The sequence below is a fragment of the Cornus florida genome, unplaced genomic scaffold (assembly GCF_030987335.1).
Source record: "Cornus florida cultivar Cherokee Brave unplaced genomic scaffold, ASM3098733v1 CherokeeBrave_3.0.0_Hap2_Chr02, whole genome shotgun sequence".
Classification (NCBI taxonomy): Eukaryota; Viridiplantae; Streptophyta; class Magnoliopsida; order Cornales; family Cornaceae; genus Cornus; species Cornus florida.
The window spans coordinates 5,800,631-5,863,190 of NW_026775572.1; the positions used below are offsets into that span (position 1 = coordinate 5,800,631).

Sequence of the window (62,560 nt, forward strand, 5' to 3'; positions counted from 1 at the left end):
TTTTAATTTTTTTCAGAACAAAAATAGAGATTAATGATTAGGGGAGGAATAGAGTCCAATAATTAAACACGAGTTTCAGGCACGAATAGCAAACCCACCACGTAAAGCCACACAAACAAGAAATCTTCACGTGTCTAATTTATTTTCCTTCGGAAAAAGAATATAGATATTTGTGTACACTATTTTCGAGGTGCTGATGATGAATAACCTGACTTTAATTAGTCCTTTTGCTAATAAAGCAGTAAAGGGTACACGAAGGAATGAATAGACTATACTCCCCCGCCTCAAAATAAATGTCCATCTCATATATATTTCTTCCGTTCTTTTTTAATTGTCAACATCATATACTATAATTATGAGTCACAATATATAAGATGGATAATTAAAAAAAGACAGAAATAGTATAACATGTCCCATTTAATTTTGAAATGTATCATTTTTTATAACATTCTCAAATCATTCTTTTAATTAAATTACTGTAGCAATTACGAAATACTATTTTGCCTTTTAATAAGAACATATTTAAAACTTTACTCTTATCTATATAATAAAAAAACCTATTAAAATTTCACTACTATAAAAAGTTAGTTTCCCCATACATGATATGTATATTGGGACAGAGAGAGTATATAGAAGATAAAAATCCACGGTTATTGTAGCATTGAAATTGTACAAAAATACATCCCAAAAAAAAATAACAAAAGTAGGAAACCCTTGTCGGGCTAAGAAGAAGTGCAAAAATAAAAAAATGAATAATCTCCAATAAGTTATTTCTTTAAAGATTTTCAAACTTCTCTTCAATTCAAGTGATATTATTGAATTATTATTATTATTATTATTATTATTATTATTATTTTTTCCTTGACAAATGAAAAGAACTGGTTAATAAGTTAGACACTTTATCAATTAAACTATTGAATGATCCTCTATTATCATTACTCAGGGATGGCAACGAAACGACATCCTGATTCACATTTCCATCCTAGTATAGCATAACTATCGCCTATAGATTCTAATTGTCATCATTACTCATTTACTCGCCTGTTACCAATATGCTTCTTTTTTATATCCGAAAAAAAGTAAATATTAGATGCTCTGCGAACACGTTGAATTAAAATATTATAAAAATATAGAATAAAAAATTTAATTACTAAAAATTAATTAATACCAAAATTCGAGGAAATCCAACTCTATTTATACTTTTAAGAAAAATTTTGAATATTGATAAGTACACAAAATTTATTATTTTGTATTAAAAAATAAATATTTAATTAATTTTTAAAATTTATTAGTTAAATATTTTTGCCCTTACTTTTTATGTTTGATAGGGGATGATTTTAGAATGAGAAGAAAGAAAGCATCAATAGTAAAAATGTGTGAATTTATGGCTGTAGAAAGGGCGATAGTTTTATTTATAACTAAAGAAGAGCATTAAAAATATTGTAGGAGAAATGATTTAGTGCATAGCTAACTTTATAAAAGGTCTTGAGTTCAATACTTTATAACAACACAATACACGACCATTTAAAAGGTCTTGAGCTCAAGTAGGCTTCATTTATTCAACAAATTAAGATCATGATATTTTTACCCGAGCCTTACAGGCGTGGATCTTAGCCCGAACAAAGGGATAGTAATGAAAGCTCTACCTCTCTAAGTTTTCACAGAAGTTTGTAGGAATACTGAAGTGAAGGTCTCTCAGCTTCTTCTAAGAAATCGCCCTAAATGGAATGAGTCGCGCGCTAAAGCAAGAGAATTGGGAGACAAGAACCCCTTATCAGAAGCGGAATCAAATGAACAGAAAAGGGAATCTTGTAATAGTGGAGATCATTTCTCCCAAGCGAGAAACCTGTTGTGCCTTTCGATCGAGCGACTCACTTAAGAATGAAATCGGGGAGCTCTTCATCCCAAAACACTTTAGAGAAAATTCCCCGGCCCATAGTTTTGACCAAATGAGCTAAGCTTGTTTTGGAGCTAGCCCCGGGGAATCGGGCGGGGGTCGGTTTGGATTTGACCCGGTAGAGGAACTTAGACTTCCGCTACTGAGAAGGCTCGACTTATTGTTGTTGTAAGAGTAAGAACTTTCAATAGTTGATCGCTCTCTGGATAGAATGACAAGAGACCACAGTGTCTGGAGTCTTGATCCCGATACCGCACCCTCCTTCTGAAGAGTCCATTTACCCGAGTTCAGTTTATGCACAATTGATCTTGGGCCAATTTTGGTTTGTAGTTGCGTGTGCCCTTCTTTCGGTATGCCCCCAAGTAGGACTTGCTGATCGGGTTGGGGATTTTGTGAATGTTGGAGAACTTCTACGGTTAGTGATCCCAGCAGCTAATATAAGAGCATGGAGAGTGACAAAAACGAGCAACAAAAATGATTGATCAAAGCATGAGTTCTCTAGTCGATCGGGTCGGATTTGGAGAGAAGACCTTCTCCCACCATATGCGTGGAATCCGAGCGTCAATAACCCATGTGCAGGCTAGAGGCTGGACTTGTTTGGAGATTTCGTCCTCTTAGATTGCATCCCCAGAAGCGAGAAAGTTGACTTTCTTTCCTTTCCCAGCAGAGACCCTTCAAGCTCTCCCAGTAAGTTTTCCACTTCACTTGAGGAGTTGATCGGGGCTGGGTCAGGAACGCTCGGAAGGAAAATACGTCAAATATTTGATACATAAGCATCGAGGCTCCACTCTAACCATGGCGTTGCACTCATAGGAGAGTTTCTTGAGACTGAAGCATCTGACGACTTGCATTTTTATTTTTTATTTTCAAATTATTTTCTTTTTCCCTTTTGAAAACTCTATGAATAGAGACTCTTATAAGGGAAGATGAGATAGATATGGAGAGAGTTCGGAAATAATAGAGTAGACTTAAAAAGAGATTATTATTTAGCATACACATCATTCTCAAGAGAATGGCGAAGCCAGGCTGAAATGTAAATGAATTTCTCTTATTTCTTGATATTAATTTTCCTCTTGATATTTCTTTTATTCTTTTATTATTTGTTTTATAGATAAAAGTATAAAGGGAGGATTTTTGTGTTTGCCAAATAATAGTAATTTGGATAATGCTTATCTTTATTTACCAAAGATATATTAGATTAAGTAAAAAAAATTCTCTAGTATATAAGTAACTGATATTTAACCCTATATTTTCTTTCATCTTTTCAAATTATAATTGGACTGGTGAAGTGATTTGCTTATTTAGAAAAAAATTCAAATATGAAAAATAAAATTTATTTGTATTGGTCTATGGTGATGGATTCACCTTCCTTGAAAAAAAATTCATTACTTGATCACAACCTTTCTATTTTAGTTTTATTTTATTATTCAAGAACCAAAAACTTGTTTTTAAATTTCTTTTTCCATCCCTTTAATTGATGTTTTGAATTTAAGTGCATATCGAAAACTCACTTGAGAGTAGTTCCGACCTTACTTACTACTATACATTTTTTAGTTAAATATTTGCAGGTTTTTCTTTATTTTTGTACGAAATGTAGAGAACTAACTATAATTTCACAAATCTACATTCATAAAATATTTAAAATTGGAAAACACAATTTTCGGACCTAATAAACTATATTTGGCAAAAAAGAAGAAGGATAAAATTAGGTATTCAACTATTTGTTACAGAAAAATAAAATAAAAAAGAATGGAGAGAAGAAGAAGAGAAGAAAAAATAATCCTAAAAATATTTTGACAGTAGATAAATAGTATTATAAAATGAGATAATATTTATAATATTTATGTCAAATTGCATCAATCAATTTTTTTCTTTTTTAACATGCAATGAGTTATAATTCATATCTTGTATATTTAGCTAATCAATTATCATATTCAAATTACAATTAAAATTTCAATCTATAATATTTGGCGCAATATCCTCAGTTGATGAATTAAAAACTTAATTAACCAATCATGTGGTGCACACACAACACCTTCATATATATAATACCTTCTTTTTTTCTTTTTTTTTTTTTTTTTTTTTTTCGATACAAATACATGATAACCTTTTTTCACCTTTTTAGAGCATCTCCGGTGCATCTTTTATTTGGGTTGCTAAACTCAAAATTTGAGAGGTGTAAAAAATGGGTTCTTCAATGGGCTTTTATTTGGACTCTCAAATTTTGAGAATGCCAAAAAAATGGGCTCTTTAATGGGCTTTTATTTGGACTCTCAAATTTTGAGAATGCCAAATTTTTTCTCAAATATAGGAGCTGTCAAATTTTTTGATAGACCTTCTCTATTTCTGTACAACGCCGTTTGGAACGGCTTTAACTCTGTGCATGTCCTGTCCCCTCTTCTAGTTGCGTCAAAATCTGTTATCAATCTCTCTATATATATATATATATATGTATGTTTGTATATCTAACTCTCAAAACAAAATATGATTTCAATCTCTCTCTCTCAATTCAATGATTCCAATTTCTCTATGGTTGAAGATGGCATGTACAGATCCGGCTTGAGAGTTAGCAGTTGCTGAGAGGAGAGGGGGGCAAGTTCAGAGTCTGAAATGATATGCCGATATGGGTTTTGCGAACGGCGAACTCTGAAATGATATGTCGATATGGGTTTTGATATAGGTAATAGGTTTTGAACTTTTGATTCTTGCAGACAGATAGATATACTGAAATATAAACAATATTTACATACATATATGTGTGTGTGTTTAAGTGTGTATAAAAGAGATGATGAAGCTGAATAAGAAAAGAGAGAGAACAACGAAAACCATAGGAATGGGTGGAGTAGGGAAGCAAACAATTACAACATATATGTATCCATAGATTTTCAGAAAACATCATCCCCATTTTCGCAATAATCAATCGAGCAAACTTGACAAGAAAAAGTTGGGGATCGCTCATCTGTGTGCATAGATAAGTCCGTAAGTAACCTTCTGTTTTTGGAATGTTAGGGGCTGACAGCAAGAATTCCATTGATCTCGAAGAACTTGACATCGACATGGAAGGGTGAAAGCTCGATGGCTGAAGATCACCTGTAACTTGGGGCTATAGCTAGCTTCCCCCCATTGCTCAGACCTATTCTCTTCCGTTCACTAGTGATTCCCTAAGGTAGGAACTAAAGAACTCTATCGGTCTACTGGTTCATAGTATGGGTGCGTGCCTGTATAAGAGGATGAGATCCAAACCCCGAGTAAAACTATCTGAGTTTCATAATTGACTCTGGCTCTTTGTCCCCAATTTCCTGCCTTTTGATTGAGAGGCAATCGGCGAAGCTGACCCATTTGCTTAAGGCTTTGCCTCAGATCTGCTCTCAGCCGCCTCACTTACCCTAATATGATAGATAGATAAACTGAAATATATAGGTTTTGAACTTCTGATTCTTGTAGATTTTGTAGTTTGCAGTTGCGGAGAGAGAGAGAGAGAGAGGGCAAGTTCAGAGTCAAGAACGAGAACAAAGATGGAGGCGATTGGGGAGGCTGTAATGATTTGCCCTAAAAATATTATGTGGGACATAATGCAATGAATGGTTAAGATAGGAAGGTAATTTCGAAATCAACGGTCAGAGTTAAAGTAGGATTGGAAAGCTAGAAGTGAGTTAGACTTGGTTCAATAGAGGGTGATAATTGCTAAAATATAATATTTTAGATGGAATGCACCATTGGAGCAAAATTGCTAAAATATAGTATTTTGATACTGTAGTTCATCTCAAAATATAAATTTGGCAGTCCGAAATGGCATTTAGCATTGGAGATGCTCTTAGTAGTCCAAAAATGTGCATAACAATAAAATTCTTCATGCTTTCTCTTTAAGTAATTTTTAAAAAAAAAAAAAAAAAAAATTATTATGCACAATGGAAGCCAAACTAAAGCCCGAGGCTAATCAAAATGGCCTCAACATATAAGAAATGTAAGGGCCTGTCAATACTCGAGAAATAAATCTGTTTGGGCCAAACCAGCCCAATTAGGACCACTCATAATCAATTCTCGTGTGTGTTTCTGACCCGGATCATTACACGGATGATCCCTTTAGGCAGGCTTTTAGTTAAGCACATACATTACAATGTAAATATATAAATTTTAAGTAAAATACAAATAGAAAAAAATAAAAAAAGTGAAATATAAATGATTAATTTTAGATATATTAACTCAAATTACAACAATGCACTAAAGTTCCAAGATCACATGTAAGATTTACCTTACCCTCTCTATTTATAGAATTCATTACAAAATACAAAGAAGCAATCCTCAGTTCCAGCTAATCGCATACATAGTACAGAATATTTTAGTTTTCTCTCTGATATTTTAGTTTTCTCTCTGTTGTTTTCAACTACAATCATTCTTACATTTTATCAGTGTTGCACAGTAAACCACCCAAAGATTGGAACCCCAGCAGCTTCCCAGGCATGGACTCTGCTATAAACAGAACACCAGGCTTTCCAGGCAACGATAACGCGCCAAATGCTTTCGATGATACCATGGGAACAGCGTTCGAAACATCTGCTATAGGTAACAAACAATTAGCTAGGAGTGCATTATTGGTTGAAGTGAAAAAGCTTTCCCAGTAATGTGGAGGAGGGAAGTTGTTGACTACGTCTAGATTGATCTCGAAAAGCTCTTCTTCTTCTTCTTCTTCTTCCATTTCAGCTAGGCCTTTGCTGCCTCTTACATGTTCTGCACAATTATCCATTGCAGAAGCCATTGTAGGTGGTAGCTGTAGCTCTGAGGAATACAATTAACATGTGTGTTTCTATATATACACATTAATTACTATATTATATAATACATACACATATATATATTGTGGGGGTGTTGGGAAGGTGGTAAGTACAACGCTCCCCACAAATCAACAACCATCAAAAAGGAACTAGAAGTTGGCTGCTCTCTCTCTCTCTCTCTCTCTCTCACACACACACACACACACTCACAAACACACATTTTTTAGTAACTTCCCCCCTCAAAAATAAACATATACAATTCACCATGTGGATTCAAGTTTCAGAGTAACAGCTCTACTTCGTGCAAAATTATGTGAAAGTTTCATTTCCAGCCTTATCTATTTGTTCAAGCTATGCAACATGCTATAAAATAATGCAGAATGCCATTTGCCAGTGATTTTTAATATAATAAGTTGAATTTCGGAATCAAGAACTAGGGTTATGGTCATGCTGGCAAGTAAACCACGAAGCTTAGAAGCTTTAGTTTCAAAGAGGAACTGTTGATTCTGATCTACCTAAACCACGAAACAAGGTCAACAAAAGTAGAGCTAACAACCTCAACAGAACAGAAAATATCACAGTTCTCAGATAAATAATGGGGTAACCTGTGGCTTAGAGTCACAACCAATCCAAAACTGGACTCTTTGTATCCTCCACCATCAAGTAAAAATGTCAAAATAAGTGACTTTGGTTGTACTCATTTCAACAACCAGAAGTACAGAACTACTTGAATAATTGAAAAGATCTAATAAAATAAAAACACTTAGAAGTAGGGACGCAAGAGAAAAAAACAATTATCATCAATGTTGACAAACAAGATTCCTCAGAAATAATGGTTTCAACCATAACAATTTTCTTCATCTTACTTACCGAACAAAAAAAAAATCTTCATCTAGGACTAGCAGGCAGGCATGCACAATACGCTGGTGAAATTAAAAAATCCTAACACGAGAAACTTTGATTAAGTTTATGTAAAATTATTTTTATTTTTATTTTATTTTACAGAAAAGGAGGTAATATTTAAAAATTTCTAATTCCTGAGCCACCAGCCACCTGATAAGCATGGTTTGACTTGGTAACTCACAAATTTGGGAAATCATCAGAAGTTCATTCACTACTTCCAATATAGATACATCAACTGAAACCAGTCATGTGAATTCACTTTTTCCATTCCACTTCAGAATTCATAAATCTAACACAAATTCATGTTCCAGATTTGTCTTTGTCGGCCAACGAAATGAGTCAGCTGATAGCTAGGGAAAAAAAAAATGAATCAACTGATGTTTAAAAATAATGCTCTCCACATACTAATTTGTCATTAAATGTGATGCTTACAACCATTTCCTTGAATACCTTACCAGCAGGTTTCTCTCATGCATCTTGGGTAATCCATCTCCACATGCAAAACTTGCTCTCAGAAAAAGGTAGTATCAGTCACAATTTTTATTTATTTTTAATTGTTTGCACCCAAGGGGTGTTGAACCCTAGACTTGATGCTTCATCAGGCACTAGGGCAGAGTGACTTCAAAACTTGAGCCAACCCCTTAAGGTTGTATCAGTCACAATTTTCATTTAGCTATGACTAAAGCTAAAATTATGGGGTCATCACTTCACAGACTAATAGGGTTCATTTCTTCGATGTCCTCGCAGTAGCAACAAACAGGAACACCACTCCTCAGTCCTCCTAGGTTCCCCAACAACCAAATTAATCTAGCCTAGATAAAATGGAACACCTCCTATGAAGTATGTCAAGGAAAAAACAAATGCGTGTTTTAACATCATCTTGTATAGTTACTTTTAGCAGAAAATAGGCATGCTACCATTCATAAAGCCCTCGTGTCCAATAATTCCCTATCAATTACATAATCCTCGTCTTAAGGTTTAAGTGAAGATAATGGAATTCCTCCATAGAATTTGCTCTTTAGAAAAAAAAATTGTTGAAAGCAGCAATTTATATATTATAGTTCAATCATGCAGGAACTACAATACCCTGATCCACCATTGATCCGATTGCATGGCTTCAATATGGTACAAAAAGTAAGTGCCTGTTCTGTGGAAAGTAATAAAATCCGTTATATTCTAAAACAGGGATATATGTCCAAGGAACAGATTCAGCAAAATTCAGTCAAGTCACATTGAACTCACAATTATATATGGAATTCAAATTTCTTCTTTTTGAAGGAAAGGGGAGGGGGGACTTTGGCATATGGCAGACTGCAAACAAAGGTCAAATGTCAAAAGTCTTGACCCTGTTGACAAGAACAACAGGAACAGGAACAGGAAATAAACTCAATCCGCATAAACTTACCATCATTCCTTAAAGTATACTATTACATACTATACAGAACTTTAAAATGAGCACATATCTGGATTAGATGCTCTCCAACTAGAAGAGGAAGATAAACAAAACAGAACAGCATAACTTTAAAATGAGCAGATATTTGGATTAGATGCTCTCCAACTAGACTAGGAAGATGAACAAAACAGAACAGCAATCTTGTGAAAATTTGGCTGTTGGAAAAGGAAAAGACCTATGATCCCCTTGAGACAATTATACAATTGAAAAGAGTCGCATAACTCCTAGAATTAACTAGTTTATTGTATACTAAACGGGGAAAATAAACACCGACTGTTCAGCAATTTTGAGATGAGACTGTTGCTTACAGTCAAAGATGAAAACCTTCACTTCACCACAGATTAGTCAATTCACACAATTTTCACAATCTTGGCCACCATAATTGATTTTTATTTCTTTTCCAATTTTAATATCCCAAGAGTCTGACATTGCTGCTCTCTGCCGCCACCAACACAATACATTACAATTAACAAACAACCCAAGCAAACACAAGGGATCATACAATTAGCATTTTAAAGTACTTTTGCCGCTTTTGGGGGAAAAAAAAAATTGTGTGATCAAGGGATCATAAATTGTGTGATGAAGGGATCAAACAATATTCGTATGCTCAATGCAATCAATAGTGAAACAAAGAAATTCATTTGTACACAGCAGACATGTATAGCTCCAAAAACCAATCTGCCCATGTGTTCTCATATCCACGCAACGATGGCTTATCACTTCATTAAAACATCTATTCACAACTAAAATGCATTCAAATCAAACAAAAGTCAAAATTATGCCGCCATTGAGTGAAGCATAACTATATATCAAAACATAACAAGAATGAAAAAGAAAGTAGTATATATCAAGAAACAATCAACCCATGATCATGCTCGCCGCGGCGTGAAGTCCCCTCAACAAGAAGTTGTGCGGAAATCGAGTCACCGACAACACGAGCGCCGGCCACAAGGAGGAGCCAACAAGACTCAATTTTTAAATTGCATTCTATCCATCAAACAATCAACGCCAAATTGGACTTTTTCCGGAAAAGAGCCCAGGCGGAGAGATCAGCCGAACGGTGGAAAGCCGTGTTAACTCAGACCGGGTTAAGGAGAGAGACGGTTTTTTTGGGAGTAGATTAGGGCTGGGTCGGTTTTGAATTTTCGATTAAAAATGGTTCCTGAAGAAGATGGTTGCGATGGCGTGAACAGAGGCTGAGGAGGAGGTTGGGGCGGTGTTTAAAGACATTAAAGGGCTAAAATGGTTGAAACGACGCCGTGGGAACTCTGGCCAACGCGGCCGGGACGGTGGTATTTAGCCGTTCTATCCCTGCTCTAATGGACAATGGAATGTGGGACCCATTAGAACGGTCTAAAATTTGGCCCATGGGCCCCACTTTCAACCAAAGGTCGTCGTTTGGCTCTCCGATCATCGGGTACTAGTCGGCACACGATTTTCGGCTCGGTTTGCTTCGAGTAAAATATTCTTTTTAATTTTATTTTTTTGAATGTTTGAAAAATAAAAATAATATTATTGACGACTTTGATGTCACGACAGAATTGATAGAAATAAAAATATGAAGTGATTTAAATAGGCATCATTACTATTTATATTTGCTTTTGATATTAATTTCTTTTGTTATCTTTTTAGTTTTCCTAGCTATTTTCACAGCAAATTTCATCACACTCAAATTTAATAATTTGATTTGTATAAAATGTAGACCTAAAATTGTAATATTTTTATAATTTTTCATGATTTGCAAATATATATATATATTTTTTTATAAAAAATTATTTTCTTGAGTTTCTAAGAGTTAGATTGATCATTTATTTTGATAATTATAGCAATTAATAAATGTCTAGTAATAGATGTATATTAATGATCAAAGACAAAGACATAATCCGGAGTAGGGATGTCAATTTTTACCGCCCCGCCCCGTCCCGCCCGGTTAATAATGGATATGGGAACACTTGTTATATCGTTGGGGCGGACATGAATACAAATTTTGTACCCGTCGAGGGTCACGGGGCGGGTAAGGGTTCAATATACATATCCTAGGGGCCCCGCCCCGTCCCGCCCTGCATATAACTATATTTAATATATATATATATATATATATATATATATATTAATAAGTTATTTTAGCGGCTTACCCAATTACCCATCTCTTATAATCCTAATTTGGGATATAAACTTGGTATTAAATTTGCTTTTGTTTTGGTTATGGTAGAAGTTGGAGCTTAGAACTTCTTGTGATTTGGTTGTATTAAACTTTTATTTTTGTTTATTATGTTCATGTGCATGTTATTTTTTATTTATTTATTAGGATACATAATTTTATTTATGTTGTGTCATTCCTAGGCTTTGCACATTTAAATAGCAGTAGTTTAAGTTCCAAAAAGTGGGAGAAAAAAATTTGTTAGTGGGGCGGGCACGGGGGCACAGTATTTCCTAACGGGGCGGGGTTGGATATGAAAATTCAACCCGTCGCGGGTCTCGGGGCGGGCATGGACTTGATAAAAATTAAAAGGGGCGGGGTGGGATTTAGAGAAACCCGCTCCAAACCCGCCCCGTTGCCATCCCTAATCTGGAGTATCTTAATAATCTTTACAGGTAAGCAATTTAAAATATAAAACAAATATATATATATATATATATATGGTGGTTGAAACTTTAATTGATAACAAAAATATTATATTAAGATAACCCTAGAAAAAGGGATTATATTTTAAAATGATTTCATTATATTTTATCTATGGGTAATCATATACACTCCATAAAGTAATAAGTTTTTATTTACAGGGCAAAAAGCATGACCGTTTAAAAAATTTCAAAGAAGGGATATGTTTTTTTTCACTCCGTAGTAAGTTTTAATATTTTGAAAATAATTTACGGCAATTAAACACTAAAAAATTAAAAATTATTTTACAGTATAAATTTATACTTACGTGGCAACGCATAATTGGATATAAAACGGTAACAGCGGTGGGCTTCTCTGTAAAGAAGCAAGACCTAGGCATTCGTGCAGACCAAGTAGTTCTCTTCCGAAGTCAACGTAGAGCCAAGGAAGACTCACTGTACACAGTCACATACATGTAAACACACATTATCGAGGGATCTGAAAATTGTGTTCGGTCTGGAAAGAAATGGAAGACGGAGGAGGGGTGTCGAAGGCAGTGGCAGTAACGGCTTGTACAACAATGGCTTTATTGTACGTTGCAATTCTCTACGCACCGACTCTAATACTTCGCCTCTCACCACCCAACTCCTTCGAGACTTTCTTGATTCGACGCTTCATATGCGCTGCTGTTTCCTCCATCGTCTCGGTCATCCTCTGTGCATTCATATTGCCTGTAACTTCTCTATCTTTCTCTCTCTCTCTCTCATATATATATATATATATACACACCCTTTCTTTCTTTTTCTTTTTTATTGATAAAGATTGAGTTTTGGACCCTATATATATGTGTGTGTGTCTGTGTGAATCTATATGTACATGTATGGTTGGTATTATGTGTTAAATGCAATGAATTGAAAATTATTCTTGCAAGATTGTTGGTTACTTTTGGAACATGTATTATTTTGGAAACCCAAACCCTAATCCAAGAAATCCCAATAGTAGTTGAATTGCGTCAAATTATTCCAGTAGTTTGATAGTGGGTTTGGTCAGCGAGTTAGAATAGTTCGTCTAGTGTTTAATTGGAAAAAATGGAACTTGGATGTGGAGGACTGTCTGTGTGGATGGAACCCTAAGACGTGAAAGAGAATTAGTGAAGCCGACCCGAACTTGTTGTGACAATGGTTTTGTTGAGACGAGGTGTAATTTGAATGGCCCATTAACTTCAAGCTCTTGACTTCAAGAACTAGTTGATGGCTTATAACATATCCTTGCAATTTATCTCTGCTTTTTGCTGACTTTCTAACAATTCACCAGAAATGTCATGTAACTTCCCTTCAATTGACTTGTTTAGTTTTTGGATTTGATCTAGGTTTGTTAATTTCTCAACCCCTGCTCAGCAGTGATGGACCTAGAAAATTATGAGAGGGGGCAAACTTGTATAGTGGGGTTTTTTTTTTGTAATTTCAGTGGGGTCAATTTTAAAATTTTATGGGTATATAATACAAAAAACTAAAAATTCAGGGGTATATAGCCCATGGTAGATCCGTCCCCATCAGGAGATTCCAATCTTGAAGGATGAAAATAGGTGTATTAGCTCAGCAATCAGTATAGTACTTTGCTCTAAATGGATATTTAAGATTTGAAGGGAATAGTTTAAATGCCTAATTTTATATGCATTGGATTTCGCTCCTTTCTGCTTATTGTGTTCTTTTTCTTATACAGTGTATATTTTTGCAAATATCTTAACCGAGCACAACCATCTTCAATCACGGTAGATTTCTATCGGAATAGCTGACATTGTTTACTTGTTTTTTTGTTCTGACTATACTAGATAAAAAGCTGGGAGCTTTCTTATGTGTTTGGTGTTTATGGCATCAGATCAGATCATATTGTGAGTATTGAATTTTGAATTTATTATCTTTGTTTAATTTTCTAATATATGTGTGAGCACCAGAATTGAGCCAATATTTTCTGTGCAGTAGTTATCAATTTATATTCTTTTATGGTTTGCAGATTGGAAAAGCGTGATTGATTGCTAAATTTGCCTGCTGAAATGCAATTTTATGTATGAAACAGTGGCAGGCTGTGGTCTTTCCTCTTTCCTTGACTTCTTTAATGTACGCTGGGTCTTTGGTCCTAAAGTCCCTATCACTGCTGAATTCTTTAAACGAACATTGGAATAGTCTCGGAGACCATGCATCTGACTGTATCAAGAATGTTCTGCAAGAATTTACTGGCTGGATGTTTTCAGTTGCTTCCAGTGTTTCAGCTTGGCGTAATTACTTTGTGGTCAGTATCTTCTCCAGTTGTTAGACCGTTCAGTTAATGTCCACATGCTTGTCGTTGGTGTGGAAATATTGACACACACACATATATATTTTTCGTTTATTTCTTCTGCATTTTGGGTAAATAATAGAAGAGTTGAGTGAACAAAAGATCCAGAGGAGGTTCATGGCCAAGGATGATGATGTTTAGGTAATGATTATATAGGAATATACCAGTCGTATTAACACTTAACAAGGCATAAATGGGCATTATATTGCTAAAACAATGGGTTAGCAAGTTATCATACTACTAATTCAAGCAATTTGCTGTGAATAGAGAGAATTTGGTAAGAACGTTATGTAAAAGAGCTATTTGTGTCTTAGGTTTAGGGAACAATTAATAGAAAAAGAGAGAAACAATAAGGAAAAAAACATTTGATGCATGTGACCACACACACACAAGCACACATGCACTTGCACACAGACTCATTTGCTAACCCAATTGCTAACTTGAAAATGCTGATTTTTGACAATCCATTTAAAGTATTGAGAATTAATATCAGCGCAAGATGATATTTCATTAAAAATAAGCAAGACATCGTGGAATATTCTCTACAAGACCTAAAATTGACGTATCTAAGTATGCAATACACTATGGGAACAAGGCCCTAAAACAATCTCAAATGAGCAAAACCAACTCATGTCTTTGATTTTATCACTGGTTGAAGAGTTAATGACCACTCGATAAGAAGGGTAGCTATGTTGCACTATAACAATGAAAAACTGTAACCATTAATACTGCCAAGTGCTTGATTGCCCCATCCTTGAAAAGTAGATTCCGCCTTCATGTATAAACTTGATGTCGTTTGAGTGTATATCTGTGTTTTTATAAATCGATGGATGCTTATATGTATATTCTTTTCCGCTTTGAACATGTGGATATGGGTTTCGTGGTACGAAATTAAGACATAATGTCTAGAGGTTTGCTATAACAATTATAGTGTACAGGTTTGTTTACTCATCAATGTTAGAGCCCAAAAAATAGAAGGGATCAATTTTTCTTTGTTTGCTTGTTTCTTGAAATTTATCATACGAAGGGCTCATATTTGATGCAATTCACCTTTCATCACCAGTTGTTCTTTGGTCAATTGTAGTTTTATTGGTTGAAGATGGAAATTTGAAATATTTATTTTACATTACACCAATCATTGATATTACTTTATTAAACAGGCACCACTTACAGAAGAGCTGGTATTTAGAGCGTGTATGATTCCTTTGCTTCTCTGTGGAGGATTTAAAACATATACTGTAATATTTTTCTGCCCTATATTCTTCAGCTTGGGTAAGTTGATTGATTTCGGCTTCAGCATATTCTACATGTTTTTGTTAATCTAGAATCTAGTTGGGTTATTAAGTTGCACTAGTGATTCATGATGTTTTAATCTAGAATCTAGTTAGGTTATTAAGTTGCACTAGTGATTCATGATGTTTTTTCTTTCGAGTGAAGAGTCACCATGCAGTTATTATTTTGACAAACAGCTGTAGCACTGACATTAAGGTTTACCTTGACAGATGTTTCACTCACTGATTGACCCCAGATTGCTTTAGAATTAAATTTGGAAACCATGGTCATTCACCTTATAAGGAAAATATATTGTTTCACTGATGCTTCTGTACGTGAATGACGAAATTGAGATGCTTGTATAGAGCAAGAAAGAATTTCTGAAACATCATTTGAGCTATGTGATATTAGAACAGATGCTTTCAGAAGATTTCATGTTCTTATGTAATAATAATCTGCTGTAAATTGTATTGTAAAAAGTTTAGTTTTGGTTTTCACTTTTACAAATTTGATGATGTTTTCATGATGGAAAAAAAAAAAATTTGATGATGTTTTCATGATGGCAAAAAAAAAAATTGATGATGTTTTAGAGAATACTAGATGATTTGCTAATGCTATTCTTTGCTGTACCCTGCTTCTAAATTCTGATTGAAGACCTCTAAAATCCAGGAACATTTAATATATATAACATTTAAGACATCTAAGGAGCATGCAAAATAATAGGACCTGTATCCATGTCAAATATATTGGATAATTCTTGGAAATGCCAAAATTCATATCAGTCACAACTTAGATGTGCCTATGATATAATATGTATGAATATATATATATATATATATATATATATATATATATGTTGTAAAGCATAAAACAGAAGTGAAGAGAGAAATGAAACATGAAGAACACAAGGCCTACATCCACGGCACAAAGAGCCCAAAGGGCTACATCACTCATACATATATATATGTGTGTGTGTGTGTGTATATATTGTAAAGCATAAAACAAAAGTGAAGAAAGTAATGAAACACGGAGAACACAAGGCCTACATCCACGGCACAAAGAGCCCAAAGGGCTACATCACTTTATAATATATTCTCTCTTAATCTTTGTATACAATGATCACCTCTATTTATAGGTGAAATAATAGAAGTGATAAATATGGAACATACATTAATGGAAGATTCCCAAAATCAATATCATAAATCACTCCAATCAATATTCTATCATATTCTAAAATCTCTCCTATGATATTTTCATATCAAATATTCTGTCAAGGAGTAATTTAAGGGTTCCTATAATACTATTTTTCAAATATAACATCTTCTAACACTCCCCCTCAAACTGAAGAGTGTACGGAAATAACGCTCAGCTTGTATATCAAATCATGAAACAGATCATTTTCCAACGATTTGGAAAAAGACAATAAAACTGTTAAGAGACATGGTGAATGCGAAGAACAATGCTACCGAATACATAGCCCAAATAAGTCCAAATAGCACCAAACACATGTCGAAGGTGACGAACAATGCTACCGAACACACCGGCAGCCCAAATAAGTCAATAAAAATTGCCGGAGACACGGCAAAGGCGAAAACATTACCACCGAACAAACTGACAACCCAAACAAGGCATAAATAGCACCAAGAAACCCTTAGCAACATTTCAGATGCTAAGGGAATACCCCAAAATAGGGGTCTGAACCTAGGAAGAAAATTAGGCTCTGATACCATGTTGTAAAGCATAAAACGGAAGTGAAGAGAGAAATGAAATACGAAGAACCCAAGGCCTACATCCACGGTACAAAGAGCCCAAAGGGCTACATTACTTCATAATATATTCTCTCTTAATCTTTGTATACAATGATCACCTCTATTTATAAGTGAAATAATAGAGGTGATAAATATGGAAAATACATTAATGGAAGATTCCCAAAATCAATACCATAAATCACTCCAATCAATATTCTATCATAGATTAAAATCTCTCCTATGATATTTTCATATCAAATATTCTGTCAAGGAGTAATTTAAGGGTTCCTATAATAATATTTTCCAAATATAATATCTTCTAACAATATATATATATATGGGATTAAGATAAGGATGGTGATGATGGTATATGTATAGATAAATAATATTCAATGTAGCATACCCAGTGTTGTTGGGGAAAAGGCTTTGTTGAGTTGAATATATATAACATTCAATATTTTAGATATGTTGGGCATGCGCCTTACACATCGTCGACATTGAGATATGAACACTTGTCTGTCATTGTGAATGGAGCTCCGACGGATTTTTTCTCTTCTTTGAGAGGGTTGAGACAAGGGGATCCGCTTTCTTCATTCCTGTTCCTTTTTGTGATGGAAGCTCTTAGCAGATTACTAAAGAAGGCAGTGGAGTTAGATTTTTTGAGAGGCTTTCGGGTGGGCAGGGATGTTTCTAACCAACTAGAGATCTCTCACTTGATGTTCGCGGATGATACTTTAGTGCTTTGTGATGCTGATGAGTCTCAATTGAGATATTTGAAATGCGTTTTGATTTGGTTCTAAGTTGTCTCTGGCCTTAAGGTGAATGTTGGTAAGAGCATCCTGGTACCTGTTGGGGATGTCCCTGAGATCAAGAGGTTTGCTCAGATTCTTGGATGTTGCACCGGATCCTTTCCCATTTCTTATTTGGGGTTGCCTTTGGGAACTCCTTCGAGATGCGTAGGGAGTTGGGATCCAGTTGTAGATAGATTTGAGAGGAAGCTGGCGGGTTGGAAAAAGCAGTATCTCTCAAAGGGGGGTCGGGTTACTCTGATTAAGAGCACCCTTTCTAGCCTCCCCACTTATTTCTTCTCGCTCTTTCAGATCCCATCTTCTGTGGCTGAGAGAATAGAGAGATTGCAGCGCAACTTTCTTTTTTTTTTTTGGGGGGGGGGAGAGGAGTTCAAATTTCATTTGGTTTGATGGGAGCAGGTGTGCCGTTCGATTCGGTGTGGAGGTTTAGGATTAAGGAGATTGGTGCTTTTCAATAAGGCTCTCCTTGGGAAATGGTTATGGAGGTTTGGGATTGAGAGTCATTGGCTTTGGAGGAGAGTTATCGCAAGCAAGTTTGGGGAGATTAGTGGTGGGTGGTGCTCTGTTGAGATTCGCGGTACTAGAGGGGTGGGGGTCTGGACTATTATTCGGAAAGGGTGGGATGATTTTTGCAAGCATGTTTGCTTTCGGATCAAAGATGGCAGAAGGATCAGATTTTGGGAGGATCTTTGGTGTGGGGAACTTCCTCTTGCTCTTGCTTTTCCACGGCTCTATAGGATTGCTTCTCATAGACAGACCATGGTGGTTAACTGTTATCACCTTGATAACGGGAGACTGAGTTGGGATGTTCAGTTTAGGAGGCACTTTCAGGACTGGAAGATTGAGGCTGTTACTCGTCTTTTGGAAGTTTTGTACCGTCAGGCGATCATTGTTGGGGATTCGGATTGCTGGTTTTGCGTTCCTAACTCTCACGGTCGGTTCGAGGTTAGGTCATTCTTTAAGTGCCTTTCGGTTGATTATGGAGGCTCTTTCCCTTGGAAGTCTATTTGGCGGTCTAAAGCCCCCCTTAAGGTTGCCTTTTTTGCATGGACTTCCGTCCTAAGCAAGATTTTAACCCAGGATAATTTGAGGAGGAGGAATCAGGTGGTGGTCAATCATTGTTATATGTGCTTGTGTGATGAGGAGACAATTGACCACCTCCTTTTGCACTGCAGTATGGCCAGAGATTGTTGGGATTTGATGCTTGGATTATTTGAAATCCATTGGGTTATGCCTAGGTCTTCTAGAGGGTTGATTGAGGCTTGGAGAGGTGTCTCTGTTGGGGCTCTTATTCGGGAGGCTTGGAGGGCTACGCCTCTTTGTATTTGGTGATGCATTTGGTTCGAGCGAAATAGGAGATATTTTGACGGAAAGAAGAAATCTATTTCTATGCTTAAGTTCTCTATTATTTCCACTCTTTTTTGTTGGGTGTCAGGGAGAGATTATAAATCCATTGAGGAGATTATTGTATTCTTGGCCTCATTGAAGATTTAAGGCGCTTTGTGGCCTTTTTGTTATCACGGGTTCTGCTCTCTTTTTTTTTGAGCGTTTTCAATAAATTTTACTTATCAAAAAAAAAAAAAAAAGGATTATCAAAGTTTTTCAAATTGTGAAAATATGATTGACTGATGGAAATGTTTTTCTCAGTTCAACCTTAAGGCCCTCGGCTATATATAATTTTTGATAAGTGAAGAATAATTAGAGGGGTGCAAATAGGGGATCAGGGAACCTCATTGACATCCAAAAATTGTTCCCGCTTGAGAAAATAGATCAGTGTGTCCACATGCTCAAATGTGCACGGATTTCTACATCAGTCACACCACATAAGACATAGTGATTGCCTCTTAAACTCGTCTTATTGTTTTACAAGGACAACCTCCTCTCACACCACATAAGACGCAACAACCATCTCTTAAGCTCATCTGATTGTTTTACAAGTACAACCTCTTGGCTATTTGATTACATGCATATATACTTCTGTCTCTGAGACCCTTGGTGTGAACCTACCATGAATGGAGATACACTACCCTATTGAAATCATTTTCAAATCACTAAAACCTGACCTTGAGGAAATAAAAAAAATAAAAAATAAAAAAATCTTGTTGTAGCATCTGTTACCTTTTTTATTTTTTATTTTAAAGATGGAAATGGATTTTGCCATTTATCTCGTGATATACTGAGGTGAAATATTTTGCATTATCATTATTTTGCAGCTCATCTAAATCATTTGTTGGAGTTGTATATGCAGCAAAACTATAGCTTGCTAAAAGCTTGCTCAATTGTAGGTATGTGATTCTTCTTTCTCTTAGGGGAATCCGTATGTGATATTTGATTTAGAAATAGTTCAGAGAGAAGGTTGTTCATATTTCTTCTTTACCCTTTTTTTATTTTATTTATTCAACTTGAAAATTTTCATACATTGAAATGGAGCAGAAGCACTCATCTACAATGTAGTTCTGATCCATGAAGCGGTTATGTGCCAATTCCTTATTCCCCAGTGGATTTTCTGTATTCAACAGGTCTTCAGCTTGGATACACTGTGATTTTTGGGTGGTATGCGTCATTTCTGTTCATTCGAACAGGTTGGTATAGGCTTTTGAAACCTAATATGATTATTTGGGGAATTTTTTGGTAACATAATTCATTGGATTTTATAAAACATTTTTGGTTTTTTCGTAGTTTGCCATGACACTCGATATTTTTTTATTGTGATTGAAGCTTATGGCTCATCCATCTTCACGATGTGATGTGCATTGTGAACTCTCTTGATTTTTTGGAAATTAAATTACCAAAATTGAGAATAAAATTCGAAAGTATGATTCTGTTTGTTCGATATGTTTACCATGATCTATCAAAACAAATTGGTGGCTATGTTGCAAGTTGCAAAAATTATGTGCAGAAATGGAAGGAAAAATCAGTATTTTATCTTCAACATTCTGGTTTTTGTCCCTTCTGTTGCATCCTTCATTCAGGATTCTCCTTCCGCGCACTTTGAGCTCACATGGAGCATATTCCATATTTAGGTTAATGGTTGATGTTGTGTTCCTTGTATAGCGTTGACATGGAAAATGAAATTTGTTCTTTCTTCAATAATGCAAGGGCATATATGGTCTTTGTTTTGTTATCTGTTTCTGCTTTAGTGATACATCCAACATTTGTCTACTGCAGGGCATCTTATTGCTCCGCTAGTTGCCCATATATTTTGCAATATTATGGGCTTGCCTGTTATGTATTCCCAGAGGAAAGGTATGTTAATTGATTTTCTCTGTAAACCAAATCCATATATGACTTTATCTTGTTCCATTGTGTGAATTACTTTTCCTTAAAGATAATTTACATTACTATTTATGGTTCGAATGCAATTCTAGATTTACATGGTTAGAATGTCCTGTAAAATAGATACTTTGCTTATGGATTAGTAATGCTAATGCTCTTCATTAGTGTGACCACTTGTTCAATGTTAGTTTTGACTCCATTTTCTTTTGTAGATTGGGGTTGTATTTTAATTGGTTGTTAACCTTCATTCGCTTATGTAAGAGGAATTATATGCGGAGGAGTTTTACAATCTAGAACTTTAAAAATAGTATACAAATAGAATTCTAAACTGTGACTTCAAATAGGAGCCTAGTTGGTTTTTAGAATTTTGTCTAAATTTGGTTGGGGGTAAACCATGCTATGAGAGGCATACTACCACTACTACAATTCTCAAGATCGCTCATATATAACATAGGCTGCATTTGGTTGATCGGGTATGAGACCTTGATAGAATTGGATATGTTAATATACTATTTTCCTATCTCAGTTTTTGGATCAAACCATGTTAAAGTACTGCATATGGCATCATGTCTTAATCATGCATTTGAAGGAGTTGTAGATAAAGGTGTAGCATGTATGCATCAAATTGTTAAGAGCAGGAAGTTAGGACAGCACTGGGAAAGGTGGAAGAAGGATATGGAAGAATGGACTTTGCTCTCGTCACTGGAATCTTCTTCAGTTCTTTGTCTTAGGTTTTTACCAGTCTCATATCTTTCTAGTGGTCCGATACAATTTGGATTGTGCTGAAATGGCTGAAAAGGTATGAAACAAGTTGAAATTGGAGCGGAGATATAAATAAAGAAAACGAGGTGGATATGTCGATGAAGTTTTCCATTGAAATGGAATTTAGGCCAGTTTTGAAATAGGGTGCTGTTAATATCAATTTGACACTTAATTATGAATAAATTACATACTTATTCATTTAAGTGTGTTTAATAACAATTTAGATACCACTTAAGAGAACTTATCAAAAAAATATATATATAGATACCACTTAAAAGAACATATTTCACAAAAATGTCTTTATTGCCTATGCCTTTGCTAACAACTAACAAGTATATACGACACCATAACAATTTGCGTAATTTTGTAACTGATATATTTTTTATTTAGTAACATATTTATTTCTCTTAAAGATAGGCAATAAAGTCATTTTACCTCATTATTTAACAAACAAGCAATGGCACAAGGGTAAGTTGCAATTATTTTTATAGATAGGGATGTCCCACAAAATGGTAATATAGGAGGGTTAAGTGGAATTAAGCCAATATAAACAAATATAAAAAAGATTATTAATTTGTAATCAACACTTATAATTTACTCTGTACACTAATAATAATAATAATAATAATAATAATAAAGAAAAAGAAAAGAAAAAAAAAAGACGACTTACAATTTAAGCACTTAAAACTAAGCTCTTGAAACTTTCAACTTTCAGAACTTGACCTAACAAATTTGGCCTAAAAAAACATCTTTTGTGCCATGTTAACTACACGACATTCTTGTAGGTTTGATTATTACTACCTGGGAGTCAGGAATTTGATTTTAATATTTAGTTTTTCTTGCATTTTTATCCTTGGAGATTTTCTCACCCTGAGCCTCTGTTTTGATAATTATTTCAGGGATGGTTGGTGTGGCATTTATAGCCGGAATGGTTGGTTTCGTGTGGCTTCTTTTTCCAGTCACAAGTCCGGATTTGTATAATGGTAGAACAGATTATTGCAGGTGTTGGCATAGATATTGTACGCGAAACTAAACCTTTGAATTCTTAAATGAATGTATAAGAATAAAAATTGGGACACAGAAATACAAAAGCTTGACCTTTTGTTGTTGTTGTTTTGTGTGTTACTGCCCTGTATTTTTCTTTATTTATTAATTATTTTCATTGCTTGATGGCCTTTATATTTGGAAGCGGGACAGCCTCCATGGAAAGTAGATCAATAGAATTGCAATGTTGTTTTTCAAGAATTAGCTGCTTCACCATAATTTATTTTTACAAATTTTTGCTCTCTTTTTTGTTTAAACAAATTAATTACCGTCACAATTGTGTCGCCATTCACGCGCAAACAGAGGTATACAGGTTGGGGGAGAAAGGAGGTAGGTAAGTAGGGCTGCAACTTGGGCGGGTTTGAGGTATAACTTGATCTTAACCTACTATATGAAATGTTAAATCTAAAATCAACCCTAATTCTATCTTTAACACTAATTTCTTGACCTGAGTTCAACTCATCTTTTTACTTTTAAATTCAGGATTGTAATTCGGGCTTAGATTCTGGGTTAAAAATTCGGATTAATTCTGATTACTCATATGGCTAATTTTCATATCGAAAATTTAATATGATTTTGAATTATTTTTTTGATTAATTTACTCTTAAACAAGAAAAAGTGTATAGACCTTTTGTAAATTTTTAATAAATTACAAAAAAATTCTTAAAAAACTAATTATCCTAATTCTTAACATACAAGAAGTTAATATTTGACAAAAGAAGTTATATGTAATGTATTTAAAGTAAAAATATATATATAAAAATAATATTAGAATTCGGGTTCGGTTAGCTCGAGTTGTTAGCATCTAAAACCAAACCCAACTCTAATTAAATCCGGGTTTATATTTTTCAACCCAAACTCAACCCTAATTGTAAAATGATTGTCCAAGTCCGAAAAAATTGAACTGGGCTCGAGTTGAATTCGGATTGCCCAACCCAAATTGCGCCCTTAGAGTAACACATTGACGTTGAGAAGAAACCTACCACGAAGATGGCATGAAAAGAGCTGAACCCTTGACGAGTTGAAGGCTAAATTCTTACATGAATTCTCAGAACTCTGAAGTATTTCTTTACATGGCTGGAAGCTTAATTGGATTCAATGTGGAAAAGATCAGTTAATGAAGATTTCTTAAGCTAGAAAATAAGTGCAAATTATAATACGATCTAGTATCACCAGATAATGTGGATGTTGACAAATTTACTACATGGGATCTCAAATGAAATTAAATAGGACATTTGTGATTTGAATAGTATATGTGTTGTGGAGCCGATATACGTATAGTAAAAAAAAATAATAATAAAATAAAATAAAAATAAAAAAAGAAAGTTTACAAGAACTAGAAGGTATAGGTTGGCATAGTTTAACATTTTTTATTTTTTGAAACGTGCCTGGTTTAATATTTGAATTGCAAGTGAAGTTGACTACTACTACTTATTTTATTTTCTATCGATGGTGGTGTCGGATTGTTTACAGTAGTTAATTAGTTTAGAACAGTTCATTATTCACCATTAAGCATATTCAGTTCTTTTGTCCACATGTGATGGTCAATTACTAAGAAAATTCTCTTGGGGGCTCAAGGGGGGTTTGAACTCCTAACTTTCAGTATTGATAAAATTTTCTAGGTGACTCAAAGGGGTTGGAACTCCCGACTTCTAGTGTCAAAAATTTTTCTAAGGTGAATCCAGGGGAGTTTACATAATGTAGAATTTGAAGTGAGAGTTTTTGCTATTAAGAACTTAAAAATGATAAATTTTGGAGTTAATTTCATTAACACATTCTGAAGTTTGAAAAAAATTCCCATGGAGATACTTTTTAGAAATTACTATCATTTAGATCCCAAATGACTTTTCCGTCACTCTTGCGGTTAGAATTGTGCAAATGAAAATTTTACCCCCAATTTTTAAATCTATTTTAATTCAAAATATCAACAAATTTAAAAGACAAATTTGCCCTCATTAAATGTCTATACACACATTTAAAAACATATATAAAAAATTATTTAATAATAAATATAAATTTATCTTAAAATTTATTTAAAAATTTATATATAATATATTTAATATAAATAAATAAGTTTGAGTTTAAATTTTAAAACATGAAATTGAATACTATAAATATAAAGCTTCTTAAAATATGTATTTTAAAAAAATATTTATATATAATATATTTAATTTTTAATATTCAATTAAATTTTTATTTAATGTTAACATTATTATTTATGTAAATAAATAATTTTGGGCCTAAATTTGTAGCATTTCTCAAGAAGATATATATATATAGTGAGAGAAGGAGAAAGAGAGAATAAGGTAGAAATGTCATTTTATACCATGGTCTGTCATATCGGCCAATACGCGATGTATCGGCCTGTTCATAACTTCTTAAATCCGATATCATTATATACTTGCATGAATCGACTGGTTCGGCCATTTTACACCAATATTCGCCAAGTCTGTTACACTACAACCGCAAACAAATCATGTTTTATGCATAATACAACTCTTTAGTAAGTCAACATAAAGTTAAAAGGGAAATAATGTCATTTTACATTTAAAAGTATTCCGACACTTTTGAAAAGTGATAACATTTGAGGGTGATTAAAAAATAGTCCAATCATTTATAATATAAGTGATGATAATTTTCGAAAGATATTTTGTGTCTTTTGGGCTAAAGTTTCTCTAGTCTTTTGGGTTAAGGCATTGCCATTATTTCACTCATAAGGTTAGTTTTCTTCTCACCCATTTAATATTGGACTGTGTGTGCGTGTATATATATATACATACATATACTAATGATGTCCTAGATATTGTTCTGATGACCCAGATCTGCAGAGGGATTCTCTATGAAGCAAGATGAGCTAATGTACCCCAAAAAATCACAAAAAAAGAAGTCAACAGAAAATCTAATTATAATCTGGGGGAAAATAATGGGTCATTCCACTGTAAGATTGAGTAAGTTTTTGCAGGAGTTGCCATTTGTTTCCAAACCCTCTTAATTTCTTGGGTCCTCTAAGAAAATTTCAGTCATCATTTCTACCTCCTCCTTTAAGCTTCGAATTTGACCTGTTGGGTTTGTGACATAGTGTTTGGTGGTCTGAGAGTCTTGGGAGTATTGATGTCAAAGGAGATAAGATGGGTTAGTTACATATTTAAAGACCACCTTTAAAACTCGAAAAGACATCGTTTACCATATTTTAATCTGATATGATAAGTTAGTTTAATGGTCAATCTTCAATATTCACATGACATCAGGCCATGTCAAATATGTCACGTCCATGAGTTGGATATTGTGGGGGTGGGTTCCAACCCTTTTTCAAACTTAATGAAACCTCGTTGACTAATCTGCTGAATCTTTGATTATATTACATCTGACTAGATCCTCCCATCACTCAATTCTCATCCAGAATCTGAACGAAAAGCCATTTTAACCTATATGTATGTATGTGTATATATATATATATACACGAACAATATTTAATTTAAGAAAAATAGAGGAGACATATGTCTCCTCTACGCCTTCTATATTGTTGTAATAATGTTTGATCAATTTGTCACCAGCTATTAATTAGGGCATTTCCAAAAAAATTTAAATTGGAAGGCTTGAGTTACTTATCGTACAAAGATACAAAAGTAAAATTGTTGAAAATCGTCAGCTCCATTAGATGGCTAGGCATACTTAGTTTATGTACGTGTTTCATTTATTTTTAAGTCTTAAAATGATAAAAGAGGCAATCGAAATTGAAGTAGGTTGAGCTTTAATTCTACCTCTCAAAAAATAAATACAATATTATTAACTTTGGTTCTACACTCATAGCATTTCAAACATTATCTATCTATTTTAAAAAAGAGTAGGGTGTCGTATCAGCTTACTTTAATAAAAGAGTGCTAATATGATATTATACGTTTTGTTATCCAATATGTTCCATGATGTGGAATTCAATTATCTCATTATCTATTTATTATTTTATTAATTTAATTTAAAAGTTAAATAAAAAATTATATTTTAATTTATTTATTAAAAAAATTATTAATTATTTTTTTGTCTTTTTCTCAATATCTATATTCCAAACGGCTATATTTCTAACAGCTATATTTCAATTTTTATATAAACAAGTCATTTTACCTTCTTTTAATTATCAAGTCTACTTCCTTGCATTCTCAAGTCCATTTTCTCTTCTTTGAGTTATCATATTTTTTATACAAAAAAACAATGGCTTCATTATCACGAGATATTCCTGTCTCCGAGTCTATTTCTCTATTGAATTGGTCATATTCAGATGATGAAGATATTTTTTAAATTCATCGAAAAAGGATGAACGCTGTGAGGAGATTATTATCGTTTGATAGGGTGCGGGATTCTTTCAACCTCGTAAGAGAAAATATATTAAACGTGATCGAGAGGAGGCAGCACAACATCTATTCCAAGATTACTTTGCTAAAAATCCGATTTATCCACCAAATATATTTCGTATAAGGTTTCGGATGCGACGAGAGTTGTTTCTTTACATTTTGAACCGTGTTACAACATATAACGAATGGTTCATCCAGAAACTCGATGCTCTTGGTCGTATGGGGTTCACTCCTATACAGAAGATGACTGCTGCAATACGTATATTTGCATATGGAATTTCAGCTGATTTATGTGATGAGTATATAAAGATTTCTAAGCGTATTGCGATTGAAAGCTTGAAAATGTTTTATGATGCTATAATTGTTGTGTGTGTGGAATGATACCAACGCACACCAAATGTAGATGACATTGCATGTCTGTTTCGAGAAGGGGAGGAGAAATGATTTTCAGGTATGTTTGGCTCTATAGATTGTATGCATTGGGAACGAAAAAATTGCCCCATAGCATGGCATAGCACACAAACAGGAAGAAGCCATAAACCTATCCTCATATTGGAGGCCGTTGCATCGAAAGATCTGTGGATCTAGCATGCTTTCTTTGGTGTTGTTGATTCACACAATGACTTGAATGTCTTCGATCATTCCCCAGTATTCAAGTGCATGTTCAATGGTACAATGCCTCGGGTTAATTACAAGGTGAATGGGCATCAACGTATAATGGGGTATTACCTATCTAATGGTATATATTATAAGTGAGTAACTTTGATGCAGACCATCTCACACCTAACAACTGTAAAACAAAAATTATTTGCTAACAAATAAGAAGCTGTTAGGAAGGATGTTGAAGGAGCGTTTGGCGTGTTGCAGATGAGGTGGACTATAACGCATGAATTGGTACTTTATTGGATAAATAAGATTTGAACAAGATAATGAGAACGTACATCATATTACACACTATGAACATTAAAGACGAAAGCGAACACATTTTGCAATGCACACCTTCGACGAGTGACCCAATCACCGTTCCACATTACATTCGAAACCCATCAGTGTTGGCGGCACACATTTCCTCTTGCCTAAGTAAGATTCGCAATAAATTAGACAATGTTGATCTTAGGAGTGATCTCATGTAACATTTGTGGAATCAATTTGGTGATGAAGATGCATAAATTTGTTGTAATCAAATAAAATGTAATTTTTATATTGCTAATGAATAAAAAATATTTTAAAAATTAGTTGCTTCGAGTATATTTGTTGAGAAATTTAAATAAATTATTATTTAAAGAAATGTCCATTACATATATAAATAAAAATTACATTAGCTTCCCATAGATAGAATAAAAAAAATACATTACATAGATTCACAAACTGCCCCTTTTACTGAAACATTCATAAATTTCATTCTATTGATCAATGATCCAAGCTTTTGCCGCAACTGTTGGAGCATTATTTGAATTTTTAAGCATCATTTCTCTTTTGAAATCAATTTGCTTCTGCTCAAATTCCAACTTTTTCAATTCTTTTTGTACGTTCTTGCTCCAAACCTAAATCGAATGTAGCTTTCAATTTCATTTTTTTAGATTCGACTGCCAAAGCATTTATCAACTCACTTTGATCAGTAAAATCTTTAAATTGTTCCAGAAATAAATTATGTTGTACCTCCTCTTTGATTTTTTCACGCGACCCTTCTTAGATGTTTTTTTGTCTAGGGGGTCGTACAATGCCATTTGAACTTTTAACACTAATTGCAGGCGAATAGTTATCACTAAGGTTTATCGAACCTGGTGTTGATACCCTAGGTGTTAACGGAGTAGAAGGATTGGTTGAGACTATTGACGAAGTAAGTGGAACAGTTTCTGACCAATTTTCAGGCTCATTCATATCGATCTCCACAGCTCTTTTATTTTTCCCTTTAGCATTGCAGTTGAAAATGGGATTCCATTTTGAAGAATTCTTTAAAATACTCCAACATTGATCCAACTTAAATAACTCGTTTTCTGACTTATTAAATAGATTTCTTGCATCAATAAGCTATAAAAAATAAACAATAATTGATATTAGTTAGATTAACAATTAAAATAAATAAAAAAAATTAAAAATTTACAAAGTAAAAGACTTACGACATTTTCAACGTTGAAGCCACTACAACTATGATGTTGTGTAACGACCCAAACCTGGAGGTCCGGATCGCTAATCGGGTCCTTATCCAGATCTGAGATCATCTAAGGACAAAACAGTCATTCTATGTTAATGGGTACATTACTAAGTCTATTATACTCCATTAGACACTTATTGCCATTTAAAACCATTAGGTTACATTCCATGAAGTCCCGGGTCCAATAATGAAAGAGAGAAAAAGTTAAAAAATTGGCTAAGTCAAGAAATGACGAGCGATCGTCTGTCCTGAAGCAATCATACCCGCGTTGGAGAATGGCCTGGTAAGTGACGATTGATTGTCGGCTGGGATGAGCGATCATCACTTTACAAACTCTCTGGTGAACAGTAAAATAAGGCGAAAATTTAAATGCATAAAACAGACTATCGATCGTCCTGGGATGAGCGACAATCGATCGTCGGCTGGGATGAGCGATCATCACTTTACAAACTCTCTGGTGAATAGTTAAATAGGGCAAAAATTCAAATGCATAAAATAGACGATCGATCGTCCTGGGCGACAAGCGATTGCCCAAGCCTAGAAATGGTCTCTAAGCCCCTTGATGAATGGTTTTTCATCCTGAAGACGAAATAGGTCATTTGACCGCCCAAACCCTGTCCTAAATCAAGAACATAAGCGATAAAATACCACAATGCATTGGTAGAACAATGTACATTAAATTAGGTAAAATAAAAGCGTCATCCATCATTGATCTATCCCAAAACAAACTATTTAAAGTTACATCATTTACATATCCCTAGAATATACAAAAGTAATCCAAAAGAATAAGGTTAAAAGTTTGAAAATCCTTTGTAGCCGTAATTACAATGTTTTTTTCAAAACCAACGATTTATAGTTACTTAACAAAATTAATGAAATAAGTTCTACATCTAAGCTTGCAAGAATGAATTATTCACCACTTCACCTCCAAATCCTGAAAATGTTTAAAAGAGAAAGGGGTGAACACCACCACTCAGTAGGAGATGCCTAAGGTATCAACTTTGTACTCCCTTGAATCAACACACCAAAGTATAGGGTCAAGGAATAATCGAGATCATGCTTGGGGTTTCAAGTATTCACGACAACACATTTAGGAACAATGGCATCCACTTAACAAGTCAATGATATGAACCTGCATACAATACCATAAAAGAATGCCATTTTCAATCTCAGTCTTGAAATAGGCACAACTCACACCGAAAATCGCTAATTGATTTTATCGAGGCGAGATTGCTTAAGTATCCCTAGCTTCAAATTCGACAACCATTTGGGACCTAGTTATGCAATGTTACACGTCCAAATTTGGCACGCGCTCCCTCTAGGTCAAATTAGCACCGGACTCGCAAAATCCGTTTCTTTTCTAAAACTTTTTCACAATTTCTTAACATTCATTCATTTCCTTAACAACTCAACCTAATTCCCACAACTATGCCAATGCCATGAAATGCAATGAATATGGAAATAAAATTAACGATTAAGACCATCTATCAATAATTATTTAATCACACCATCTCATCTAGATAACTCATGCATTCATCATTGGCATTCAAATATATATATAGTGAGTAAATTTAAAGCGTAAATCATTTATTCAATATTGGCATACTTGACGTCTCTATTAAGTCAATTAAACATGGCTTTCATCAAAACAAGATTGTCATAGCTATACAAGCATTTACAAGATAGCAAATTATATTGATGGCAAACAATGTAACAACCTAGTATACCAATAAACAACCACGATCACAATTCAATATAGTTTTTTCATCAAAAATCATTATTAAACATTTTATTATACAAATATGTATTTTTCACTTTAAATCATAATTTTTCTAGTCTAGAACTTCATCAAGTATTTTAAATCAGAATCATCAATTTCAAATATTTATATATTAATATATCATGAAATCAAAGCTAAGGAACTCAAGAAAAGGCAAAGTTTAATACATTAAACACCCCTATCTCAAATTAGAATGAAAATCCTAATTACACCGAAACCAAAATGCTCCCCTTGTGAAACTAGCTCCGTAGGATGAAACAAGATACGAGTGAGAGTGAAAAATCCTTTTACAACGGCTCCAAAATCCGAACTCGGGCCTCACCCAAAATCTCCAAAATGCTCCAATTCAAAATCCAAAACCATAGGCTTGAAGCTCTCGTCATGCTCGTAGAACTTTTCTTCTATAGCGCCGTCAAAATCCAAGCTGAACTAGATCAATCGTTGTCCGAAGCATGTAAAAAGGAAAAAGAAAATAAAGCTAGAGAGATAAGGAAGCTACGGCTGGGAGAATAATAGAGGAAATGATTTTGTGGTCAAAAAATGACTTAAGTCCATCTTTAGAGTAACTCCAATGCCCTTTCAAATGGGCTCTCAAACTCAAAATATAAGAGGTGGGTAAAAAATGGGCTCTCCAATGGGCTCTCAAATTTTGAGATTCTCAAATCTCCTCTCAAACATAGCAGCTGCCAAATTTTTTTGGCAGATCTCTTATTTTTCTCTACGGTGCCATTTCCCTCAATATTATTCGTCTCTCTCCCTTAATCCTATCCATCTCTCTCCCTTTCGTTGTATTCTCTCTCTTCCCTTTCGTTGCCGCTCATCACATCACCAGTTCCAAGTGCATCGGCTCCAAGTTCATTGGTTCCAAGTGCATCTCTCTCTCTCTCTCTCTCACACACACACACACACACATTGAGATCTATGGTATCTAATCTGCTGATAATTGTTTAACTGAATTGAAACCCTGGAAATAGTCAAATTTATTGCGTCTTGTTGTACAAAGTAATTGGTAGATATGAAAATAACCTGGATTGAGAGTAAATTCCAGATAATTATTTGTATTTCAAATTTAAAGACTAAATTTTTTGTATACTTTAATTAATGGAAATTATATAGTTACAATACTCTCAGCATTTAAGCTACAGGGGATGGTAAAGACAGTTTTGGACTACAACCATTTTTTTGCCTATGATTTATGAAGGAGACAAGAGTTCTTTGAAAAACAAGGGATGAAATAACTATTTTTATGTTGGAAACTGTATATAATTTCTTCATCCATATTTTCTTAAGTTGCTTAGATTTGATTATGGTATCTATCAATAAATTCTAAGCCTCTAATTAACATGAAGGCAACAAAAATTTAGCTCGAATAAACAAATTAAATTAAAGTGGAATTCAAATAGCAAAATAACATTTTTATGATGTATTTTGTGACTTGTTAAATTGAATGCTTTGCTTCCTTTCAATTTATAATATAGTAATTATAACAAAATAAATAAAAAAAGACATATTAATTACTGGGCTACCCTAATCTCTAGGCGTGTATACGTATGATATAGGTTTTTGTGGGAGAGCCATAAAAATGCAACAACATATCACTAGGCAATGTTTTGATATGTTATGCATTTTTTGTGATTTAAAACTCTGTTATAATGTTTTAGGTGCTTTTTTGATTTAATAAAGAACATATTATTATTAGGCAACCCTTATCACATATGTGTGTGTGTGTGAGAGACAAATTATGGATACCAAACACATCAGACTGAATCTAAACCATGAGAGTGATGCTCATATCTGAACTTGGAGAGAATTTAATTCTATTATGTTTAGCAAGTTCATAAATTCACATGAAAGTTGAAAATAACTAGCAAAGTTCAATATAGAAACATTTGTATACAATTATAAGGGCGGTCTAATCTTTTATGCCATTAAAGTAACCCATAAACAAAAAATCAACCATCGGCTCAAAGAGCAACCATAACTTAATTTACACCAGATGAATGTGGATCTAATAGGTAGAGGTCATTCCTCCCCGTTGCATTGGTAATCACTCTCTTAATTAGCAAAATAGAAAAATGTCAAACGACATTTCAAGTACTGGTATAGATGGAAGTGGAATTGTTAAAAAATACATATATATAGAGGAAATATATATAATGAACAGAAAACAATGGAACCATTACCAAACAGAGAAGACAATAAACCATTAGCTATCCAGACCTTTACTCAAGCACTAAAATAGGAAGTGAATATTTTTTTTTTATATGATACTCCTCAATTACTAATGCAAGAAGTATAACTATTGTCAGCTTTGGTAATTTATCCACAGTGGGTTTGATGTCGCTTTGATTTGGCATATTGATAACTATCAATGGAAGTCCCTTAACAATCACCAATGCGGGGAAAGGCATTCACGCCATATCAAGATGTAACAATTTGCAATGCTTGGTTGAGCATCACCCAAGATCCAATTGTTGGTAACTCGTAATCACAAACTAATTTTTGGAGTCAGATATTCCAAAATGATCTTGATCACAACAACGATGAAAATATACGAACATAAGGTTCTGTCCACTCTCGATGAGGCATAATCATGAAGTGTTTTAGTAAATATAGTGGGCGCCTTAGACAAATTGACAATAGGCAACAAAGTGAAATCAATGAAACAGATAAGGTGAGATTTCTACTTTTCTTGTTAGTTTTAATTTTAATTTTTATACATCTAATTTTGTTTCATATCATTTTCTATCAAGCAAAAAGTATGTATTATGAAAATTAGAAGAAACATTTTTCTTTGGATCACTGTTGGGCAATCTTGGAACATGGCATTAAGTGGGAAGATTGGGCATCCTCCAAAAAGCCAAAGTCTCTTGTAATAACCCCATATTCCTCTTCCCCATATTCTTCTTCCGCATCCCAAATTCTTGAGACGTCCATTTCTCTCGATTTCGATCAAGATGTAACTATAATTGTTGTTGACTCCCCAAGAACCAAAAGGCCTGGTGGAAGGAGAGCCGCAAAAGAAGCACGTAGGAAAAACAATATAGCAGATAGTTTAGACACTCGTTTTTGTGATTTGATTGAAAAATTTAACAAAAATGCAACTAATGCAAGTGAGAGTAGAATAAAGAAGTTCGAAATATAAGAAAGAAAAGTTAAAGTAATGGAGCAAATGAAACAAAGGGAGTAAGAAGAGAAAGAAGTCAGGGAAAAGAGAGAGATGATAAGATTATGATGATGGACCATTTTAACATAGACCCTCAGACAAAAGTTTATTACCAAATGCGCAAGGATGAGATTCTTTCCAAACTACAAGCACGCTCAACAAACTTTGATTATTATGTTCCTCTTTCCCCATCTCCAAGATTATCTACTTTTTTTTTGTTATGCTTATGTATTTATTTTGGATTGCTGCTATGAATTTTATTGAACTGTAGTATTGAAATGCCAAACATGGATTTGATGATATTCATTTTTATTTATTTATTTTTAGAAGGCAAACAAGCTAAATAAAATACAAACACTTACAAAAAAAAAAAGATATATATATATATACAAACTCACTTGTACACTATCTAGTGTACAAAACACACATACTAATAAATCAAGAATCCAAACAAAGGACATCTGAAATACACTTTTTCAAGTTTCTCCTTGTCGTGACCACAAATGTTCAATAAGATCATTGTGGAGTGTGTGATGGATTACAGAAGATAGAATCATATGATGACGAGCGAGGAACTCAGAAAACAAGGGTGACGGCTCCTGTGACACTTCAAATGGATGCACCATTTCGGGTGCATCATACTCGTCATCTAAAGAGTTATCACGTTCATCTTCAATAATCATGTTGTGCAAAATTATGCACGCCTTCATGATATCGTTAAGATCTTCATGGCTCCAAAATCTTGCCAGCCCCCACACAATAGCAAAACGTGCTTGTAGTGCACCAAATACCCTTTCCACATCCTTCCGATATGACTCTTGCATTGTTGTAAATAGTTGCTTCTTTAATCCTTGAGGTTAAGAAATCGTTTGGACAAGGGTTGGCCACTTAAGATAGATACCATCAGCAAGATTATTTCCTAAAGTGTATTGGTTGCCATTTATGGTATAGTTGACATGAGGGGTATGTCCTTTAATGACCTCAAGAAAGAGATGAGACCGATTATGAACATTGATATCATTATTGGATCCAAAAATACCGAAAAAAGCATGCCATATCCATAAATCATACGAGGCCACTGCCTCAAGTATAATTGTTGGTTTATGTACATACCCAGTGAATTGACCATGCCATGCAGTAGGACAATTCTTTCATTTCGAATGCATACAAACCAAACTCCCTAATATTTCGCGAAATCCACGTTTCTCCCCCTCCCGTAGTAGTCTGGAAATGTTCGCCTCAGTCAGCAATCTTATATATTCTTCACCATAAATGCTAACGATTCCTACACAAAATCTCTTCAAAGACTCAATTGTTGTGGGTTCACCAATTCTCATATACTCGTCAACAACATCAGCGGGCATACCGTATGCAAGCATCTCAATTGCCGCAGTCATCTTCTGCAAACCGAATAATCCGGTAAAACTGACGGCGTCAATCTTTTGAACAAAGTAGTCATCATATTGTTCAATTGCATTTAATATACGAAGCAACAATGGACGATTCATTCAAAAGCGTCTTCGAAAGATGTTAGCTGGGTAGACAGGATTTTCACCGAAGTAGTCTTCAATTAGTCGCTCGTTGCTGGAGATTCTATCACGATAGATGTATCGCCAACCACTTACAGAACCAACACGCATAGTTGGTTGGTTATTTCGTTGCATTTTCCTTCTGTGAAACTCTACTGCTATATGTTCCATATAACGACCTACTCCACCACATGGTATGATATTGTCCGCTTTGGGCCTGAGCCCGCACGGTTTTGCTCTTGGGTTTCACCCCAAAATGTCTCATACCAATTGGAGATGACACATTTACATATAAGCACTTCACCTTTCCTCTACCCAGGCAATGTGGGACTATGCACTCGCAACTCACCAGTGTGGTAGCCTGTCAGTGTCTTTGCACCCGCCCACGGCATACCTGCCCACAAGGTTATTACAATCTACCCCTCTTGGAGGCCCGACGTCCTCGTCGGCACACTTCCGGCTGGGTCAGGCCCTGATACCATTTGTAACGACCCACTCCACCGCATGGTATGATATTATCCGCTTTGGGCCTGAGCCTGCACGGTTTTACTCTTAGGCTTTACCCCAAAAAGCCTCATACCAATTAGAAATGACACACTTACATATAAGCATTTCACCTTTCTTCTACCTAGGCGATGTGGGACTTGTGCACCCGTAGCTCGCCAGTGTGGTAGCCTGACAGTGTCTTTCGCACCCGCCCACGACCCACCCGCCCACAGGGTCATCACAATCCACCCCCCTTGGAGGCCTGGCGCCCTCATCGGCACACTTCCGGCTGGGTCAGGTTTTGATACCATTTGTAACAACCCACTCCACCACATGGTATGATATTGTCCGCTTTGGGCCTGAGCCTGCACAGTTTTGCTCTTGAGCTTCACCCCAAAAGGCCTCATACCAATTGGAGATGACACACTTACATATAAACACTTCACCTTTCCTCTACCCAGACGATGTGGTACTGTGCACCCGTAGCTCGTCAGTGTGATAGCCTGTCAGTGTCTCTTGCACCCGCCCACGGCACACCCGCCCATAAGGTCATCACATTCCATAACTCTAGGCTTTGATTTTTCATCAGACAAAGAATCATTGAAATCTCCTCTCAAAATCGCTCTTCTTAAATTGCTCATTGCAGTACTAAAGTTATAATGAGGGAAGATAGTTTGTAGGTAGAGAATGATAGTTTTTATATATGGAGAAATGATAGTTGAGAATGGTAGCTGGGACTAGTAGTTGAAAAAGAATGGTAGCTGAGAATAGTAGTTGAAATAGAATGGTTGTTGTGAATGCTATTGAAAAAAAAGTTTCACGATAGTTTTTATAAATGGAGATATGATAGTTGAGAATGGTAGTTGAAAAAGAATGGTAGTCAGGAATGGTAGTTGAAAAAGAATGGTTGTTGTGAAAGCTATTGTGTAATACCCCGTATTTTTAAAAAGAGTTTATTTAAATTAATTTTGTATTAGGTTAATTATTTAATGTGTAGATTTAGTCACCTATTATTTGTGTATGTTAAATTATTTAATTAATTTTATTTATTTGTACATGTAATATTGATTTTATATTCTATATATTATAATGATTAGTTTAGAAATTTTATTGATTATGTTTTAGATTAATTAATATTAGTTAATTAAAGTATGACATTTGTATTGTAGTATAATAATAATAATAATAATAATAATAATAATAAAAGTATTATCCAAACAATGTCATGATGTCAATTTAATCTTAGGATAGACTTTCATTTACTATGGTAGAATTTTATGCCAATTATTTGACTTAGATTTAATTACCTTGAATTAAATTAGGTGGGAAGTTTTGATAGTTAATGTAAATTTAGATATTTGTATTATTTATATTATATAAGTTAGTATATATATTTATGTTAGTTAACTTATCAAAGGAAGGGGATTTACGTAAGTAGGATAGGAAACAAAAAGATAGCAGTGAGCAATTTTATAAGAGTGAAAGGAAAAGGGAGAGAGAATGAAGCTTGGACCGGTGTAGGTGATTTTACCCGACTACGCGCAACCGGCGGATTTGTTTCAAATCCATAAGGCAAGTTATTATCTACTTTTCCCCTTTGAATCCATAAATTAATTATTTAATTTATTTCGGTTACTTTGGAGCATAGAAAGCATGCTAGGATTTTAATAAATTATCATTTTTTTAGTTTATTAAATTAGTGAAATATTAATTATTTAAGGGTTAGATATTATTTTATTAGCCTATATAATTAATTATAGCTAAAATATTTATTTAAAGCTTTAGGGATTTTTTTAGAATTTTCTAGAATTTTTCGGGAATTTTCTGTAATTTCCGGCGAGACTCCGGCGGTATTTCCGGCCACCGGCAGTGAGGAAGATGACCGGAGTGATCCGGTGTGATGCGGCGCACTGTAGTTAGTGTGTGCTTACATCCGCAGCCCTTAGATTAGTTTTTGGTCAACAGATTGATCCAGTGTAGCGCGTACATGGGAGTTCGTTACAACAGACCAATCAGGACACGCCACGTCAGCAGGGCGCATTTGGGGGCGCGTGGCTGATGCCAGACGCGCGTGGTGGCGCGTGTAAGTGCGTGCGCGTGTGAGGAAGGTGGCGGCGCGTGTAAGAAGCTCTGGGAGGCGCATGAGGGTGCGTGTGGGGCCTTTGCAGCTGCTGGAAAAGTCCAGAATACCCTTAGGGATTGATTTGTAATTTCCAGAGTCTTCAACTTGCATTTTTGGGCCTCAGGTTGGTATTTTCGGGGTTAGCGGGAAATTAAATTATTATTGTACTACCCGTTAATTATTATTATGTCCGATTACTATTTCTAAATATTAATTGCATCATTTTCTGTACGGGTCGCTATTAAACAGATGTAATTAATTTAATGACATTGTTAAATATTAATTGTGTTTTTCTTTTATTAAATGGTATTAATCGTTAATGTTCAATTAAATGATTACATGGTTTTATAAATTGTCCAGTATACATTACGGAATTATTTATGTTATTAATGATATACAAATTATTATTACCATGCTGTGTGCATTTCAGGAGGTAAATGGACTGCTAAATAAATTTATGTCGCATTTATATTATATGGATGTGTTGCCATATAGAACCATGTGAGCTGACTAATAAGTTGAGACTCATTTATGTCTTATGCATTCGTTGCGATAGACAGATGTGTGGCTGTCGGGGTATGTGGTTTAATATTATTGGCATGTGTTGCCTAAGTGATATGCTCAGTATATGCATTAGTGCCTTGAGATGTGTTACCACTATGTATGACTTATAGTCTGTGTTGTCAGTATCGTTGCACCATGTATTAATAGTTGAATTCCCAGGTAGGGAAAGGAGACACTTAACCACCTCGTGTGAGTCTAAGTGATCACCGTCTATTCTGGTTGAGGTCATATTATACATGGTATAGTTTCATTAGGGTGTATACAGGTATAGTATACTGCCGAATATTAATGATTAATTTATTTGATTATCTAATTTGGGTCATAGTAGAGAGGACTTGCTCGTGGGGTTGACCCACCATTGTTGTTATTTCAGGACACGGTCAGTACCCATTTCTAGGTTGAGGCTTAGCAGTATGGGACCACCATCCGAACTCATCTACTCTTACGGTCTTGTTCAGGGTAGAAGTTTCATGTATTAGTTAGTTTTCAGTTTTATTTACTTCCGACGTTGAACTTTCAAGTTTTTATATAGGGATTCTTGACATAGGATTTCCAAGTTGTATAATGGAGTATTGTATTTAATAAAGGATGGATGAATGTTTTATTATCGAGTTTTCCTTTCCTGTCTAAGTTTTTTTATTATTATCATTTTGTATTCCATGCTTGTATATTACCAAATGTTTTTGATATCTCTCATTTTTCGTGTATAAGCCTGATCAACTTATGCGTGAAAAATGTGGGGGTGTTACATATTGAAAAAAAAGTTTAACAATAATTTTTATAGATGGAGAAATGATAGTTGAGAATGGTAGATGGGAATGGTAGTTGAAAATGGTAGTTGAAAAAGAATGATTATTGTGTCAAAAAATAGCATTTTGGATGAAATGCACAATTGAAGCAGAATTGCTAAAATATAGTATTTTGACACTATAGTTCCTCTCAAAATATAGTTTTGGCATACAAAAATAGTATTTTGCATTGGAGATGATCTTATATACTAAATGAAAAATCACGGGTCCCGCCTCTCACTTAAATACTTAAAACGGCCCGTTTAAGTCCCGAACACTCGCAAACGACACAACGCAGTGTAAAACTGATAATATCAATATAAATGAAGAACACAGTAATGTCGAGAAATTTTTCGAATACGGAAATCTATAACGGGCCCACCCAGTACACCCGGGGCACGAAAATCAAAATGGACCGAAATAAACCCAACTGAGTTTCTAAGGGTTCTAAACCCAAAGAAACATCCCAAACAACTCCCAGAATACTGCGGCCTATGAACCACGAATACGGACACGGGATATGGGTACGATACGACACGGATACGGCGATACGGCAAATTTCAAAAAAATAGAACACGGACACAGACACGGCAAGAATACGGTAATAAAATAATAATATAATTTATTATTATATAAAAGAAATTATTCCTTTCTCAATTTTTCATTTATATTCATAAATATAATCTGTTTAAATTAGTTCCACAATACATCTCATAGTTATTTATTTATTTTTTATTTTTGAAAGATTAATCAATTATATATAATAATGTAGATAATTAGGTGGGCTTTAGTCTAGGCTAAAAATACATGCAACTAAACAAGCTTTAATAAGCAATTGCCAATAGGCCCAAAAAGAAATAATCAAAAAACATATGGCCATAGTAGGCCCAGAGAGACGGCACATAGGGCAAACTTCTAGGTTATTCTACCTTATCTAAGACCTTCTAGGTCATTCTGTCGGATCCAAGAGTGAGAAAGGTTGTGCCGCATCTAAGAGAGAGAGAGATAGAGTTGTGTTTGTTCTGCTATCTCTTCACCACTTCACCTTCTTTTTCAATCGCCTGTTCTTATTTTCCTTTTCCTCTATGTCTTATGATCTGCTCTATCTCCTTTTCTGCCCATCACGTTCTCAGTTCCCAAGTCAATTGTTATAGAGAATTAACACATACACACATATATATATCATCTTCTTCTTTCTCTTTCATTTTTTTTTTTTTTTTGAAGCTTGATCGGCGATCGGCGTGTCCATGAGGTGTCGCTGGCCGCGTCTGATCTAAAAAAATATATAAAAGAATGGGGATACATTTTTCACGTGTCCAGAGCTTTGACACGTATGTTCGTGTCGGACACATGTCCGACACTGGTACGGTGCTACATATTGACGTGTCGGTGTTTCATAGACTGCGCCACACATTCCCATGCACAAATAAAATAAAAAAAGAAAAATACCCGAAAAATATCAAAAAAATCCAGAGCGTCACATGTTGAATCTGTTAGAAATATCAAGAAGATTTGTTAACAATTTTTTAACATTTGATAAACAATGTTGCAAACCTGGTACATTTCGGGACGCCGTGCCCCCTGGTTACTGATTAAAATTTCCGTGAATTCGTTGCCAATATGTGGTTTTCTATTGATCCGAACCCGTTATTAGTGTTGGAAAAATTATGTATCATATACTATAGTATAATTTATTTAAATATTATTTGTAAATATAATATTTATTATAATAATCTATATACATATTTATATAGTTTAATATCAAGAAAATAAAACTATAAAAGAACCTGATAAAGTCGAGGCTAGAATTTAATTCTATAGCCTTAAGACAGATACGCCCCGTTACGGTGCTAACGGACTCTTCGGCGTCTATCTCCCAGGATACAATGACTTTTCTTCCTTTGGTAGTAGCACTTCAAACCAATGGAATAGACGAACCGGCTCGGTGTAGTACTCTCTGTTGAACTCAGACTCGGAGACCAGGATTGAACCCTAACTCGGAGACCAAGATTGAACCGAAACTTGGAAACCAAGGTTCGAACCCAATCCAAACCAGTTTAGGTTGAACCCAAACCAGTGGCTGAACCGAACAAAGAAGAATTAGAAGAAGAAATTCAGAAGAAGAGAAGAAGATTTCTGAACTTGGTGTGAATTGAAATGAACCCAATGATGGGTATTTATAGGCTTGTTGGTGCCTATTCTGAATGGGTGCACCCATAATCCGAATGGGTGCAACCATTGTTGACCAATCAGAATTAAAAAACTGTTGGTGGTTTTTTAATTTGTAAAGGGTGCAACTCTTGGTTCAAAATTAAAACTGAATCCTTTAAATTCTGATCCAGTCCAGCCCTCCAGTCCAGCAAGCAAATAATCCAACTCGGCCATTAATTCAACCCAGTAAACAGGCCCATTTTGATAAGTCCAGCAACAAAATAAAATTACAACCACACAGACCCATTCCAACTTTGGGTAAAAAGTTAAACCCATTTCACAATCAAGCCCCGCCCCGCCCTAGCCCGGACCGGACCGGGCGGGCGGCGCGCGCGCGTGGTGGTTAGTTCGGATCCAGGCTAGCCTAGGTCCTCCCCCTCTTAAAAACTTGGGTGCCCTTGGGCCCAAACCCAAATCCCATACTAGACATATATATACTCAAGGTTGCTTTGCTACTTTTTCGATGTGGGACAAGCATTTCCCACTTTATTCACACCCATTTAAGCTTTATAAATCACTTACTTTGGAGCCAATTTCTCATTCACCCGGAAACGGATTTGAGAAAATAAATATACCACGTTCATCTCCTCGCAGAGAGGAACGCGCTCATCAATAGATTCGCAAAAAATTCTTAGTGGAATCTTTTTAAAAATCCTTCCAAAGTTTGCGTTTTCTAATGCCGTTTCCAACAATCCCCCACATGAATGAAAATTTGCGCAGATTACAAAGGAGAAGATACAGACACTATAGAGAGTACTATTAGAAAGTTACTGCATCGGGATAGGTAGCTTTTGGCCTTGAACCTTCCCTAGTGTATTACTATCGGATTTACTAGCTAACCAGTGAACATTATGTCTTGAACTGTTCAGCCGTTGATGTAAACCAAGACAATAGCAAACACACAATTCCTTCCCACACAAAGTCGGTTCTCACGGTTGTGTTCATATGGCCCTGAACAACGCCTGGTATTTCATGAGCGCTCCAGAAAACTTAGCCTTAGAAGTTCTCATAGAAGCGGCCCCACTTCACACTCATATAGGTGACTTCTTATTAAGAGTATCCTACCATACCCCACTTGAATTTTCAAGGTATAAGAGTCATTAAAAGCATAGCTTATCCTACTCATCGCTGTAGGTAACACTATCTCATCATAGAAATGGGTAGAAGATTGAATCTTCCCAGTGCTTCTGGTGAGCCATTCAGAATTTCTGTTGTCCCTTTGAACCTAGATCTTGGGATCTCCAGTCAACTAGGTTGGGTTTCCATTAAGATGACTCGTTAGCTTTCGGCTTTAATCCCATTCCCCTCGATGAACTATATACTTGCTCTCTTGTCAAACCTTTTGTAAACGGATCCGCTAAATTATCTTTTGACCTTATATAATCTATTGAGATTATCCCACTTGAGAGCAATTGTCTAACGGTATTATGTCGTCGACGTATATGTCGAGACTTACCGTTGTACATATTACTTTGTGCCCTTCCAATTGCTGATTGACTATCACAATGTATACATATAGCGGGCACCGGTTTAGGCCAATTTGGAATATCTTCTAAGAAATTACGAAGCCACTCAGCTTCTTCACCTGCTTTATCCAAAGCAATAAATTCAGATTCCATAGTGGATCTGGCAATACAAGTTTGTTTTGAAGATTTCCAAGATATGGCACCTCCTCCAATAGTAAAGACATAGTCACTTGTGGATTTAGAATCCTTTGTATCTGATATCCTATTAGCATCACTGTATCCTTCAAGTACTGCTGGATATCTAGAATAATGTAATCCATAACTTATAGTATATTTTAAATACCTTAGAACCCTAATTATTGCAGTCCAATGGTTCTTTCCTGAATTACTAGTATATCTACTCAATTTATTAACTGAGTATGCTATGTCTGGGCGTGTGCAATTCGTCAAATACATTAAGCTTCCTATAATGCGAGAATACTCAAGTTGTGATATGCTATGACCAGTATTTTTCGATAAATGAAGATTTACATCAACAGGAGTCTTTACAAGACTACTATCCCCTTTATTAAACTTTTCTAATATTTTCTCAATATAGTGAGATTGAGATAATACTAGACCATCTGATGTTCTAGAAATCTTAATTCCTAGTATGACATCAGCTATGCCTAAATCTTTCATATCAAAATTTTTGGTCAACATCTTTTTAGTAGTTTTGATTATAACATCATTACTACCCATTATTAGCATATCATCCACATATAGGCACACGATGACGTATTCATTTTGAGTGTTTTTCACATACACACATTTATCACACTCATTAATTTTAAAACCATTTGACAACATCACTTTGTCAAATTTTTCATGCCATTGTTTAGGTGCTTGTTTTAATCCATATAAGGATTTTACAAGTTTGCACACCTTCTTTTCTTTCCCTGGAACTATAAACCCTTCAGGTTGTTCCATATAGATTTCCTCCTCTAATTCACCATTTAAGAAGGCAGTCTTAACATCCATTTGATGTATTTCTAAGTTTTGCAGTGCTGCAATAGCTAGTAACAATCTAATGGATGTTATTCTTGTGACTGGTGAATATGTATCAAAATAATCCAGGCCTTCTTTTTGCCTATATCCCTTAGCAACAAGTCGGGCTTTATATTTTTCAATTGAACCATCAGGCTTCATCTTCCTCTTGAAAATCCACTTATACCCTAAAGGTTTAGTACCAGGAGGAAGATCCACCAGCTCCCAAGTATGATTTTGCATGATGGATTCAATTTCACTATTTATGGCTTCTTTCCATAAATTAGCTTCAGGAGAAGACATAGCTTCCTTGTAGCTTTGTGGCTCATTCTCCAATATATATGTCAGAAAGTCAGGACCGAATGACTTAGATGTTCTAGCTCTTTTGCTACGTCTAGGTTCTTCCTCATTTTCATCATTTATAAACTCTTGGTCTATATTCTCTTGTATATTGCTATTAGCAGTATCATAATTTCTTTTAAGAGGATTTTTGCATGGAAATATATCCTCAAAGAAATAAGCATTCCTTGACTCAATAATTGTATTGACATGGATATCAGGAATGTCTGATTTATGCACAAGAAAACGATATGCACTACTATTCTGTGCATAGCCTATGAAAATACCATCAAAAGTTTTTGGTCCTATCTTAACTTTTTTAGGAGTAGGAACCGCAACCTTAGCTAAACACCCCCACACTTTTAAGAATTTATAGGAAGGTTTTTGACCTTTCCATAATTCATAAGGTGTCACATTTGATTTCTTTTGAGGTACCTTGTTGAGAACATAATTAGCAGAGAGCAAAGCTTTCCCCCACAAATTCTGGGTTAAACCAGAACTTATCAACATAGCATTCATCATTTCTTTTAAGGTACGGTTTTTGCGTTCAGCAACACCGTTCTGTTGAGGTGAATAAGGAGCGGTAGTTTGGTGAATAATACCATGTTCTGAACAAATGTCAGCGAATGGTATTTCGTATTCACCACCTCTATCACTTCTAAACATCTTTATCTTTTTTCCAAGTTGATTCTCAACCTCATTCTTGTAATGTTTAAACATTTCCAAGGCTTCATCTTTACTTCTTAACAAGTATACATAACAATATCTTGTGCAGTCATCAATAAAAGTAACGAAATACTTTTTCCCACCTCTAGTTGGCACAGATTTAAAGTCACAGATATCACTGTGAATTAATGCTAGAGGTTCAGTACTTCGCTCTATGGAGTGAAATGAGGTTCTAGTCAATTTTGCTTCTACACATGTTTGGCATTTTTGATTTAAATCAATATTAAATTTAGGTATAGATTCCATGTTAAACAATCTACGAATAGTATCATAATTAACATGTCCTAACCTACCATGCCATACATCAGATGAGTCAATAATATAAGCAGAAGAAGCACTAGCTTTATTATTATCATTAATAGCTTTGGGTATAACAGTCATTACATTGAACTTAAATAGTCCATTACTTAGATACCCTTTGCCCACATACACCCCATTCTTAGTCAGCACAAACTTATCAGATACAAAGACCAGCTTGAACCCATTCTTGCTTAGTAGTGACCCAGAGACCAAGTTCTTCCTGATGTCTGGTACATGCAGCACATTATTAAGAGTGAGCTCTTTCCCTGAGGTCATTAGTAGCTTGATCTTTCCTTGTCCTTCAACCTTTGCAGTAGAAGAATTCCCCATGTAGAGTTGTTCTTCATTATTTATAGTTTCATAGGTAGTGAACATCCTCTTTTCAGAGCAAACATGACGAGTAGCTCCTGTGTCCACCCACCATTCTCTGTTGTTGCTTACTAGGTTGATTTCAGAAACCACAGCTGAAAGATTTAACTCTGATACATCAGCTGTCAACTTATCTTCTTCAGCTATGTGCACCTCAGTGGTCTTCTTCTTGGGGTTATGATGTGTTTTGTGGCTACGACAATCTTTAGCTCGGTGTCCTAGCTTGCCGCATATGAAACACTTCCCAGTGAACTTCTTGTAGTTTCCTTGGCTAGGACCTTCTCCAGAGTGCTTCCTCTTCTTATTTTTCTGTCCTGCTTCTACTACATTTGCCTTTGACACTATTGAAGAATTTCCGGCTCTCTTTTCAGATGTACGGTTATCTTCTTCAATTCTCAGCCTGACAATTAAGTCTTCGAGCCCCATTTCCTTGCGCTTATGCTTCAAGTAATTTTTGAAATCTTTCCAAGTAGGTGGTAGCTTTTCAATGATTGAAGCTACTTGAAAGGATTCACTCAATGTCATCTTCTCAGCATGTATCTCATGTAGGATCAGCTGGAGCTCCTGCACTTGGCTCACGACTGTCTTGGAGTCTATCATTTTGAAGTCCAGAAATCGTCCAACCACGAATTTCTTCAATCCAGCATCCTCTGTTTTATACTTTTTGTCTAACGACTCCCAAAGCTCTTTAGCAGTATTTATTGGACTGTACACATTATATAAGGTGTTGTCCAATCCATTGAGGATGTAGTTCTTGCATAGGAAGTCTCCATGCTTCCATGTATCAACAGCTCCAAGTTTGGTAATGTCTGTATCACCCTCATCTAACAGTGGAGCAGTCTCAGTCAGATACTTGCTTAGATTCAGAGTTGTAAGGTAGAACATCATTTTCTGTTGCCACCTTTTAAACTCTGTCCCGTTGAATTTTTCGGGCTTCTCCCTATGACTAATGGGAACATTAGGCACGGTAATACTCGTACTTGCCATTTGTCTGATAAATATTGATATACAGACCACGAGTCAAATTATAATTAATTATAACAAGAATAATAATTAAATAATTATTACTATAGTATAAAGATATCTGTCTTAAGATTGTTAGAAAAATTATGTATCATATACTATAGTATAATTTATTTAAATATTATTTGTAAATATAATATTTATTATAATAATCTATATATACATTTATATAGTTTAATATCAAGAAAATAAAACTATAAAAGAACCTGATAAAGTCGAGGCTAGAATTTAATTCTATAGCCTTAAGACAGATACGCCCCGCTACGGTGCTAACGGACTCTTCGGCGTCTATCTCCCATGATACAACGACTTTTCTTCCTTTGGTAGTAGCACTTCAAACCAATGGAATAGGCGAACCGGCTCGGTGTAGTACTCTCTGTTGAACTCAGACTCGGAGACCAGGATTGAACCCTAACTCGGAGACCAAGATTGAACCGAAACTTGGAAACCAAGGTTCGAACCCAATCCAAACCAGTTTAGGTTGAACCCAAACCAGTGGCTGAACCGAACAAAGAAGAATTAGAAGAAGAAATTCAGAAGAAGATTTCTGAACTTGGTGTGAATTGAAATGAACCCAATGATGGGTATTTATAGGCTTGTTGGTGCCTATTCTGAATGGGTGCACCCATAATCCGAATGGGTGCAACCATTGTTGACCAATCAGAATTAAAAAACTGTTGGTGGTTTTTTAATTTGTAAAGGGTGCAACTCTTGGTTCAAAATTAAAACTGAATCCTTTAAATTCTGATCCAGCCCAGCCCTCTAGTCCAGCAAGCAAATAATCCAACTTGGCCATTAATTCAACCCAGTAAACAGGCCCATTTTGATAAGTCCAGCAACAAAATAAAATTACAACCACACAGGCCCATTCCAACTTTGGGTAAAAAGTTAAACCCATTTCACAATCAAGCCCCGCCCCGCCCTAGCCCGGACCGGACCGGGCGGGCGACGGGCGTGTATGGTGGTTGGTTCGGATCCAGGCTAGCCTAGGTCCTCCCCCTCTTAAAAACTTGGGTGCCCTTGGGCCCAAACCCAAATCCCATACTAGACATATATATACTTAAGGTTGCTTTGCTACTTTTTCGATGTGGGACAAGCATTTCCCACTTTATTCACACCCATTTAGGCTTTATAAATCACTTACTTTGGAGCCAATTTCTCATTCACCCGGAAACGGATTTGAGAAAATAAATATACCACGTTCATCTCCTCGCAGAGAGGAACGCGCTCATCAATAGATTCGCAAAAAATTCTTAGCGGAATCTTTTTAAAAATCCTTCCAAAGTTTGAGTTTTCTAATGTCGTTTCCAACAATTAGATCTTCCCACGTGTTAACCCATGTTTTGCATGTGATACCCCTCGGATCCGAGACGCGGGTTGATCAGGTCCGAGCCCAAAGTCGAGGGATATCAAATAATTAAAGTATTTTAAATCGAACACGAAATACAAAGTGAAATAAGAAATAAAATTAAATAGCTGGAAGAAACTAAATTAATAAACCTTGAATTATAAATATTTTAAATCCGATAATCCAAACCACCAATCCATACAACTCGGGAATCCTTCTAGAGGACCCCTAATAAAAAGTCTCGAATTGGAAATAACATAAAGCTAAACATAGATAGTGGTCCTACGTAGTCTGTGGAATGGAAGTTTGTATCTGCTCTGCACGATCAACCTCTAATTCTGAAACTGCCGAGCACTTGAAAAATAAAGGAGTGGGTCAGGCCCACATGCAAGTCCTGATCTACTACGATCCAAACAGTAATTCGATACGCAGATACATCCTGGAAAACCTCAACAATATCTAGAGTAGTCCATATATGTATATAGTACACACTATAGGACGCTTGCTAGTCCAGTAGGTCTGTCTCAGCCTGAATAGAAAGCAACATGCAAATACGCACCCTAAGGTGGGCATAAGTACCTAGACCTACCAAGGAACAACACATATATCCAGTTATCCATCCTAGGCGATATACGCGCCCTAACCATGGTCATGAGACTTAAGCTCATACCATGACACCATATAATATATATATAAAGTCCGTACTCCTCCTAATACAAAATACCATCCATTTGTGTAGTGGTCTGATATATGTATAACATCATCCTGAAACCATAGTAGGTCATTCAATTCTCAATTGATATGACACAAGTAGGTGATGGACTTAACCTATATGATTTATCCATACCTTAATCCAAGTTAGGTAGAACTTAGTGTTTAAACTAGTCCATACCTAATATATCACCGTCCCATACCGGTACATACAATCCTCCAGTTAACACAGTTAATAATACAGTAATTAAATAGTGATCAACTATACTCCAGAATATACACAAAATAAATTTAATGCATATATATGTAACAGGCATTCAATATAGAACCCACAATCCAATTCCAGTAATGTAAACTGCTATATTAAATTCAAGCGTTTACATCCTCCAATATAGTTCATGAATTGATACAGTTAATACAAATTTAAGTATCAATTATACCCAAGCTAAGCATAGGAACTTTTAGTTACTTCTTTATACTTATAATACTATGAAAAATATGATTATATATATAGTTAAATCATATATAACAGTCTTGCTAAGCTCCAGTAAATAAACCTAGTAAATCCTCCAATAAAGTCCATGAATTGGTACAATTTAATAACAATTTAAGTACCAATTAAATCCGACCTAAGTATAGTTGAGTTTAATTAAGTCACCATACTTAAAACACTGTAAAACATGATTTATATATATCATTAAATCCTATAATAAAACCTTGCAAAGTTCTGAAACATAAACTAGCAAAACAATGTGCAAATATACCAGTTTTTCCTTAACTGTATGTTACTCCATGATTTAATCAAATTTTAGATTAATGTTTTCCATAGTTTTATAAGTCTATTACAATCCCAAAACACATTTAGTACAGTTTAGAAGACATGCCAAAACACTGCACAGTCCAAACCACGCACCAAAATCTTACAGTATTCAAAAACTGGGAAAGAGCTGGCTCCAAAATTTGAGAGCCTGCTCTATTTAAAGTTAGAGCCGGCTCCAGGCTCCAAGAGCCGGCTCTAGAGCTACAAGAGCCGTTTCCCCACCCTTTGGGAGCCGGCTCTAAGAGTAGGAAGAGCCTGCTCTTCCTCCCTTAGATGCCGTCGTCCGTTTCTACGTCTTCTTCTCCAACTCCGATGATTAACAGAGCCTCTGTGGTATTTTTAAATCCTTATTCTAGGTTCAAACTCAGTCCTAGGTACATCTTAAACCACTGACATCTTACCATAACATGTATTGAACACAACCTTTTGAAGCAACGACTACAGAATCTCAGTTAAAAACTTAAACGATTCAAAACAAATTTATTCAGTGAAGTTGAATACTATTTTTAAAACTTGATTCAAGGTTCAATCTTAGACCCAGACTCATTACAAGTCATCAATACATAATCATGACCTCAATTTTAATCAAAGCTTAAACGCAACCACCGAGAAGAACAAATAACAGAAAACATCAAGGTTTATGCAAATCACTTATTTCAATGAGATTAATATAATTCATACATGCATACAAGATTTGATATCATGTTCGTTTAATCCGTTTTTAGTCTTTAATTAATCCCTGGAGTCTAACTAGGCATGCAAAGAACACGAATTAAGGGGAAAGAGAAGAACAAGACTTGCCTCTAATTTCCGGTTAGAAAACTGAAACTGTCGTCTCTAAGTTTTCTGTCAACATTGTCAACTATTGTTCTACACCTCCGGCGCTCTTGGTTCAACCCAGAAGCACTCCATTACAACCTCATTGAACCTCTCTTCAAGCTCTCAAGTTTCCACTCTTTGCTTCTCTGTGTCTCTCTATCTCACTGTATACGTGAATTGGGTTTTGTTTGTAACCCTAAACATACGTATAATGCAATATATATAGGGCGTCATTAAACCCTAAGTTTAATTCTACACCAACCCTAAGTCGGCTATATAAAACCCTAATGATACGTTAATACTTAACAACCATATAATTCATTAAACAAGAAATCCAACTAACGTATTTAACTAATTAATATAATTAATACAACACTTAATCCAATTAATGAAACAAAACAATTAAAATAATTCATCAATGCACCCAAATAATAGCATTCAATTAAACAGTTAAACACTAAAAATGTACCTAAACAAATAAATTAAATTCCAGGACTGTCCTTTTAAAATTAGGGGTATTGCATTGCATAATACTTCATCCTCTTCAATGGACCAATTATGTTTCTAACGCCTTGAATTATGTTAGGTTTGAGAAGGTTGGGATTTAGATAATTGAAACTGAGAGGTTGGATTTGAGAAGGTTGGAATTGGGAATGAGGTTGGAATTGAGGATGTGGTGGGTATGGGAAATAAGAGTATTGGGGTTAAGATGGATTTTTGGATTGATAAAAATTTGAAGAATCCAAATTATAATTGGATTGCGGTGATAATTCGGAGTTATGAGATTGGTTGAGATGGGAGTGAAAGAATTGAGGTGGAGGATCCATGAAGATGAATTTTAAAAGAAATATTGAAAGAGATAATTGTTGAAGATAAGAATTGCTAGTAGATATAAATTAGTATTTATAAAGTAATTATTTTTTAAAAAAATAAAAGAGTCGTTGAGTGAAGAAGAGTTGTTGAGTGATAAAATAGCCGTTGAATGAAAATAGATGACGCCAAAAAATTAAGAAACCAGAAAGTTGAATGAGAGATGTATATGGAAATGGGTATAGTTGATGTTGTGGAAAGAGAAAAAAGAAAATTGTATGTGAGGAAAGGAGACCAAAAGACACCACAAAAAATATTAAAATATTGTATCAAACGGATATATATTATCTATCTGATTCTCCAATGTGGACAATTCAATATATTACAGCAGGTGGGGGCCACTTATTTGATACTCCACTTTCACCCATACCGTTTCTCTCTTTACTTTATGCTGATGTACTCTACTTTCATTCCCACCCCAGATGCTCTCATGGATCATTACATTCGTGCAATGAAAATTATTTTTACACCACCAAGAACGAACCTAGAAACATAAGTATGGGAGGGGGTAATTATGAATTTTTTAATAATTTCAATGGAGGCAATAGTGTGATTTTATAGGTATATATATCCAAATGCCAAAAATAGTAGGGTATAATCCTAAAAAAATAAAAAACAGTGGGGGCAATTGTAACGACCCAAATCTGGGGATCCGGATTGCTAAGCTGGTCCTTGTCCGAGTCCGAGGTCATACAAGGGTACTATGGTCATTTCACGTCATTATGATATTCCTAGAGTCCATAAGGATATGATGGTCATTTACCGTGGTCAAATAATGGTTTAGAACCAAAAAGGATAAAACTGTTATTTACTAGGGTCATTCAATTATTATGATGAAATCCAAGGGTAATTAGGTAATTATATTGAAGTCTAGGCCAAAGTGCAAATACTGACTTATCTAACCGGTTACATGATTTCATCTAACCGATTAAATGGCTTGGTCTAGAGAGCATCTAAAGAGTATGTAGAACTGAAGATCCATCTAACCGGGGTAGATGGATGCATCTAATCGGTCAGATGGTCATCTCACCGGTTAGATGGAAAAATCCAGGTAACCCCTTCATTGCCCCGCCCAACTAACCGGTTAGATAGGAGCATTTAACCAGTTAGATGATGCCCGAGAGTAAGATCACTTCTCAAACTTGTTCAAATGCTACCTAAAGTGTATAAACATCAACTATAAGTTCGTGAACATCATCTAACTCAACATCAACGTCTAAATTCATGAAAATATAACTGTTCATACATCATTTGAGAATCAAATCTCCGTAAAATATACATACGTGGCCAAAAGAATATGATTACAAATCAAGACCTCCATGACCATAATACAACAACTTAATATGAAGTTGACAAAAGAATAAGACATATAGGCAATTGTTCAAAAGAATATCTTTACAAAATAGCATTTTTCACAATTACTTGTACCAGATAAAGGAGGATTTGATGCACTGCTATCATCTAACTTCAAATTGGTCAAACTCTATTCTCTTCCCCTCAGATAAAAGGATTTTGTATACGGAGAAAATTTGAAAGTTTTTGATATAAAAGTAATAACTCCCCGTGTTGGTTAGTAAACAAATTTTTTTTCTTTAAGAAAAATCTTTAAAATCAGTTAAAACATCATAACCTTTTTTTTTTTTTTTTAATTAACTATTGCATAGGTAAGCTTTTCAAAAAAAAAAAAAACTATTGCATAGGTAGGACTTGTTTGTTTTGCTTTCGTTAATTACATATTGTTACTTTTGTTAATACAGTAATTACATTTTTATCAAAACAAAAGGCCGGAGTGGGACTTGGGATGGTAATACAGTATTATACTTAAACATGGTTAACCAATTTATATGATTTGGATATGCTTTTCTGTCAATTGGAATGTAAAATTATAGAACAAAGAGAAATATAATTATTTTCAGCAATAGACATTAATACCAAATTGAAGATGGTAAAATTTTGTAACACATACTTATTGCATATTGAACATCTTCAAGCACATGTTCATGGTGACTAATTTTATGAATGTGTGCATGAGAGAGAGGAGATTTAAATACTAAAACATTATATTCCTTTCTAGCTGGTAGCCTGATACATCTTTGTAATTCAGAAATTACATCATTTTAACCCCCAAAAGTAGAGGACATGACAAAAGATGGAAATATATATATCTAAAAAGGTAAACCAGGTGATAGATACTACCTATTCTCCTCTATATATATATATATATATAACTGAAACTGCAGAAACTACTAGTAGTATTTGACTCCTAACTATTGTATTACACAAAAAGAGCAAAGAGGAGTCCTAGGTGGGGCCATGATGTTCCATTTAGTCTTCCTCTCAGTTTTTGGTGGAATTGGAAGCATTTGGGTTGGAGGTGGAGCAGAGATTGAGATCAGGAATAGAGTTGGGCCCATTGGGCTTTTGGTTGTTGTTGGAAGTGGAGAGTCTCTGTTTCAGCTCACAGAGGAGTGCTTGATTCTCTTGGTTGAGAAGCTGTGCTTTCTTCCTAAGCCTCTCATTCTCTTGCATTATGTAGCAGTTCTGCAAGTACAGCTTTGAGTTCAGTCTTTCCATTATGTTTCTCAACAAACCAACTTCACTACCTGAAACCAAAAACACAACAAAAGGGTATCTTAGATATTACTGTATTCTTTATTGCAACAATAATTATAAACAAAAACAAAAACAAATACAAATACAAATACAAATAAGTACAATTACTACTCTCTATACTATTTCTACAAGATTATATCATATTTTATTTGAAAATTAAACTAATTATAATTTCAACCATTCTATATACACATATACAATAATTCTATTTAAAGCAAATATCAACTTTTTGACCCTTAGAGCCCATTGGACCCATATAAAATTATTAGGGGAAAAAAAGAGAGAGAGAGAGGTAGAGAGGGAGAGAGAAAAATAGCAGAGCACACCGACAATTTTTTGGTATTGAAGAATACCTTCAAAATTGAAATGTAGAAAAGAACGGAGACAAGAAAATCAGTACCCAAATGTAAAACAAAATTAAAGATTTTGAAATCTATGTTCTTGAATTTTATGTTGCTCAAACCTCTTATATGTTTAATAGAATAAACAGAGCAAGTGTGCAAGAAGTAGGAACATGAGAGGAAAAACAGAGCAGGTGCTCAAATCAATGGAGTAGTTTGTTAAATAGACAAGTTGAGAGAACACAGTATGAGAATCTCCAAATCTACACTCATTGAAATGGCAACTTTCTGCTGTCCTGACAAGCAAGACAAGAATAAAGATAGTAGTGACATTATAAATCTATACATTTATATATTCTTAGACCTCGACACAAGAACAATTTTTTCATGCTCATTCAAAGGAATGAACCGAAAGTGTGACAAAAAAAAACCAACAATGTGGAATGAAAATTAGTGAGACAAAAAAGGAAAGTCCGTTAAAGAAAGCAAAGAAAATCATATATATGAGAATCTAACAAGGAAAGAGACATTCAAAGTAACAAATATTCCTTCCTCGTTACAGAGTACCCAACATAGTAAAACCCAGTTGAAGTTTTCACACATAATGGAAGAAGAAGAAGAAGAAAAAGAAGAGAAATATGTATGTACATATATGTTACATGTATATATATGTACGTATATAGGGGTTTACTAGAGAAAGAGAATGTTGGGTAAGCTATAGAACAGAGATAACGAACCAAAGCTCCAAACTTCCCTAAAAAGGTGTACCCACCTACATGACTCTGCCTACCTTTGTTGGTGAAAGAAACCAAGAAAAACTTGAACAAGAAACAACAAGAACAGAGAGAGAGGAGAGAGACAGTCTCTCTTTAGCTTGCTAGCTTTTCAAAAAAGATCACCTTTTAGAAGAAGAAGCTTTAGCAGGCAGCCGAGGAAGCTTGTAAGTTCTTAGCAGTAAAAAAGAAGATACTTGCTTGGATAGGAGCGAGGGACAAAGTGAACAAACAAAGGGCCAGTCAATATATAGTGGAAAAAGGAGGAGAGAGAAAGCCAAGAAGAGTCAAGAAATCTAGAGAGAGAAATAGGACATCAGACATGCCTCTCTCTCTCTCTGCCACAACAATCATGCATGTGTAAGCATGGAAGGCGGCCGGTATAGGCGAGGATTTAATGTTGTAAGTAGTAAAGAAAGTATGATGATGATGATGGGGTTTTGGGATGGCGTCATGTGAATGATGGATAGTCTGCAGTTAGGGCAATTTGGGAACTGGAAGGGGTATTATGGGTATTTGGTTTGAATTTCAAATGATGGTGAACTCGGCCGTCGCAAGATTCGCAATGATGTTTTGGATTGGTTCGAACCGACGGAGCCCATCATCACCTCCACACCCGCATCATCGATTCTCTTTTGTTTCCTTTTTGTTTTATCTTCTTCTAAACGTTTACTCACTCTTCTAACAATATATACTGTAGCCCTCTTCAATATATATAATATAAATATATTTTCACAACCTCAATACAACTTTCAATATTTTCTTATACATATAAGTAATGTTATATATATTATTTGTGCTTATACGTAGCAAATGTTATGCCCATAATTTTAATGACAAATTTCACAGTTTCTTTATATCAGGTGACACGAATAGTATAAATCGCATAATAAAATTCATACCGTTGAACAAATAATCGGTAAAATTAAAATTTGTGTAGTTAAACGATTGACCATCGTTACCTAGTATGTGAATTACTTTTCATAATGCATTTAAATGACAAATTTTAAGATTTCTTTATATCATGTGTCGTGAATAATGTAAATCCAATAATAAAATTCGTATAGTTGAATAATTGACCTTCATAATAAAACTCGTACAAAACGATTAACCATCGTAATGAAACTCATACAGTTAAATAATTGACTTTCGTAATAAAATTCGTACAGAATGATTAACCTTCATAGCAAAACTCTAACAATTGAACGATTGATGGTCACAATAAATACTCGTATAATTAAATGATTGACCATCGTTTCTTAACATGTGAATTACCTTCTGTAATGCATTTCATTGACAAATTTCACAATTTTTTTATATCATGTACCGTGAATAATGTAAACCGAACAATAAAACTATTGATCGTTGCAATAAATCTCGTAATGTACATTTATTATCACTTTAAATTTATATTCTATTTGAATTTGAGGGATTATGCACATTGGTTTTATTACTTTTTTACGTCAAAAATATTTCCATTATCACTTTCTAGTGTTTTATATTATTAATGACCTAAACTTTGCCACTTAATTTGATTTATTTGCTGATTTTGTATCTACCGCTTGTTTTGCCCATTATTATTGATTAATATACTGAAGTTGATTTAGGGAAAATTTGGATTTCAGCAGATTTATAAAGTTTGTTTTAATTTGTTGCTGTATATTATTATACTAAGAATAGGATAGTGTATTTAAAAGGAACCAAGAGTGGACACACAAAAATTGTTCCCTGCATATTCATGGGTTGAACCGGCCGAGTTGAGCTCCAACCCTCAAAGAATAGTTACTCGTTACTACTTGTACTAAACCGTTCCACAAAATAAAAGTACAAGTACAGTGGAAGATAATGACGTGACAACCAAAAAACAAAAAATAAAAATATTGTAAAAAGAATAAAATGAAATTAGATAAAAGTACAAGTGATAATTTGAAAATATATTGATCCTAATTTAATCACACAAAAATATTATAGTGACAAATTAGGGAAAGTGAAAATTCGAATATGTGTACACTTATTTGGAGAGTTGAATATTCTGTCAAATAGATCATTAGGTAATTTTTTAAATAAAACGATTAAATCATGTAGAGTTGGGTTTACCGACTCTTAGGTTCCGACTAATTAGTACATTTGACTATTATTAATTTTTGTTTTTTCTTTATGCTTAACTTGTGTCACGTTATTAAGTTCCATTTGATTTTTGCATTAATTGTATAGTGAATGTTGAAAACAAACATGAAAAGCAAGAACCAAGATCAAAATACGATCTTGTTGACAAGTCAGTCCAATCTGGAATTTTGGATCAGACTGCAATATAATAATTTCAATTAAAAAATTTCTACTTTTTTCTTGTCTTATTGAATGTATATTCATATTAAACCAGATGTTAAAGAAAAAATATTGGACATAAACATAACCAAACCTAAATTTTGATTTCAATGGGCTGTATTATGAAAGTAAATGACCATTTTGCCATTACATTTTTTTTTTCCCAATGGATGCTCTTGAACCATGATGGTATTTTGTTTTACGTTATAATAATCATTAATTACTTGCTAGTATCATATGCAAAGTGTTTTTTTGCCCCATTTAGGGCAAGCTTGGAAAAATGGAGGGAAAGGGGATGTGATGAGTTGGGTCAGTCTCATGGGTTATGAGTGCGTTAACGTGAGACATCATGGTTTGACAGGTGGTGTTTTGGATGGGTCTATGGGTAAAAACGTCAACTTACGTTTGACGCCCTCGTGGAGCTCGTTCCTGTGTTAAGTTTTGATTTGAGAATGGTTGATTCGATCGAATGTAATTATGGGTATTCATTCTATGGGCTGATGGCAATTTAAATGACCTATTTGTCCTCAACGGTCATTTTATTTTGATTTTCTAAAGTTTTAGTATTTCTTACTGGTCCACTCCCTGTTCAAGTGGCAGGCAAATGGTTTTGGCGCTAAATTTCTTATTAAAATCCAACCATCAACTGTTTTATAACTGATTTTTTAACTTAATAATTTACTATATTAATTAATAATGTTTTTGAGTAACCACTTTAATTCTAAAAGTAATTAATAATTTCTGTGAAATAAATTTTATAGTATTGATGACCAAGAAGATCCATCCTATATGATATAAGTTATCCTCCGCCTTTAGAGAGGTTGAATATTTAAACTCTTGTCAAATAAATACTTATTATTATAGAGACCCTTTCACTATTTGCATTTTGTAATAAACTCTCCTTTACTAATCTTTTGTCAAAAAAATCCTCCAACTATCCAAGCGGTACATGGTGGATGAACAAAAATGTCCCTATTCCTATTATATAGGGAAAATTGCACAAAACTCCCTTCTACTTTGAATTTTTGGCAAGAAACCTCTTTGAACAAAAAAGTGCACATAAAACCCCTTAACTATCCAATTTGTTGGAAGTGATGTTATAATGACTAAAGTGACCCTCTATAGAAATTTAATAAAATAGTACTCTTTAATATTAAATTAAAATTAATACAAAGTCATTTTCCATAGTGTTTTTTTTAGTTAAACATTTTCCATAGTGTTGTTATAAAAATTTTGATTTTTTGTTTTTAAATGGTGAGTCTATAAGAAAATGAAAAGAGATTGAAATAATTTTCAAATTTTTGTTTTCAAAAATAAAAAAGAAAATACCTTTTTTTAGCTTTTCTTTCTTTATTTTTAAAAAAATGAAAATACCATGAAACAATTTTTAAAATATCCTTAAATTTTTATTTTTAAAAATAGAAAAGAAAATACCTTTATTTAGCTATTCTTTTCTTTTCTTTTTAGGATTTAAAATGAAAATACCTTGAAGCAATTTTCTAAATTTTTATTTTTATTTAGCTTTTCTTTTTTATTTAAAAAAAAAATAAGAAAATTTTGAAAATTGTTTCAAGGTATTTTCATCTTCTTATATAGACCCACCATTTAAAAAAATATATAAATTTTTTATAACAACACTATGCCAAATGAGTTTGTATTAATTTTAATTTAATATTAAGAAACACCATTTTATTAAATTTATATTAAGGGACACTTTAGTCATTTTAACATCACTTTGCAAGAAATTGATTAGTTAGAGAGGTTTTACGTGCACTTATTTCTTCACGGAAATTTTTTTTTTTTTTTTAGTTGGTACTCACACACATATGCCTCCACTGAGGCTCAAACCTTTAACCTCCCTATAAGAAGTAAGGGCCTGATATCGCTAGGCCACTGGCCTATTGGTTTCACGGAAGTTTCTTGCGAAAAATTCAAAGTAGAAGGGAATTTAATGCACTTTGTTCTATATAATAGGAATAAGGACATCTCTGTCTCAAAAAATATTTTTCATCCACTTCCATCCACTATGTTACCCCTTGAATAGTTGGAAGTGGCATAAAATTAATCGACAGGAGTTTATTGCACTTTGCCATATAAAAAATTAGATAAAAGCAATTTCTTGAAAAAGTTTTCATTAACGAAAATAGTAAAGAAACATGTCATTTAGTAATTTTTAGAAAATTATTTGAGGGTCTTTCCATGGGGTTCTCTAGTTAAAAGAAGTAGGAATATGTGATAATATTCTTACATTAGGGTCCGTCTGTTTTGATGTAAATTTTTTTTTTGAAAATATTTTCTTTTTTTAGGTAAAATATTTTTTTATTTTTAGTTTTTTGGTATTTGGCAAAGGTCTACGTTGAGGTTAAGGTTGAAGTCCATCGGGTGATGCGTGTAAAATAACTTGTTGAAAATTTATGGATAAATTATTTTTGTTAAATTTTAATATATTTTTTCTTCGTAAATATTTTACAACAACCAAACATCAAAAAATAAAAAAATATATATATTTTCTGAAAAATATTTTACATCAAAACAAACGGAGCCTTAGTTTATTAGTTTATTGTCATAAAATGACTAATTAATTGTGGTCTTCAAAATTCAATAGATAATTAATGGATGAAAATAGTCCCCTTAATTAGAAGCTTATACAAATGTATAATTGAGGGACAAAAATACCCACCTATTTATGCCTATTCGAATTCGATGTTATTTACCCTTGGTAGCACAGATACTTTCTTGGAGTGTCGTGGTGGTATCGAACACGTGTCAGATACGGTTAGAAGTATCCTCAATAGTGAATATTTTATTTTTTGGTTGGACACTTCTGACATATGGCATGACACGACAAGGATACATTTTGAACACTTTTTGGGATATAGTGGGGTAATTTTTTAATTAATTTTTTTAAAAAAATAAAATTCAATGCAATTTAAAAATATATTATGGGTTAATTAGAAAAATATATAAAATTTACAAAAACAAAAATAGCAAACATAATATATATTATATTATTATCTTTTGATGTATCCATGTTGTTACCGGTATCTTAATTTTTTTTTAGATTTGTGTTTGTATAATATTGTACTCGTATTTGTACTTCCTAGGGAACACCTCTAACATTCAAGCTACCTTGTTTCCCCAGACCAAAGACTTCCTAATAGATCACTCATCCTGATACTACTCCAAGTTATCTAATTACAATGAAATAACTTCACTAAATGGAACAGCAACCTTAATTTGATACTACTCCAAGTTAAGGACGCTTAACTATGGAGTTCTAATGAGTTCACATTTATCATGACTTTAAAAGTCATTATGTCACAATTGAGTCAAGCTTTGATACCATTTGTAACAACCCTCACCCTACCTGAAGGATCAAAGACTTTCCAGGAGGTCACCCATTTTGCTACTACCTCAATTTAAGCACGTTCAATTACGAAATTCTAATGAGTTCACTGCTTTAAAACGCATTATCATAGAAGGGTATTGAATCTACATATAGAACTTGTCTTTTTCACACCCAGACGATGTGGGATTGTACACCTATAGCTTGCCCAATGTGGTAGTCTGTCAGTACCTCGTACCCGCTCATGCACAGTCGTCCAAATAGGTCGCCCCACAAGCCAGACACTTAGCTTGACATCGAATCAAAAATTGGGTTTACTCTAATATAAACTGTAACAATTCGGACACTTGCCCTCTATTCTAAAAACTTAAATTATTGGATAATCCTGCATATCTATTCATTTATTTCAATTTACATCCCATTATGATCCAATTGGAAACATCTCTAACAAGTAACCTTAAAGCCTTACCAATCCAACTCCCATGTGTAACGAGAAAATATGATCTTGTAGAGAGTTGGGACAAGTATTTTCCTTGTATGGGCATGGGTTCCTTATTTTTCTCTTTAGTTCAATCATCGATGTCATGGCTTAAAAAAGAAGACAATTATTGTTCTACTGATCTCCCTCCCCTTCCTTCCCTGTTTATTTTTAGCAAAAACTTGAATTATACTTCTTTCCTTGTAAAAGAATTAGAAATGCCAGCAGAGTAACCTAGACATGCATCTAATGGTTGTGGCAAAGGCTTAATACATGATAAAACAAGTAATAAGTTTAGTCTTGATTATTTATCAGTGGAAAATAAGAAACATTTATTGAACCTCAATTTGATTGAGGGCCCATACCCAAACACAAATTCAGGGTACTTTTAGACAAATAGTCACCAAAATTCAGTACTATGGACCATGTAACAAAGATCACCTCCCCAATCCCCTTTAGCTTGAGTCCTTGACCATGGTCCCCGGGTTGACCCACATGTAATTTTCATGTATGGTCCAGTCAATCACACACACACCCACACACACAGAGGGCAGCAATAAGGTTATATATATATATATATAATTGGTCCAGCCCTAAAGTGTAAGAAACAGTAATTGGTGATGTTGGTGAATCTTTTGGGCTATAAATTTGGTCTGAAACAACCAATGATGGCAAACACTAATAATAATGGTCTCTTCTCTTGCATTCTTTAACTCCTCTTAAATAATATTTTGCCTTTTGCAGCCATTTTGAGTCATCCCTTTAATAAAAAGAAGTTTCTTTCATGATTTAAGGGGTTAGGGGATTGTTTTTCTACATAATAATAAATGTATGGCAGTGATCAAAAG

General features: G+C 34.5%; 3 protein-coding genes across 4 annotated transcripts; 1 reads left to right on the plus strand and 2 right to left on the minus strand.

The window, feature by feature from the left end:
- Nucleotides 1-12,021: 12,021 nt before the first annotated feature.
- On the plus strand, nt 12,022-22,940 carry LOC132293296 (CAAX prenyl protease 2). Its single transcript, XM_059790722.1, has 8 exons — nt 12,022-12,360; nt 13,459-13,518; nt 13,704-13,916; nt 15,122-15,233; nt 20,004-20,075; nt 20,310-20,372; nt 20,959-21,036; nt 22,728-22,940. Exons 1-8 carry the CDS (start codon nt 12,154-12,156, stop codon nt 22,859-22,861), a joined length of 939 nt encoding a protein of 312 aa, XP_059646705.1. The 5' UTR covers nt 12,022-12,153; the 3' UTR covers nt 22,862-22,940.
- An 11,855-nt stretch (nt 22,941-34,795) lies between these two features.
- Nucleotides 34,796-35,143, minus strand: LOC132295593 (uncharacterized). The gene has a single exon (XM_059793902.1). The coding sequence runs from the start codon at nt 35,141-35,143 to the stop codon at nt 34,796-34,798; it is 348 nt and encodes a 115-aa protein (XP_059649885.1).
- Nucleotides 35,144-53,883: 18,740 nt separating this feature from the next.
- On the minus strand, nt 53,884-55,881 carry LOC132285137 (protein LITTLE ZIPPER 4-like). 2 transcript variants are annotated; one of them, XM_059787314.1, is made up of 2 exons: nt 55,690-55,881; nt 53,884-54,439 (listed from the first exon to the last, which is right to left on the minus strand). In XM_059787314.1, the coding sequence occupies exon 2, from the start codon at nt 54,408-54,410 to the stop codon at nt 54,174-54,176; it is 237 nt and encodes a 78-aa protein (XP_059643297.1). In that variant the 5' UTR covers nt 54,411-54,439; nt 55,690-55,881; the 3' UTR covers nt 53,884-54,173. The 2 variants fall into 2 exon arrangements, with proteins under 2 accessions (XP_059643297.1, XP_059643289.1); XM_059787306.1 differs by lacking the exon at nt 55,690-55,881 and adding an exon at nt 54,803-55,354.
- Nucleotides 55,882-62,560: the final 6,679 nt, after the last annotated feature.

Coding starts and splice junctions, on each gene's coding strand:
- LOC132293296 (XM_059790722.1), top strand. CDS start 12,154: ATGGAAGACGGAGGAGGGGTGTCGAAGGCAGTGGCAGTAACGGCTTGT. Junction 13,917..15,121: donor CTTGGCGTAATTACTTTGTG/GTCAGTATCTTC, acceptor TTTATTAAACAG/GCACCACTTACAGAAGAGCT. Junction 21,037..22,727: donor TATGTATTCCCAGAGGAAAG/GTATGTTAATTG, acceptor TAATTATTTCAG/GGATGGTTGGTGTGGCATTT.
- LOC132295593 (XM_059793902.1), bottom strand. CDS start 35,143: ATGCAAGAGTCATATCGGAAGGATGTGGAAAGGGTATTTGGTGCACTA.
- LOC132285137 (XM_059787314.1), bottom strand. CDS start 54,410: ATGGAAAGACTGAACTCAAAGCTGTACTTGCAGAACTGCTACATAATG.